The sequence below is a fragment of the Arvicola amphibius genome, chromosome 4, assembly GCF_903992535.2.
Source record: "Arvicola amphibius chromosome 4, mArvAmp1.2, whole genome shotgun sequence".
NCBI classification, from domain to species: domain Eukaryota; kingdom Metazoa; phylum Chordata; class Mammalia; order Rodentia; family Cricetidae; genus Arvicola; species Arvicola amphibius.
The window spans coordinates 74,721,702-74,793,790 of record NC_052050.1 but is presented as its reverse complement, the minus strand read 5'-3'; positions in this window follow the sequence as shown (position 1 = coordinate 74,793,790).

Genomic DNA, 72,089 nt, shown 5'->3' with positions numbered 1-72,089 from the left:
GGGAACCCCGATGGCTCCTTGGCCTGAAAAGGGAGGGAGGGGGGTATGGGGGTAGGGGAGGGAAGGGGGAGGAAGAGGGGAGGAGATGGAAATTTTTTAAATAAAAAAAAGAAAAAAAATACCTTTATCTTTAAAACCAAAACCACTACCCCCACAAACAAAACCCCCTTGCCTTGCTTGCAAGCAGTGAACTGCCATAATTACAGACAAAACACCAATATGTGTGATTTTTAAAAAATCGTCTTCTTATTTGCATTCTTAATAAACTTTATTTCATATGTGTAAAAGAAAAGAAAACCTGTAGTCCACAAAAATGGACAATTTTCTAGATAAATATCATTTACCAAAATTAAATCAAGAATAGATAAACAAAATTAAATAAGCTTATAATTGCTAAAGAAATAGAAATAGTCATCAAAAGTCTCCCAACTAAAAAAACCCAGGACCAGATGGTTTCAGTGCAGAATAATACAAGATTTTCAAAGAGGAACTAATACCAATACTCCTCAAATTGTTCCACCTAATTTAAACAGAAGGAACATTGCCAAACTTTTTTTTATGAAGCAACAATTATCCTGATACCCAAACCACACAAAGACATTATTAAAAAAGAGAATTACAAATCAAAATCACTCATGAACATTGATACAAAATACTCAATAAAATACTGGCAAACCAAATCCAAGAGTTCATCAGAAAAATCATCTACCATGAGCAAGTAGGCTTCATCCCAGAGATGCAACTGCTATCCAACAATGACTTTATCACCTCTACTCACATTTAGTTCAGAGTCCAGCTTGGCATCAGTGAAAAAGAAGAGGAAGAAGAACTCCTTCCTCATGGAAAAGCCACCCTTTAGTCTACATTGGCTGCCTTTAGTTACCCAAGAGGTTGCTAAGATGAATAACAAATTGTCATGGAAACATCCCTAGACTTTAGAGCACTTACTGAGACAGGGCATCCACTGTACCCTTCTCTAATAACCCCTACTTTAGACTCTCTTTTCTCCATAATGATTGTGTGTCTACATTCGCTTTCTCTTTGCTGTAACAAAACACCTAACAAGGAGCAATGTGAAGGGAGGAAGGCTTTGCTTTAGCTTAGAGTTCAAGGGAAGACAGTTCACAGTATCAAGAAAGCCAGGCAGCTGGTCGGGTCACATCCACAGAGTTGCTTCCTAGCACAGAGCAATGCATGTTTAGTATTTAGTGTTTCTTCTCCCGTTTACACAGACTGGCTTCCCCAGCCCATGGAATGGCACCACACATAGTTAAGATGGGTCTTCTACCTCAGTTAACCTACTCTAGATAATCGCTCACAGGCCTTTCTCAGAGGTTATCCTGATAGAGACAGTCCCTCACAGGTGTGCCTCGAGACTTGTCCCCTAGGTGACTCTAGATTCCATCAAGCTGAGAATCAATATGAACTATCACAGTACCCATTTATTTTCCAAATCAGCAGAGCATTTTTAATGACTTGATTTTCTAGTCTTACCTACGTAGATAACTTTTTGTAAGTTGTACATATTTTCTTGTCCTTTCCTATAGATATTTATATGTCTGATACATGTGTACATACGCACACACACACACACACACACACACACACACACACACACACATATATATATATGACTGACAAAAAAACATTCTGCAAAATTACACTTAATTTTATACTTGCTGAAAGTACCATCTCCAAGCTCAGGGATCGGAATATGAATGCCTGATCCAAGTGCTGCCATGTTCCCACCCCAGGTTCGAGGAGTTGCAAAATACTGTTTTCCATTAAAACTAAAAACTTCTTTATAATTCTTCACGATGCATCCTTTCCAACAACTGCTACAAGTAAGTGAATCATCACTGGCACTAGAGCCCATTTGTCTGTTACTCTTATTTCCTTACCAAGCATCCTCTCCCATTGGATTGACCATGCTGCCTACCAACCTGAGTCTTTCTTAGAAGAAGAGTAATTTAGATTTCATGTGGTCTTGGATGCACACTGGGAAATATGAAGATGTTAATTCATCTTTCCCAATGCTCACCAGCACCCCATCCCTACCCATCACCCATCAATGCCCCCTTCTCCAAAATCCAACCTTCTCAACAAAGAGCTTCCCATAAAGAGCTATCCCCATTAGTTCTTCAGTTATTTATTCAATGCCTTCTATATACCAATGTACTTGGCTGACATAGTAGCTAATAGTATAGACCAAGAGCCCTATGGAGTTTACCTAGGAGAGGAAGCCATGGAGTAAGGTAAATTAAGAAAATGCAGGCAGGGTGAACTGGTGCTAGATGACAAGGAAATCCCTTAAACGGTGGGAAAGGTAAATATTCAATATCAGAAAGTGAGGGAAACAGTTGGAATCACTCACAGGGAATCCTTGACTAGGAAGATGCTATTTGAACCAAGACATAAAGAAGATGAAAGTTCAGGATACTGAGGACCTCTGGTAGAAAAACCTCAGCAACGGTAAAGAGGTCAACCTAATAAGTTCATAGGGAAACATGGAACAGAAGGTCAGAAAATAAAGAAAAGATATGAAGATATGAGTTGGCATGAAGGAAGGAAGACATTAGCCAGAGGAAGGAAATGTATATGGGCCAGAGAAAGGTGGAAATTGTAGAGGTTCTGGAGGATCTCATTGTGGGGCCTAAAGAAGATCCTCTAACATGTACGATCCCTGCCTTCACTGCAGGTGTACTTATTACAAAAGACAAATTGTAAGTGTAATGTTGCTCTCATTCATTCCAAATACAAGTGTTTACAAGCGCATAGAAGAGTGATGTATAAACTGTGGAGAACTGAGCAGGACAGCGGGATTATACCTCTTAGTCATAGAAAGCTTCCTGGAAGGGAGGCCATTCAGATGGAGCGCTGAAGAATACAGACGGTACTGTCCAGCAAAGAAGGGGAAAATAAAGCCCTGGGTTGAGAGAACATGGTAGGGGTGCGTGTTCAAGGAACTAGAAAGGCTGCAAGAGCTATGCCTAAAAGCAGGAGTAGGGGGGCTGAGATGGGAGCCGGGAGGAACTGAACAGAACCAGGACCTTCCGAACCTTGAAATGCTCTCCAAGGACTGTGTGAACCTCATCCTAAGCTAAGCTGCTACCTTTGAAAGGTTAGAAGGCGGCTCAGTTTTATCTGTTTGTATCCTTGTCCATCATCACTTCCTAGCTGCCCCCACCTGACAGTTGGCCTTGCTTCCCCAGGTCTTGAAAGTACACTTTGCATTGTGGGAAATAAACTCACCCAATCCTCAACTATTCTCAGATAAGCAAAGTCCCCCATGGTGGCCTCGTGAGGCAGAGCTGAGCCTGAAATGTAAAATAATGCTGCTTGGAAAATTAGGAAAAGAAGAAAGAAAAAAATCTAGCCTTCTCTACGTACTTCAGACTTTTTCAATGGAGAAACTCAACAGATTAAAACCATTTCAAACTGGGATGACTCCACGTGGTTTCCAGCATCCAACACTGGTTTTACAAGGTCGGGTGGATGAGCCTGCCCTCCTCTCCCAGCACAGAAGAGTCAGACTTTTCCCATTTGCTTTTATTACCTGGAGGTAATGGATACCTACCTGTGCAGACAGCATGTCCAGTGTCACAGGTGAGCCAGGACATCAAAGGCGACATGCCTCTCTCCTGCCTGCAGTCCTTATCTGCCCTGTTTTCCGCAGAAAGCAATGTTTACAAATCTCTGAGCCACGGGAAGGTGGTGTGTTTTGCTGAAGCCCCTGCTAGTCTAAAAGTTCATGGCATATTCCATACTCTAAATTAGGCCTCGAAAAATATTTCTGATTAAAAATTTATACAGCTCATGACAGCCTCTTTCTAGAACATACCCCCTAACTAATTCATGTTCACTTACCCTGCAGTTTTCTATTTATAATATTTTACAATTTCTGTGTATTTGTATTATAAATTATTAAGTGACATCAAGGTTTTTATTTTGATGAGAGAATATTTGATGAATCTGACAGTGTAATTACTTCAGATCCTGCTCTGGATTGCAGAGAAAATATTTAATTTTATTTACCTCAATGAATAATTAACATGTGCAAGTGGAGGGCTTCCTTGCTGTGCCTACAGCCTCTTTATTCTGTTTGCTTCTTGCTAATTAAAATAGTGCTGCATATATGTGTGGTATCTTAGAAAAATAAATTACCGACGTGTGTTGACGGGTACTTCATTTGATAGGACTTCAGAAAAGTAAGAGGAAGGAGAGAAGAAGGGGGAAGACGATGAAAGCAGGGCTGGTTTTATTTCACATTTGTCTCCTAAGGGCCAGAACGGTGAAAAGCAAGTATTTTTTCGTTCAGTGGATGGGTCTCCCCAAGCCCAAGAAGTTCTGATCCTCGAACCTTGACTCAAGCAGGTGAAACCACACATGGGAAAAAGCAACTAGCTATGCTTTGGTTTGGTTTGATTTTACTTGTCTTTTTATTTTACTTTTGCAGTGCTAGAGGCTGAATGCAGGGCCTTGAAACTGGCCCAAGGAGTCATGCCACCCCTGAAATCACCACCTACAATACCGCCTGTAATATCATCCACAACCCCTACCACTCCCCATACCATCAGTCACCACCTATGGGATCACTACTCCCATGGCCCCTCCACACACCAGCACCTACACTGCCACCTGCAATACCACCAACAAAGCCAAAAAGAGTGGACTGTCTGGAGTGCCATCCCACTGGGTCCATAACCATCATCTTTATTTGATTTCAATTTGGTTATCATAAACTACTTCAAGAGGCTGGGGAGATAGCTTAGCTGTTAAAGTGTTTATCTTACAAATGTGAGGACTTGAGTTCAATTCCCAGAACGTACATTTTAAAAGCCAAGTGGAATGGCATATTCTTGTCATCCCGGCACTAGGGAAATCAAGATCGGTGGGACCCTGGGGCTTGATGGGCTCACAAACTCAGTGCCTGTCCCAGAGTGGGAGGGGGTAGCACCTGAGGCCTTTGGTTGACCTCTGGCCTCACATGCATGTGCACACATATGCCCATGAACCTGCCCCCCCACACACATACACATTGAAAAGTAGAGATTCAATTTGATGGATGGCCCATACCCACAACACACCCAAGGATATGGGTTTTGTGATACCTCATTCCGTGAAAGGAAGAATTTAGAAGCAGTATTTTTCACACTAGCTTATTTTAAGTAATCAGTAAAAACCCACACTGTTCAGTCAGTGTAGTAATATAATTTATATAAAATACACAGCTGCTGAAACACTGTGGTATCAGTACTCAGCTCCAGACCAGCAGTTGCCCTAAACTAAAAATCTAATCAAGAAGATAATGAAGGGACCAGCAAAACGGCTCAGCAGGTAAGGGCACTTGCTATTGGGCCTGAAGACCTGAGTTCAATCCCTGGGACCCACATGAAGAGAGAGGACTGACTCCCACAAGTTGCTCCTTGATCTCCACATGCATGTGAGCACACACACACACACACACACACACACACACACACACACATACATGCAAATAAAATGGTAAAACAAATGTTCTTTTTTAAAGAAAAATCATAATGAATCACTGTCTCACACTGCACCTCAATTTTCTAGTCTACAAATGGAAACATTGGCAGTCCATGCCAAAGAACTTAGAAAGGTCCAGCCCCTTCTGTTTGGCAAATGGTAGAGTTATGTATGGTACCAGAGCGTACCAATTACCAAGCCAGTGTTATCTCTCCTCTTATCCCCAGTCAGTAACATAATACCTGACATATTGTCATTTTAATAAATGAGATGGATGGATGGATAGATGGTTTGGGGCTATATTATGACCATGTCCCTAATTGTATCCTAAGGTTCCTGGGAACAGTATGCTACCTGGATCCACTCAGTGTATTATTTGAATATATAAGAAGAGACAATGATGATGATGATGATGATGATGATGATGATGATGATGATGATTTTTACTGGAATGGAGGACCCAGCATCATTCACCCAGACCTCTGTGAGGTTTCTGCAGCTGCTTTCCCAAGGAGTGTTGCCTGAGGCACAAGGCCTGTGAAAAGCCTGGAGTAGGGAGGCCACCTTAGTGGAAAACAGGCCTTTGTGTGGGACTAGGACTCCTAGCGAGCGAGGTCAGTTCCAATCAAAGGCCCTGTCACTGGTGTGTGTTCCACAAGCCCCTTGGGTCCGGCTCACATTGTACAGTGGAGACACTGGGGGCAGGGACAGTGCCTACCTCCCAGACTGTATCGATTAGCTGCTCCATCTGCTGCTCGGCAAACAAGCAGCCTTGTTTCCCCATTGGATGGAAATGTCACCCATGGTAACAGATCCTCGCAGCTGGCATCTGACCACAGGACCCTCTGGGAGGGGATAATCAGATCCTGAAAAGTGGTTGGCCCACACCCAGGACAATGAAAGCTGCACACTAAACACATGCCTACTCTAATCTGCTTGAACCCATTCCCTACCTTGATTTCATGGAGATGACCGCAGACAGGCACACTGTCACATCAGCGGATGGGTATTAGGGAAGCAGGTTGCCTGAGGGCATTCAGGATAGTATGTGGGTACCATAGCTCGGAGATGCCCCTCAGCTCTGAAGTTACACCCAAACCCTATTCCAGCCATTCCAGGCTGTAATTATTTCCCAAGACATCTTCCTTCATCTTTCCTTTTCTCTTTATTCTGACAATCCAACCTTTAAAATAATGCCTTCATTTCCTCTCTCCCTTCTCTTCTCCCTCCTTGCTCTGTCTCTGTCTCCTCTAGATTTTGGCTCTCTGTTTGGGACACTCCTCTGCATCCTCCTCTTCTGGACTGCTCCTCCTTTTCCAGGTCTCGCCTTAAATGTCATTTCCTTTGGGGCACTGTGATACAGTGTCTCCCACACTCTGCCATCTGTCCTGCCAGACTGAAAGGACCTGGTGAGCAGGAATCTTGTTTGGTGAGCTGGCAGCTGTTTCATCAGCACTGACCATGAAGCCCAGCACAGCACACACTCGCCATTTACAGAGTAATGAGGCTCACACCGGCAGATGCAAGGCAGGTCCTAACAGAACTTCTGGGCGCTGTCTCTAAAGATATCCATGCCATGGGTGTCTTTGTCAATTCCAGTCCTCCATCAGCCCAGGTTATAAGGGAATTAATAAAGGTGGCTCTAGGGCAGCACAGAATGCAGAAGGACAACTTTGAAGGAAAATCATAATTTGTAAGAATGGATGACTCTATATCCTGTCCCCCTTCCTCTCTCCATTGCTTCCCCTCCCTTCCAATTTCTTTGTCCAGTCCTCACCTCCCATCCCTGCTCATCACTGATAGAAGCTTCATTTCCCTCCAACTTCCAACACAACTCTGGGATCAAATTCTTAGCACTGAATTTTAAGAGCAGAAAAAAGAAGATGTCTCTAGTTTCTAAGCACAAAATCTCAAGGAAGAAGGCTACTGTGATGGCCAACTTGCAGGTCCATCCCTGGGCCAATCTAAAGGCTGGGGTGCTATAAAAGGCTCAGCATACAGCCTAGGTCCTCTCTAGGGTTAGGCAGGGAGAATGCTAGGGAAGAGAAGAGTTGTCTCCAGGTGAAAGAAGGGAGTGCTAGGGTATACTACCCACCTTCCCAGTCCTGTGATAAACACACTAGCAACCCAACTGAAGGAAGGAAGGCCTGTGGGTTACCTTGGCCTGTGGTTCACGGGTACATTCATCATGACGGGGAAGGCACGAAGGCCGGAGCTTGAGGCAACTCTTTCCATCACATTTATGACCGAGAAGCAGAGAAAGGTGAGCGCTGCTCCTCGGTTCACTTTCTCCTCTTCATTCAGTCCAGAACCCCAGCTTATACAATGGGGCCACCCAAGCTAAAAGTGGATCTTCCAACCCAACCTCATCTAGGCAAGGTCCCACAGGCATGTGAGTCATGTCTCCTAGGTAATCCTACAACCTGTCAAGGTGAAAGTCAATATTAACCATCACAAGGACCAACGTGAAGAAGCCACTTATATGTATAATAAACCTCTGTTTTCTAAATTAAAAAAAAATAGTATGATGAAAATCAAGCAACAGACCTAAGAGGAATTCAGGGTCTGGACCATTGGATTCTCCATGGGAATGGAGGGTTGGAGACACGCATGCCATCCCTGTTGTCTACTGCTCACACATGTTTCAGGAAACACGTGCTTTCTCATCACACTAAAGTTCTACAAGGGCAGACCAGAGACCTCACCCGCTCACCATCTCATCCCAGGCTGTGTGCCGCACACACTTCCTGAGCAAGTCAGCTGCCTCCACTCTCTCCTCAGAGGCCATCTTACAAGTCCCTGCCCACCTCATCTTTCTCAACTTACGTCTCCTCTTGTCACATTCCCATCCAGGTCTCCTGTCCCCTATCCACTGAAATTAGGTGTGGATATCAAATCAATTAGCAACCTACTTTTATCCCACCTGAAAATTAATAGAAGCACTTATCACGTTCCAGGCTCTGGCTAGGGACAATGCCCACATTAATGCTCATTAAAGCCTATAAAACAGTCACTATGTTCATCTTTTTCTATGTACCTAATATGTACTTGACCCTTTTTCTTCCATGTGTATCATTTAACTTTATTCATATGGTAACCTTTGATGGACTCCAGTCTCAGAGGTGATTACCCTAAAACTATGGAGATTATGTATTTTAAAATATTTTTTCTTTTGTTTTTCTTTTATGGGTGTTTTACCTGCATGTTCATCTGTTCACCACTTGCATACAGAGCCCTTGGAGAACAGCAGAGGGAATGAGAGTCCTAAGACTGAAGTTATAGGTTGTCATGAGTCAATATGTAGGTGCCAAGAATTGAACCCCAATCCTCTGGAAGAGCACCAAGTGTTTTTCACTGCTGAGTCATCTCTGAAGGCCCAGAAATTGTGTATTTTCCATGTCAGTCCACAAATAGCCAAGTCACTGTCTGACTCTAAAACCTGCTCTCTTCCTTCGAAGCCACGGGTTCTCTACCTTCCTAATGCTGCAACCATTTAATACAGTTCCTCGGGTTGTGGAGAGGCCACCATAACATTATTTTCATTGCTACTTCCTAACTGTAATTTTGCTATTGTTATGAATCACAATGTAAATTTTTTTAGAGACAGAGGTTTGTCAAAGGGGTTGCAACCCACAGGCTGAGAACCATAGTTCTAGACTATGGCATCTCAAAACATTGCAATCATCTCCTCTGTGGTCCAGCTGGTACCTCAACCCTCTGTGCACACATTTCCCTCTCTGACCAACCCCCACATCCTAAAAGACATTTGGGAGCCCTCTCATTTGCATTTCCTCCCAAATGCCTTCCAATGTGCACTCTCGCTAATATAACATGTTTGATGCCAGCATCAATAATACATCACAGAGCATCCTTCCCTCTTTCTACACAGTCTTCTCTTTGTGTAGAAAAGGGCCTGATCCATCCATACCCTGTTCTGCACTTTACATAAAACCCACACATCGAACAGGATGAGATGCACAGCGCCACAAAACCACAGATGTTATCTACATGAATGTCTCTCAGTTGGGGTCATTTTATCCTTTCAAAGAACACTCATGAATTTACGGAGACCTTTCTGGTTGTCACAGCTGAAGGCAACTTATTGGCACTTCCTACAGTGCCAATAGCACTCCCACAGCAAGCAAAGAATGTCCTGATCCAGCATCGGCATGCTGCCACAGCTCAGAGGCCCTGATAGACACAGAGAACATGACTCTAAAGCGGTAGACGTCTTAAGTCTTCATTCATTTATAACCTGAACCACTCAATCTGAATTATGGAGATACGTGAGATCATTTGCCTTTTTATGTCATTTCATACTCCTGCACTGGCTAGTTTTATGTCATCTGGGAGGAGGGAACCTCAAGAAAATGCCCCATAAGAGCAGGCTGCAGGCAATCATGTAGAACACTGTCTTCATGAAGAAGGCATTGTCTTAATTAATGATTGATGGGAAAGAACCCAGCCCATTGTGGGTGGTGCCATCTTGGGCTGGTGGTCCACAGTTCTATAAGAAAGCAGGCTGAGCAAGACATGGGAAGCGAGATAGTAAGCAGCACCCCCTCCATGGCCTTTGCATCAGCTCCTGTTTCAGGGTTCCTTCCCAATTTGAGTTCCTGTCCTGACTTCCTTTGATGATGAACAGTGCTATGGGAGTGTAAGCCACATACCACTGTTCCTCTCCACGTTGCTTTTGGTCATGGAATTTCATCACTGCAATAGATACCTTAACAAAGACACCTCCTCCATTGTGCGGGTAAGCCACAGCATAAATCTGTCAGGTTGCTGGAAATACATGGGATATCTCCTGTAGACAGCCAGTGTGACATATCTAAGAGCATTGTCGTTGCCATATCTCTCTGCTTTGAATTCCAAGTTTGTCTCTTTTAGCATGATTAGCTTAATCTTTCTGAGTCTGTCTCTTCACATATAAGATGGAACTAATAACCTATCGAGAGTGATAATCCAGCCACTGGGGGTTGTAGCTCATTGGCAGAGCACCTGACTAGCAGAATGAGATCCCGGGTTCAGTTCCTGGTGTATGCCGTGTGGGGGGATGAGAATCCGACAAAAGCACATGACAAGGTGCTTACTAGGAAGATGTTAACAGCTTCTTGTTTTATGTGACAATAAGCAATCAACACCTTGTAAGAGTTACGACTAGGCTGTTCACCTACTCACTTTTGATAACTGTGCTAGCCGTTATCATTTTAACTAAGGTTGATTCAACTTGCTGTTGTTGTTTCAAATTTTATTTGTTTGTTTGTTTGTTTGGGTATGCATGGAGATCAGGGAACAATGTGGAGGAGTCGACTGTCTCCTTCTGTCGTATGGATCCCAGAAATCGAACTCAGTTCCTCAGGCTTTGTGGCAAGCCCCCTGACCTGTTATGCCATCTTGCCGGCCCTCCACTTGCTTCTGTATGCATAAGCATTGCCATGGGCACAAAGCTGCAGACATACCAGTAGAAGAGCGTGCCAAGGTAAGATGCTTGGCCCATGATAATCTAAAAGTGCCTGGATGAGGGATATTGCAGCCCAGAAAAGCTCAGCCATAGACTGAGGATAGATCACAAAATGCCTGACTAAGGGATCAAAGCAGCCTTTTAGCAGGACATGTTGAGGACATGCACTTTGGGAGCATATCAAAGGGTGCTCCTCCTCCTCACTATAAACCTTAATGTGCTGTCCCAACCTTGGCTCTTCAAGTTCTGGTACAACCACTTTGAAATGGTGGAGAAGATGGCACCGGGATGCTCATCTATCGCTGTCTTATTACCTTGAGACAGAATGTCTCAGTGAATGGGAAGCTCCCCCTTCCAGCTAGGTTGACCCCATCTCCCCATACTGAAATTACAGGCACATGCAGCCACACGTGGCTCTTTATAAGCCTTCAGGATTTGAACCCAGGTCCTCATACTTGTACAGCAAACACTCTTACCAGATGAGTCATCTCTCCATCTGCAGACCAACAGAATTTTTTAAAATTTTGAAACATAATACCATTTTTAATAATTAAGTTATACTTTCAAAACTGATGGCAACTTTCCTAAATTTTAGTATACTTTAAATTTGGCACAAACTGCATCTCTTTGAAGACTAGTAAATAAATTACAACCTATATAATTCTTCTCATCAACATATATATGTATATACATATATACACACACACACACACACACATATATATACTATCTAGTAGCAATATACATATTCAGGATCTAGGGTAAATTTAAGGCCATTCATGGTAAAGTTTTAACTCATAACAGAGAGATGCTGTGTGGTAGTTTAGAAGCTCATAGAAGATGGCTATGCGTTGATGGAATCAGAAAAGTCTTCAATACAAAATAGATGGTGTAGTACCAAAAAAAAGAGCTTTGGCATCATACACAGCAAACACAGTAAAGAGAGTAGACACCCAGCTTGGCTTACTCACTGGCTTCTTGTTGAAGACAATGAGAACAATCTAGAGAGGGTCCTAACCACCGGGCCACTGGACAATGATGTCCTTGTAAAACAAGCAAGCTACCCCAGATTCATAAAGCTATGGAGGAATTGGGAACTGTCAAATAGAACAATACAGACAAATAAGGTATTGTCCAGAGATAAAGCATTTGAAAGATGCAAGCAAACAGAAGCAGGGGAAAATAATAAACTCTCTGAAACCCCTTCTAAAACAGGTTGGTTCAGTGACTAAGAACATGTATTGCTCTTGAAGAGGACCAAGTTTTTGGTTCCAGCACTCATATCGGAAGGCTCCTAACACAAGCTCCTGGCCCATAAGTTCTCACCCTTCCAATTGCTAGGACCCTTTAATGCAGATCTTCATGTTGAGCTGATCATCAACCATAAAATTATTTTGTTGTTACTTCATAGCTGTAATTGTGTTACTGTTATGAATTATAACTTAAATACGTGGTATGCAGGATCTCTGATATGCAACCGCCAAAGCGGTCTCAACCCACAGGTTGAAACATACTGCCCTAGAGTATAGGGGATCTGGCACCCTCTTCTGGCTGTCATAGGCACCTGCAGTCACATACACATAAACAGTTATACATTCTCTCTCTCTCTCTCTCTCTCTCTCTCTCTCTCTCTCTCTCTCTCACACACACACACACACACACACACACACACAGTTTGTAAAAAAAAAACAGGTTTTTGAAAAATCATCTTCACAGCAGAAAACAAGCTTCATCAATATTAGACATGTCAGGAGAGGAACCTGCCCAAGGATAGCCACACCCATGCTGTAATACAGGTTTAGAAATATGTACAGGAGCCCAAGGAGGACAAACTTGCTAATGTACTCAGAGTGGAAGTTCTACCGCAAGTGTGATTCACAATCTCAAACTCTTGGTTACAAGGTGTAACTGTCAACCTTTGCTGCTTTGGTTCAAGGCCCATTTCAGTAAAACATGTCACTTGCTAACAAAGCTGATATGGATGAGGGGCTGAGCCTGTGCCCTCCCTGTAGGTTAGATTAATATATCAGAATCAATAGCATGCCATAGCTTTCAGGAGTAGTAATAAAATACCCTAAAATATTCTCAGAATACATCTATAAATTATTTGTTCAACGTGCTTATGTTAAAAAGGTTGTCAGTTACAATGCTCTGGAAGATTCCCAAGTTACAAGCCATCCTATTTGTATTTGATAAAGCTCTCAATGTTTTGGGTCAGAATAGGTTATGCTGTGTGGGTAAAAAATCATTTTCCCTACTAAATAAATTACTCACCTATATTTCATATATCATTCAGGCCAGCCAGTATTGAAGGCTTAAATAATAAATAACAAAACACTCCACTCATTTATTAATCATGACTTATCATTTGTATATGAGTGTGTGTCAGTGTGTGTGTGTGTGTGTGTGTGTGTGTGTGTGTGTGTGTGTCGTAGATATGTGTTTTCTTTTAGACTCGTGAGGGTGACAGACTGAACAGCAGTCATTTGAAGCAGAGCCAAAAATCACACCTCTAAGATCACTGATATTTTGCCACGTTAAGGAAAACACCTAGGACTGAGAAAACTTTTTGAGTGGTGAGATCCAGGTCACTGAGAACTGTGCTGGTAACATCCTTAGACGATTTGGAACCTGCAAACCATTAGATGCATCTAATCCTCTAGATCCTAATGGATTTAAACTAAGATGCACTAAGCAGGGAGTTGAAGGTGTGGCTCAGCAGTTAAGAACCCTTGCTGTTCTTTCAGAGAACCTGGGGTCAGTTGCCAGTACCCACATGGTGGCTCACAACCCTTCATAACTCCCGTTACAGGGGATCTGAAGCCATCCCTCTCTCCTCTTTGGGCTACAGGCATGTGTGCAATGCATTTCCATGCATGTAAATACAACAATCAGACAGATAAAATAAAAATAAATAAATCTTATTTTAAGATTCACTAAGGATACTCTGTGTGTTTGTTTGGTTTGGTCTGGTTTTCAATACAGGGTTTCTCTGTGTAGTCCTGGTTGTCCTGGAACTCACTGTGTAGACCAGGCTGGCCTCGAACTCAGAGATCCACCTGCCTCTGCCTTCCGAGTTCTGGGAGTAAAGGTGTGCACAAGAATACTCTAATTTAAAGTTTATTCTTATCCATGGAACTAAGACAGATTGTTCCAGGTTATGATGGGGGCAGAGTCTCTTAAAAAAAACTGTCTTTTATTAATAAAAAATGAAAGGGGAGGGGCTGAGATGGCTCGGTCATCCCACCGTTGTCGCCCCCGCCTCCAAAGGGCAGCGACGTCTCTTGCCTCTCTCCTCCTTTCCCACAACTGTTAACTCTCACTTCCATGGTTTGCAATCAGTAATTTTACTGACTCATTAATCCTGTACAAGATTTGAATACTCTTCAATGACTGAAAAGAGAAACTAAATGTAGGATATGATAAAAATGACATATGATTTTAGCCTTGGAAAGGAAGGGAGATTTTTCATGTTCTATAACATGGATGAGTCTTAGCACCATTGAGCTCAGCAAAATGAAGAAGTAACCCAAAAATCAACTGAATTGATGTCCACTTATATAAGGAACTTAGAGTCATCCATATGGTAGAGACAGGAGCTGGATGAAGTGGGTGTGGCTTAATGAATGCAACTTCAGTTGCAATGATGAAACATTTCTGGCGTGATGGGCATTTCTGTGGTGACGGTTGCATGGCAGGTATGAGTGTGCTAAATGCCCTTAGACTTTACACTTTCAAATGATTAACTAGAAGGCCGGGGTAGATTGGGCAGGGAAGTCCTTGTTGCACAGATGTGAAGATCCAAGTCTGATCTCTAGAAACTATGCTAGAAAAAGAAATCAAAGCTGGGCATAGTGATATACACTGTAATCTCAGGCCTGGCGAGGTAGAGACAGACAGACCTCAGTCTCACTGATCAGCCAGCCTGAAATCTTTGGCAAGCCCCAAATCAGTGAGTGAGAGGAGAGAGAGAGAGAGAGAGAGAGAGAGAGAGAGAGAGAGAGAGAGAGAGAGAGAGAGAGAGACCCTACCTCAATAAAGCAATTGTACAATGTCTGAGAAACAGCACCTGAGGTTGTCCACTGGTCACCACATGGAAATACACACAAATGCACCCACACAGACATGTATACACATACACAGAGAGAGAGAGAGAAAGAAAGGGAGGGAAATGAGGGGTAGCCATGACAATTTCTGTCACCATGGGTACTGATTAATAAAGCCATCGACTTCTACCACGCTATCACATGGCGATACCCATTGTTCCTACAAGGTGTTTTCTTTTATTTAATACTTAAAACAGGCAGGATCAACCCAGGATTCTCATCCCTACAGAAGACCAGCTAAGATATATATTGCATTGCATTCTGTCCTCTCAAGGGGCACCTAAGCCAAGTAAACAGCTGGACCCTGACATGAGCTTCTGTTGGCCTGGGGCCAGCCTTTCAGTGGTTCTGAAATAGAGGGACATGCCACGCCCACCCCACTGGCCCTCCTGCTTGCCACACCTAGGGTAAGCATAAGACTAGAGTTCTGGAGACACACGTAAGACCTAAAAGCATGTGAGTCTCTAGACCACATTTTCATCATTAATTACATCTATTTCTACATTATTTCTAATCCAGGGTTAATGAGGTCTTTTCCTATCTGAAATGAGTGCAAAAACAAGACGTACCTGCTCCCATGACCGAGCTAATTGGGCCCTAGCATGTCAGGTGCAAAAGCCTGGGTCTGCTCACTGCCTGGAGTCTGCTGCAGACTGCCCTCCACCTTGGGACAATCACCCCTCTTTCTTTGGTCTCTTCTTTGGGCAGCCCTCACCAGCAAACTGCAAGGCAGAGCTGGGCACAGCAGGCTGCCGCACGTGAGTCTTGTTTAAAGAACGGGGTCAGCTCCTTGCTGTGAACACATTTTCCTCCATGGAAGCAGGTTCGTGTTTACCTTTTAAGTCACAGAAACAAACCGGGGTCGCTCACATGTGTTACACAGCTGCCATGGCACCGGATTTATTATGTACAAATCTGCATATAATTGTCTTGTTTTCCCCTCTTGGCTAATTTTTTTTGCCTTTAAATAAAATGGTTTAGTCCAGGGTGCATAAAGCCCTAATTCTAAAGTCATATAATTTTATGGACAAGGGGCGGGAGGTAGGATTGCTGGGAGTTCTTTTGTATGGCACCTGAACTCATTAAAATCCTAAATTCCATAATTTTACGCTACCATGTGCCACAACTGAACAGCCTAATTGCTTACCTTCTTTATGGGAACCGCAAATGGGGCAGGAAAACCAGGGAACAGGTGGGAAGGCCACACTGGGGTTTGAGGCCAAGCCCCATTAGGCAATGGTTGACCAGAAGAGAAGGGGATGGCTTCACGTTGCAAGAGACGAACGCTGCCAAAAGTCAGTGGCAGGGCAAGGCACATGCGAAAGTTGTAAGATGCCTAATGAGATTCTTGAGTGAGGCATCTCCTTACACTCACCACACAGCTGTTGGGAAGACTGAACCCTAGAAAATGAGGTAAGAGTTGGTAACTCACCATCTTTTCCTGCCTATAAATAAACAGATTCCTGAATACAAATAAATGTTTGATGCCACAAATTCTAAGGTACACACACAAACATACATCTAGAGGCATATTACAAAGGCACACACACACACACACACACACACAATGTTGTGTGATACTGAGTCTCTTGCTGTTCCCTCAGAATCTGATGAATCGGGAACACAAATATGAAATTTACTTAGCACTTAATTCTACAGACGGTAAAAGCAACGAATTATCTAATTCACCAATTTTCAGGGCTTTAGTTGATTGTCTCTCTTGCTTTCCACACAAATGACACCTCCGAAGAAGGTGATTATCATTTGGCGATTGCATGAAGTCCAGAAAAGTACAATGAGGAAGACGTTTCTAGAATATTTTCTTTCGGAGCGTGTTTGCCAGTCTGCACCACCTAACCACAGTTTCCTCCATCACTGAGGGTGATCAGACCTCCAGAATACAACAGTTCCTTCAAGTCTCACACCTGAAAATCGGGGGCTCCAGTATTACACCATAAGTTAAGGTAACCATAAGACAGAGGCCAAGATGATGAGATCCATAAACCACCAAAATGCAAGAGGTGGAAAGGTATCGGAGCACTGAGGGAGCCAGAGAGTCCATACAGTTAGCAGTGGCAGTGGAGGGGCAGCTGTTTAGAGCTAGGTAAAAAAAAAAATCTATCTGAACTAAACATTAATGATGAATAGATAGGGAGGGAGGAGGAAGATGGATGGGATCTGACCTCAAGGAAGAAGGTTCTAGAAGGAGGAATGGTAACGGAGTCATGCTGGAGAATACAGCTCATGTGTACTGGTCCTGACTAAAGAACAGAGATGGCCCTCCAGAAGTCTAGAGACCTGTAACTATAAACAAGCCCTTATTCTCCAAAGGAACTCCTCACCGATGCCTAGGTGCCAACAAAGCTTGGACCATTGAGCGGCATCTCCAACGTGAACTGCCACGTCTTTAGAAAACGGTTGGGGTTTTCTCTCCAAACCCAAGGGAGGGGGTGTTTCAGCTTAATCCTCTGCAGTGGCCTGGAATCTCACGCCAAGGACATGGTGTCTTGCACTGGGAATGTCCTGGCACAGGGTGAAGGCCAGAGAGATGTAGGCTGTGCCAGGCACAGGCTGGGGGAACAGAGGTCTCTTGCTAGACCCACTAATTAGGGAGTGTATCTGATACATGTGGGATGACGAGTTCTCCATTTGTCTCTGTGAATCACACACACGAGCCAAAACATCAAGGAGGACAATCCTCTTGTTCGCCTCCCTCCCATCTTCTCTGTACTGTTTTGGGAATCCATTTCCAGGTCTCTTTCTTTGGTCCGCACTCCTTACTGACCAGCTCACCATTGCCCAAACACTCAGCATCACACAATGTCCGACTTGGCATTGGCTACCAACTGGCTACAGCCTGGAGTCACCTCAGAAGGGAGGTCTCAATTGATGGACTACCCAGAGCAGAGTGGCCCATGGGCGCATCTGTGGAGTACCGTCATCATTTTTAATTCATGTATGAGTAGGCAATGTCATCCCTAGGTAGACAGCCCTGAACTAAAGAAGGAAGGAAGTGAGCCTGCGAGTAGGATTCCTCCACGGTTTCTCCTGTACTTCCTTGGCTGTTGAGTGAGCTTTCTGGTTGGAAGCAGCACTGAGTGGAACAGCAAGCAAGGCTGCCTTTGAGTTTCTGCCCTAATCTATCCCAGTGGTGAACTTGGACCTGGAAATTTTAGCCAAATAAAACCTTTCATTTATCAGAGCATTTGCACAGTAACAAAATAATGATGTCACAAACGTTCTCCATTCGCTGGGTCATTCAGTCCTAGCACAACTGCGGAGGCAGACAGACCCATTTAGCTGATGAGGAAACAGAGGCTCAGCATAAACACATCTGATTACAGTCAGCTCTGTTGGTGCTGGTGTTTTCCATGCGGTCCTCTGCCTGCCTTACCACCTCCTTCATGTCTACTTCCTAAAAGCTGTGGCTCTCTCTTCCACCTGGGAGGTCTGTGTTCACACGGCTGTCTGCTCATGGCTTCTTTGGCTCTGCAGATGGGTAATACATATGAAAGTACTTCATACGCCAAATCACACAAAGGTGCAATCTTATCTGTGTACATGTGTATACGTGTGTATGTGTGTGACAATTATGTCTGCTTCTGTCTATTCTCTCACTTCCACTTTATACCATTCTCCAAAATTTCACCTGCCCTTCAGCCTCCCTGGCTAGATGACAGCCTGCCCCTGTGCCCCCACACTGACTATATGCCCTGAAACCCCAGATGTAGCTCCTTTCCGATTTATAAATGACCCGAGGCCACTTCTGTGTGAGACCCAGAAGGGATTGTGCGGTCCACAGACAGAATCTTCGGAAACATCCATTTCTCCCAGCATCCTGTGGCTCACTCATTCACCCTGTGTACTTCCCAGGGATACCCACTGCCCTCCACATTGGCCTCCTGGTGGTTTCTGTCAAAGCTCAAAATATACTTTCCTATTGTATCACCCTACTATTGTACACACCACACTACACACATACACACAGCACACACATATATCCACCACACACACTCACACAAACATATACACCCACCACACACAAATATACACTTACCCCACATACATACACACATATACCTCAGCCACAGTCATGGAGAGCTGGTGTCATTAAACAGCTTCTCCCTCTTTTGGAGAGGACTCAAGAATAGAAGGAATATGCAGAAAGCAGAGGGGAGGAGTGGGGAGCCAGTATAGAGGGTTGAGGAGAAGAAGAAACATGCAGAAAGCAGGGGCGGGGAGCCAGTATAGAGGGTTGAAATCTCTGGGTACGACATTCCAGATGCCATTATCACAAACATAGGTAGGACAGTCATGTTTTATAAAATGAGCCAGAAAAAAAATGCAGACTTGGGAAACGTACTTTCTCTAGAAGCCCAAGCCTGTCTCCTTCATCGCCTTTATCCACGGCAGAAATCAGCATCTTTCCATTTAAGGAACCGTGAAACCTGAGTGAGGAGCCGGCTCGTTTCCTGGCTCCCTTTATTACAATTCCTGCTAATTTAAAATTTATAATGAATGCAAACAATAATCAGTTTGTAAATACTGTTTCTAAGTTCACTAGCGCTTTGCTGAGATATCCCTTCTAGGTAACAAGTCTGTGGCTCATTACTCTCTCATTAACAAAATAGAAATAAAGACGCAAACGAAAAAAAGGAAGAAAGAAAAGGAAAAAAAAACACACTCTCTCCAAAGATATTGTTGAGAGTCTAATTGCCTGCAAGGAATTCTTAATAATGTTTACCAATGCCTTTTCAGCCTTGCCAATTTTATAATGCTCATTCCAGACTCCAGGTGTGACGTCTGTGGCCCCTGCTGTGACCCTTGCTAGTGAATTTAGACACCGTAAATTGAGGTTTTAGAGAGTGTTTAGCCCCATCTTATGTCTCCAGAAAGCAATCACAGTCACCAAGCTTTGGAAAGCAAGCTGAAGTGTTAGCATTCTTTTATATTTCTTTAAAAATATATTTCTAGGTGAGCAAGCCCTAACTTTTTCCTGAACTAGACATGACACCGCCTCATCCTGCCTCAGCAAGAAGGAACATCTCCTCAGACATGCCAAAAGGTTAGAAGGCGCTACCACCACCACTGCCATTGTCACCACCACCACCACTACCACCACCCCTTTATGAAGTCCACAGCTTCCTCTTTCTAGGGCAGATTATCACTCAATCTGAAACATAGATCTTTTGGAACTGTCCTTGGTATTTGAGAAATCTAAAATAGATGAAAGCATTCTGTAGCAATGGAGTCCATACTAAGACTACCTCCATCTCAGTACTGTGAAAGCAAAAATGACAAAGTGGCCAGCAGCTCAGAGGTACCGTAGTGTGGGGTAGGTGGCGTCAGAAAAGGCACGTGCCATCTCTTTTCCTTCTAAACAACCCACCAGTTATTTAGTGCCAGGAAATAGTCACCTAGGAAATAACACATAACATGAACAACACGGGGCCAACTCCCTGCAAGACAGACACCACCGCCACCTCAGGCTTGACTTTGCTGTCATTTGCAGTCAGTTCCTACTCAAACTCCGTGTAGTAAACACTGACTCCTGCAGGGGTGTCCATGCCCTCAAAGGCCTTCTACGTGTTCCTTTCAGAGAAATTTCTAGCCCTAAGCTGGCCTCTTATATAACCATACAATGGGTTAACTGCATGACCTTGCACAAGTCCGGCAACTACTTGGCCAATGTCCCGTTCTGGAGGAAAATAAAACAAGTCCAACATGAGAAGCTTAGGGTGGATCCAGAGGGAAGCAAAGCCTTCAGAGATACTGTTCAGGTAGAAGGGCATCCTGCTGCCAGACCCTGGACCAGGAAAGTCACATGGCTTCGGTACAATGACATCACACCACACCTGAGAGCTGAAAGTTAAAAGGGAAATCACGCATCAGTTGCTCAGACGTCAGAGCCATTCTTGCATCTCCCATGAATTCCACACTATTCCGTCAGGTCTTCTTGGTTCTGCCTCTAGAAGATTAGGTACATGGATCAGAGACCTCAGTGTGAAACCCGAAACTACTAGAAGAAAAGTCAAGTAGTAACCTAGAAAACATAGGTGTAGGAAAGGACCTTCTGGACAGGTGTTAAGGCCAACAGCTGACAAGTAGGACCTCATAAAACTAAAATGCTTTTGCCCAGCTACGGAAACCATCAGGTAAAGAGGAAGCCCTAGGAATGGGAGAGAATCTTGGCCAGCTATATGAAGGATAGCCAGAACATGCAAAGAACTCAAAGAACAGAGACCCAAATAAACTAATGACCCATTCACAAAAGGGAGTTATGGATCTAAGCTGAGAGTTCTCAAAAGAATAAATACAAGCAGCTAGGAAACCTCAGGAAATTGTTCATAGCCCTTAGCAATCAGGGAAATAAAAATCAAAACAACTTTAAGAGAGTTCATCTTACCCCAGACAGGATAGCTAAGTCAACAAAGCAACCAATAACAAATGCTGTGGGAAAGGGGATGTAGGGAAAGAGAATCCTCATTCACAGCTGATGGAGTTGTAACCTGGTGTAACCACTATGGAAATCAATATGGTGAACCTCAAAAAGCAGAAAGTAAAGGCTGGAGTGGTGGCGCATATCTTCAATCGCAGCACCCTAGAGTCAGAGGCAGACAGATCTCTGTGAGTTCGAAGCCACCCTGGTCTACATAGTGAGTTCCAGGCCAACCAAGGCTATATAGCAAAACTTTGTCAAAAGAAAAAATGTGATGAACTATCAAGGAACTATATTATTCCTTAGCAGCTCCCCAAAGGCCTTGACATCCTACTCCATATTTTCTCAGCCTCGTTGCTTCTCTAGTCACTAAAACTAGACAATGGAAACAACCTAAATGTCCTTCAACTGAAGAGTGTGTTTTCTATACACTATGGAATACTATCCGGCTGCAAATTGCAAATGATGGAACCAGACAACATTATATTGTGTGAGGTAACCTATACCCAAAAAAGAAAAATGTTCTCGCTCACCTACAGTCCCAAATTCTCAGCTCCAAATTCTCAGATGTGAGCATACCTCCTGGAGTTAACTGCAGAAACCGGGGAACTAAAAGGCAACGTGGGAGAGGGCAACAATAAGAATCAAAGTAAAGATTCCATGAAATTAGGAGATCCTGGGAAGGCATGGGGGGAGAGAATACATAGAACGGTAGGAAGGAGGAAAGAAGAGAGGAAAATGACGAGTGGTTATGTTTAAATTCAAGCTTAAAAATTATTTTTAAAAAGATAAGGGAAGACAAATTTCTTTTTAAACATTAGGTGCAGCTACTTTCTCACCAATTCTATCGCCACCACCTGGTCCCCACCCACAAGGCTGTAGACTACAGCAGCAGCCTGATATACTAGTTACTTGTCTCAGTGCTCTGAAAAGAAACCTCCCATAAAGCCAACATAAGGGAGGGAGACTTTTGGGCTCACATTTCTGAGAATAGAGTCCATTACGGTGGGCAGTCATGAAGGCAGGAAACAGGGAGCAGAAGTGATGCTACTCAGCTCACTTTCCCCTTGGCATTCAGTCTAGAATGTGAGCCTAGGGAATGGCGCTGCCCACAGTTAAGGTATATCTTCACATCAAAGTTAACCTAATCTAGATCACCTTTCATAAACAAACCCAGAGGCTAGTCTCCTAGGTCATTCTAGATACTATCAAAGTGACAGTATTAACCATGGCACCTGCCAACTCCTATCCCTTGCCCCAAGATGCTCAGTTCTCCAGAAACCGAAGCATTCATTCTAAGAACATACATAAAGTCACCTCTTCTGTGTTAAAATCCTCTAATGACTATCTGTGATAGACACAATAAAGCCCAGTTTTTAACCACAGCTTATAAGTCAAACACTATTGAGATGGGGAGATCCAGGACCAGAGTTTCAGTTGAAGTCCAAATACTGGATTCTAAATCACTTTGTATTACAAAGCCAAGATAATGAACTACTTTTAAAATATTTTATGTACTTGATAAATATATATTAAATGGAAAACTTTAAAAAAATAATTACAAATTATGGCTTTTCAATGGCAGGATGTATAAACTATGCTGTTAACTACCTAAAGGTTGGCACGATATCAAAGACCATGCAATGTAATAATTTAATTATATTATTCACATTTGGTGTTCTGTTGATGGGCTGGCAAAATTTGGATGAATGATAAAATAAATGTGGAGATATTCATAAATCTGCATTCATTCTATAAAAATTATGTAGCCTTAATTTTGGCAAAGTTAATAATTATGCTATTGCAAGCAAGATTTTTACATAATTTATATTACATTGACAATAATGATCTAAAATATTGAAAGGCAGTTTTATTCAAAGCACATAATGTCTGAATGTGTTTTCATCAAATTTTTTAATTAATACAACTGAACAAAATCAGAAGACTTACAATTACTTTTTTATTCTTGCAAAAATGCTATTTTTATCTTAAAATATTCAAATCAGCCATTATATTTTAAAATACAGAGGTTAGTTATATTAGAAAGTATCAGTAGTGTTCTCAAATTATTTAAAGGAATCTCAAATTTACATTTTAAATTTTTAAATTAAACCTTATTAAAACTTTTATAACAATGAAACTCTTCATGACTCTAGATCAAAGGACATCCAACTGTCAATGCACAGATTCATTACCACACCCCACACTTTTTACCACTATGTAAATACATCCTAAAAACACAAGAACACATTTAAGAGAAAAATTAGTTAACTATTATAAAACTGTTCCTTAAAAAATGAGAAATTTCAAGCTAGAACTGGTGGCTCACACCTTTAATCCCAGCACTCAGGAGGCAGAGGCAGGTGGATTTCTGTGAGTTCGAGGTCACCCTGATCTACAGAGCAAGTTCCAGGACATTTAAGGCTACATAGAGAGACCTTGTCTCAAATATAGGACAGATAGTTGATAGATAGGTAGATGATAGATAGATAGATAGATAGATAGATAGATAGATAGATAGATAGATAGATAGATAGATGAATGATCAATAGATAATGAGGAGGAGAAATTTCAAAATCACATGATGAGAAGGAAATAGCACCTTGTTATACAAAATTGTTTCTGGTATTTCTGGTTCCTGGTGTGCAAGTTTCCTTTCTGTGCCCGTGAAAAGCACCCTGACAAAATGTAGTGTGAAGCAGAGGAAAAAGGGGAAATGATGGAGGAGAGTTATCTGTCTATGTTTCTTCCATTGGTTAATTAATAAAGAAAACTGCCTTGGCCCTTTAAGAGACAGAAAATTAGGTAGGTGGAGTAGACAGAACAGAATTGTGGGAACAAGGAAGTAGAGTTGGGGAGACGCTTTAGGCAGTCTCCGTAGGGAGTCTCCATGCTGCTCCTCTCCGAGATGGACGCAGGTTAAGATCTCTCCTGGTAAGCCACACCTCGTGGTGCTACCCAGATTACTAAATATGGGTTAAAAAAAGATGTGAGAATTAGCCAATAAGAGGCTGAAACTATGGGCCAGGCAGTGTTTTAAAAGAATACAGTTTCCGTGTAATTATTTTGGGTGTAAAGCTAGCCAGTGGCCGGGTGGCGGGACGCAGCCCCTCCGCTTCCTTCTACAACAAAAAGCATCATAGGGGAAGGTTGGGTTGCTTTGTCTTACAATTCCAGGCTATAGTTCATCATTAAAGGGGAGTCAGGAGTCACAGCACACCCGCAGTGAAGAGCAGGGAGAGAATAAATGTATCCTTGCACACTTCCTTTTTTCTCCTCAGCTAGCTTACTCATATGCAGCCCAGGACCTAAACCATGAATGGGTGCTGCCCACATTCAGGGTCTTCCCACTGCAATTAGCAATCAAGACAACCCACACACACCATGTACATACACAGAGATACCCACGAACCAACCTAATCTAATCAGTTCTTCAACTGACACTCCCTACTCCGTATTTCAGCCTCCCAGGTTGCTCAGCCACGGGGTTTTGGTGTCTGAGATAGGAGAGTAGCAATGTATCAAATTCCTTCTCCTTCTTCTTCATTTACTCAAATCCTCCCCATACTCTGAGGCTGTTTCCAGGTCTGCAGTAGCAACAGCACAGCCGCCAGTGAGGCCATCATTGCACCTGAATCAAGATGCCTTCTGCATTGAGGACAGAGCAAGACAGTGGAGAAAGGTCCCTCTAGGGCCGAACACTGTTATTCTCAAGAGTGTTCGAGGAATGCAGGGTTCCTAGTTACAAGCAACAGAGAAGCGTGAGTCTATTAAGAATGTTGTACCTTCAATGATCAAGACCCTCTCTGGTGCTCTTGCCTGGGTCTATGGTCAATACCGCCTAGAACATCCCACACGTGACCTGGCTCCATCCCTTCTCCTCCACTGCCATGCCAGTTCACCAGGAACTGGTTTTTTGCAATGCCTTTCCTACAGCAACCGTGTGAGCACCTCGGGGGATTTTTCTGTCTCCCATCTCAAATGTCTCTCCTCTAGATATTGGTGTGACTCGGGTAGTGCTTCCTGCCTCTGCTTTAATGTCACCTTGCAGAAAAACCTCCTCTGAGCATGTTACCTGCGGCCTCCCTTTAAGCTTTTGATACCTCTTTTCATGCTAACTTTTTTTTTTTTACTCTTTATAACGCTTACTTAACATTAGGTATTTCTTTCCTTTTTGAGACAGAGTCTCGCATAGCCTAGGCTAGCCTTGCACTTCCAATCCTCCTTCCTCTAACTCCTAAGTGCCAGGATAACAAGGATGCACCACACAGTTGACTCGGGTACTGCTTGAGGACCTAAGCCAGGTCTTGTGTGTGTTAGGCAAGTAGTATACCCACTGAGCTACACTCTCGGCCCTAAATATTTCTTTATTGACGAGTCTGTTCACAAAATGCAGCAAAGTACAGTCTCTACACACATCTAGCACTAGAAGGCACACGCCATGCTCACACTACCTTGGTCCCTCCACTGCACTGTGTTCGTCAGAGGCTGGGGTTGAGGTGTATTCTTAGGGCTCCTTGATCACTGTGAGGATGGATTCATTTGAGTGTCTCTGAGAACTGCAGAGATACATCAGCTATGGGCCAGACTTCCTGTCACCAGAGAGAGATAGAGGGCGGTTTATGAAGAGCATCTCCGAGTGAAGGGAAGACATAAATGATAATGGCCACACCACATAGAAGGCCAGTTGGCTTTTGCAAGTGATCCATGCTTTCAGGGGTTATCATCGTTGGATGGAGTTTATGGATGCCCTGCATTCATCCCTCCTCATCCACACTCCTCTCTGTTGTAAGAAAACTTGATGACGTCAGCCTCCTTGGGGTCAGCATTCTTTTCTCCCTGGCCTTGCCAGAGCACTGACCATATGCCAAGCGCTGGTCCTACGCTTGCCGTGTTCTGTCTCATTTAACCTGCATTGTCAATGGTAAGGCAGCAGCCCTTAAAGCCCACATTTTCCAGATGAGGAGGGAAAGATCCCGAGGTCATTTTCCTCAAGTCTGGAAAGCGCCGCAGGCATGTTTCTAACAGCTCTCTGCCCTCGGAAGTCCATGCTTATGCCCACTGTGTCTGGGGCTCCTTCAAATCTATGACTCTTCTGTCACTCAGTATTCGCCAAACATGTTCCAAAAGAGTGCATATTTAAGATCTAGTCCATGTGTTTACAATGTCTTTCTCTAAAAGGAGAGGCACACACTCACATACCATACTATGAAAAAATGCCACAGTGTATGGGACTGAAGAGAGTCGTGCAGTTGACAGTATTTCCTTCTCTCTCAAGAGGACCTGAATTCTGATCCCAGCACCTTTGTCAGCTAGCTTATAACTGCCTGTAATTCCAGCTCCAGAGGATCTGATGCCTTCTCTTCTGGCCCCAGAGAGACAGAGAAACAAATCATTTAAAAAGTTTATGAAGGCTAAACTGAGAAATATCCCTCTTAACTCATGCATTTGATTACTTGGTTCCCAACAGCCGGCGTTTCAGGGTGAGGACGTGAAGCTGTGCTGTCACTGGAGGGAGCCTTTGAAAGTTTATAGCCTCACCCACTTCCGGTTTGTTCTCTCAGCTTCCTGTGTAAACCCCACTTCCTGTTTGTCTTTCAGCTTCCTGTGTAATGAAATGTGATCCTTGCACTTGCTGGTCTAGCCAGGGGCTTCCATGCTTTCCCGACCATGGTAAACTCCAACACAAACTCTTCTGGCCATAAGTTGCTTTTGGTTGTATTTTATCAGAGCCACAGAAAAGCAGCTAACACAGATGCTGTGATCCATGCAATCACAACATAAATATCATGGGTAATGAGTGTTCGAGAAATCTGGGCAAAGAGAAAACTTACTAGACTGACCCTTTGTAGGCAATGCAACAAAATATGATTCTCCTGGGCACAGATATGGACCGCTTGTGTATTCCCTAGGCAGTGTGTACTGTTCCCTCATCCCACCCCAGGAAATACACTGGGTGCCTAGCAAGCTCAGAGGTGAGCTTCTCAGGAGAAAATTAAATAAAGGTGGGGTGCATGTGGGCTCTATGAGGAATGGGAGGCTGCCTTCCTCGCTCCAACGACTCCACTGGGGAAGGGGAGTGTTTAGCATTCCGCCTTTGCTGCCCAGAATGAAAGAACATTTTGTAATCAAGAACCAGTGCGTGGGCCCTGGAAACCCTCCATTTAGTACCAGGTCAGGTCCCAAGGAAGGTTCCTCCTTGTTATTCTCCTGGGCAAGACAGCCCAGTGAGGACTGAGGAGCCAGCTTTAGGCTTGGCTTTAGCACAGGAGCTTTGTAGTTCTGAGCAAATCACTTAATCCTTCTGAGCCTCATTTTCCTCCATTACAGAAGAGACAGAACAATCCTTGCTGTGCAGTGCTTCTGCGGGTGTTAGATAAGATCCATTAGCATATTGGCATGTGCTCGCAACCTAGAGACTATTATTTTCCTCCCTTCCCCATTGTCCTTAAAAATAGTGTCCAGCCTTCTAAAGAACTCTAGGCTGGTCTACTTCCTTAGTTGTAGCCTGACTGAATTCTCACACTCCTGCTGGGCAATCCCAGCCCTCCAGGTCTTTTGACAAGGTCACTGTGTCTAAAGGCACCCCCATCCCGCCCTGCCCCCACTGGATTTCCTCTTTATCCTGGACTCAAAGCTCCAGATCCCCTATTCAAGCTAAGACTCCACCAAGAACATCTTAGACCTATTTAAGTTCCTGAAGCAAACAATTATAACAGGGAAATCCCTGCTTTCTCCTGCAATAATCGGGTACCTCATTGGAATAAATGACTTGGCCATCGGGTTTATGGTTTTTCCATTTGGGAACTGGGTTATTGCTTTATAAAATTGTGCTACATGGTATCATTATCATTTCATTATGTTGCACAAGGGTGGCAAAATAAGATTTCGTCATTTTGAGCACTATACTCCAGCTCCGCGAACACACACACACACACACACACACACACACACACACACACACACACTCTTTGAGTGCTTCAGGAAGCTGACATCTCAGCTTGTCTTCTGCATCAAAACTTTCTGAGAGACTAGAGGGTCACTCTTTGGTGTGTCTTTAGATGAGGTGCTATCCTGAATAGGACAGCTTAATCTCCCTTTAAAATGCTATAGTAAATTGTACAGACTACTAGCCTAGGTTTTATGGGGAAATGCTTTCTGTGAGTTAATAGAGCTTACACACCTTTGCATGTATCCTAGATACTCAGTGTAAGAATTGACTTCTGACAGCCTTAATAAATGTGTGGAAGGACTTTCTGCTGCTACAATAAAACATCAGGATCAAGACAACTTATAGAGAAGAAAGGGTATATTTGAGGCTTATGGTTCCAAAAAATTAAGAGTCTATCAGCATCAGAGCGTAAAAGTTGGGCAGAAAACAGGCAAGGAAGTTGGAACAGCAAGATGAAGGCTCACATCTTAACCCACAAGCAAGGAAGCCAAGAGAGTGAAATCTCAAAGCCTACCTTCAGTGACACAATTCCTCCAACAAGACCACACCTCCTCAACCTGCCCAAAAAGTACCAACAACCGAAGACCAAATATTCACATGCCCAATTTGAACTCACAGGGGAGGCATCTCATTCAAATCATTGCAGCAGCTATGAAAATCACTCTTCTATAGTCAATAAAAATGCCAGAGCTGGTGAAGACCTTTTCCCATTCCATAGACATCGTTTTGTCTTGTTGATTGTGTCCTTTGCTTTACAGAAGCTTCTCAGTTTCAAGAGGTGCCATTTATTAATTGTTTCTCTCAGTATCTGTATCAGACAGAGGGCTGATCTCCAAAATATACAAAGAACTCAAGAAATTGGTCATCAAAAGAACAAATGATCCAGTTGTTAAAAATGGGGTACAGATCTAAACAGAGAACTCTCAAGAGAAGAATCTAAAATGGCTGAAAGACACTTAAGGAAATGCTCAACATCCTTAGCCATCAGAGAAATGCAAATCAAAACAACTCTGAGATTCCATCTTAATTCTGTAAAAATGGCCAAGATCAAAACACTGATGACAACTTATGCTGGATAGGATGTGGGGTAAAGGGAACACTCCTGCATTGCTGGTGGGAGTGCAAGTTGGTACAGCCCCTTTGGATATCAGTATGGCAATTTCTCAGAAAAATAGGAAGCAACCTTCCTCAAGACCCAGCAATACCACTTTTGGGTATATATCCAAAGGATGCTCAATCATGCTACAAGGACATGTGCTCAACTACGTTCATAGCAGCATTGTTTGTCATAGCCAGAACCTGGAAACAACCTAAATGCCCCTCAATTGAAGAATGGATTAAAAAAATGTGGTACATTTACACAATGGAGTACTACACAGCAGAAAAAAATAATGACATCTTGAGAATTTGCAGGCAAATGGATGGATCTAGAAAAAAAACATATTGAGTGAGGTAACCCAGACCCAGAAAGACAAATGTAATATGTACTCACTCATAAGAGGTTTTAGACATAAAGCAAAGAAAACCAGCCTACAATTCACAATCCCAGAGAGCCTAGACAACAATGAGGACCCTAAGAGAGACATACATGGATCTAATCTACATGGGAAGTAAAAAAAAAAAAAAAAAAGACAAGATCTCCTGAGTAAATTGGGAGCGTGGGGACCATGGGAGAAGGTATAAGGGGAGGGGAGAGAAAGGAAGGGGAGCAGGGAAAATTGTAGAGCTCAATAAAATCAATTTAAAAAGTTTTTTAAAAATGCCAGAGAGGGTAAGACAGCAGTGAGTTAAGTGCTTGTCACCAAAGATGAGGCTCTAAGTTCAAATTCTAGAATTCATGTAAAAATGAGGTAGGCATGACAGCACGCATTTGTAATTCTAGCAATGGAAAGGTGGAGACAGGTGGATACCAAGGACTCACTCACTGATCAGCTTATCTAGAACTAGCAAGCTCCAGACCAATGGTAGACCCTGTCTCAACCAACAGAGCATGTGGCTTCTAAGACATGATGCCCAAAGTTGACCTCTGGCCTTGGGCATTTAAAGACTTGGTCTCAATCAGTGGTGCTGTTTAGGGAGGCTGTGAGAACTTTGGGAGATAAAGGCTTGATGGAGGAAGTGCATCACTAGTAACATCTTTAAATGTTTATAGTAGCACCTCACTTCTGTGCACTCTCTCTCTCTCTCTATCTCTATCTCATCCCTCTTCCTCCTCTCTCCCTCTCCCTCCCTCCCCCCTCTCTCTCTATCTCGTCCCTCTCCCCCCTCTCTCCCTTTCTCTCTCTCCCTCCCTCCCACCCTCTATCTATCTATCTATCTATCTATCTATCTATCTATCTAGTCCCTCTTCCCCTTCTCTCTCCCTCTTTCCCCTCCCTTCCTCTCTCTCTCATTCCTCTCCCCCTCTCTCTCTATCTCTATCTCATCCCTCTCTCCCTCTCTCTCCTCCCTCTTTCCCCCTCTCTCTCCCTCCCTCTTTCCCCTCTCTCTCCTCCCTCTTCCCTCCCTCCTCCTCCTTCTCTCTTCTCCTTCTCTCTCCCTCCCTCTCTTTCTCCCTCTCTCTCTCTTTCCTTCCCTCCCTCCCTCTTTCCTTCCCTCTCCCTCTCTCTCTCCCCCCTCTCTCTCCCTCCCTCTCTCCCTCCCTCCCTTTCTCTCCCTCTCTCTCTGTCCTTCTTTCCCCGTCTGCTTCATGCTTGTGCTTGAAGATGTGAGCTATCCACTTCTGGCTCCCACTGCTGTGCCTGTCACTCTCTGTCACGCCTCCACTCCATGATTGACCCTTATCCCCCTCGAACTATGGGACAGAATAAACCCTTCCTTCTATCAGTTACTTTTGTCATGGTATTTTATGACAGCAATAGAAAAGCAACAAGTACAGGCCTCTCTACCCATTCACACAAGTCTATATACATCCACAGGTGTAAATACAACTACACACACACACATACACACAAGCGCCACCCTACCCCACAACAGAGCTTCCGTGCATTTTTTTTCTGTTGATGTATTTTCTCTTTCTCAATGCAGTTAATCACAGAAAAGTGTCTTGGATAGGAGAGAGAGGATGTTAGAGCAAATGAAACCGTATTCAATCACTGTGCACATTGGCTGGTGATATACAGAGCTTCCGTGGTTTCTCCGCTTTTGGACACGTTTGGAGTCTTTCAAAAGTGACCCTGAAAAGGACAATGGAGTCTGTTGCATTCACATTTCACTATCAATGCTTGTGTCGGGTCCGGTAAGCTCCTTCAAGAAGCAAAACAAGTAGTACCAACATGGAAGCAAAGGAAAAGATACGCCCCCCCACTCCATGTGAGTACCCTGACTTGGTGCAACTGTGCACTGCCATCCCGGAACCAAGAGGGAAGAGAAGAGGTGGACCACAAGACTGAGTGACACTATGTGATGGGAGGGATGTGGAGAACGGTGTGAAGAATACCTGAGTAGTAGTAGTTTTCAAGCTACTACTTGAAGAAAGTGTGAGGGCTTAGTCTGGGTTCTTGCTCTGAGTGTCTGGGTGTACATGAAGGCACATGAGACACAACACTCCGGGGGAGGAAAACAGACATCCCCAAACAGGAATGATAGAAGATGGGGCACTAAAAATGAGCACAAAGTGCCTCCTGCCATGGTTTCAGTAACCTTTGTAAAGTACAAATATGATCTTCCTTTGGCCTGAATAAATTCTGCCTTGTCTTCTCATTGTGCTCTCAATAAAGACCTAACCCCACCCCACCCCCAGCAAGGTCTGCAATGCCCTGTGTGTGTGGTACCTACCTCTTTAGCCTCTTCTCACTCTGTTTTCTCCTCACTCTCCCCCTGCCTTAAGTGTAAAGAATATTTACTAACATTTCTAGAGTCCATGCTATAGTGGACAGTCCTGCAACACACTACTTGGGCTTAATACATTATAGTTATATAAAAAAATCAAATTGTGGGAAGGGATATGAGAGGAGAGACACCATGGGGGAGGCAGGGAGTAAGGTTTAGACTTGATCAAAATAAAATACATTCATGTAAAAATAAATCAATAAATCAACATGCAAAAAATAAAGAGGGGCTATTCCTAGATCTCTGACTTCTGGGTAATTTGGGTGTTTATTTTGGCCTATGCTTCAGTTTCTAAATTCTCTACAATGACTGTGCTTTCAGTAATAATTTTCTAAGGGACTTTGAAAGCCGCATGTGAGGAAAAGGATTAAGGGGCAACTTTATCAATAAGGGTCTTTACTAAGGACCATCAGGGGGACGCAGAGCTCCAGAAATGGAATGATCCACTAGGGACAAGGACCAGCCAAGTCCAAGACACAGACTTACAAGGTTTACGTGAAATGAGGCAGACTGAAGGGAAGGCAATAGTCACTCTGTTCTTCCAAAGAACCCATGGGAAGAGAAAGAAGCCATGGTTTCGGGTGGGTGGAGTCAAAGTATCTTGCTGTTTTTCTTTGCTTTGGTTTCCTTTCAGCTTGGAGACATTAAACCATGTTGTTAAGTTCAACACAGCACACAGAAGAAAAGCACTCCCCCTCTCTGTGACCGTCATGCTTGGCTTTAGAGTTATTTGGGTAGGGGGAGGGCAATTTCTCTGGCTTTGTTTCTTTTTGCAGCACTGGCGACTGAACCCAGGACCTTGGCCACATTCGGCAAGTACTCTCCCACTGAGCTGCATCCCCCACCCTGCTTGTAAAATACTTTAAATAAACTCCGGTCATTTTCCACTCATAAAAAGAATAACTCCTGGGGACTTGCAAGACAGTTCAGTGGTTAGAAGCGCTTGGCGCACTTAAAGAGGAGCAGGGTTTGGTTTCAGCACCCACACTGTATCTCAAAACCATCTCTAATTCCAGTTCCAGAGATATCTGACAACCTCTCCTGGCCACTGGAGGCATTGCATAAACAGGGCACATATACATAGGCATACAGGGAAATGACTGATATGAGTTTTAAAAATTAATTAAAAAATAATTACTCTCCATAGATGAAAGATTGAGTTAGAATAATTTTTAATTATAATCAATGAATAATTTTTTAAATGATTTATTTATTTGTTCTTATTCTGTGTCTGCTGGTGTTTTACCTGCATGTATATCTGTGTGAGGGTGTCAGATCCCCTGGAACCGGAGTCATACACAGTTATGGGAATTGAACCTGAGTCCTCTGGACGAGCATCCAAACTACTGAACCATCTTTCCATCTCCTCATTCTAAAATCCCCTTCGCTCCCAGAGCTCTGTCAGGATGGAGGTCTACAAAGCAGCTCGCAGTGGCCCTTGCAACCCTTCCCGTCTGGCTCACAAGATGCTAGGTAGTTAGGAGCTTGCTAGACACATGTTTTCAAAGAGCACTTCCCAGCCATCTTGAGCGTTACAAAAATTATTTACCATGGAGACATTCAGGATGTTGATGTTTGATATCTGAAAGCCCTGTGAAATGGGAAGAGTGACCTAACCCAAGGTCCTGCAATCAGAAAAGGAAGTCAAGTCATTGGAGGGGAAGCATCATCCAGCAAGCCCCACAGATGGACGGCCGAGCCAAGTGTGAGAACTCGGGGACTTAGATACTGGGCCAGGGCCCTCTCCACAGTCTTTCATCTTCCTGAGCCTGCCTCCTGGCCAACACAAGCATTTCTTTACTAACTCTCTAGAACTTCCAGACTCCCTGACGAGGTGGTCTGGGATTTGGGGGTTTAGTATCAGTATTCTTTGTAATAAAAAAAAATCTTAAAAAGTAGGGAAGAAAAGTCCACCTTGGTAACGGTAAACATGGGGCTAAGTAGAGTAAGCATCCCAGCATTCCAAGAAAAAGGAATACTCGAGACTGTTGTCCGTCTTCAGCTCTATGTGTGGTGCTCACCAGGGGAACTATATATCTGAAGTAGCAAGAGTAGCTGCAGACAGTTTTCAGCAGCTCACTGGCCATGGTAACTGCCATCATCTGGCTTGGGAGAGTGGCCCCGGCTACCTGTCCAAGAGGCATGAGATGAGCTCCTCACCATGGGGACTGTGAATCCTCCCGGGAGGAACTCCTTTTGACCTACAGCTCCGCAGCTGTTTTAGGGTGTACCTTTGGATCCTCGGCGTCGTGGACTTAAGTCTTAGAAACTAGCCTCCCCTAACCCCATTCTAACTCTCTCTGTGTCGTCACGAGGTCAGCAAAAGCTATAAAAGTGCTCAATTAGCTCCCAAGGAGCAGCCCTGAGTGCAGGAGAAGAGGGATTTGCGAGTCCTGAGAGGGCCATGAACCCCATTTGGAGGGTAGAGGATGTGCTTTGGGTTTTTGCAGCGTTTTTTCCTTCTAATTGGCCTTATAATGCTACAACCCCACATTTGAGTCACCTAATAGAGCCTAAAAACAATATAATTGAACTGCCATCTATTGCGGGATGAGCAAATTTATTTTAATAATTAAATTAACAGAGCTCCTGGGAGACGGAGCCAGCAGCTCAGAAGAGCCTGGTCCCAAGCTCATGAACAGGACCCTCAAGTAGGCTGTGTCCCATGCCACCCTCTCCCCTTCTGCTCCGTGACATCTGCATACTCTAAAGGCCACTGCCCACTGAATGGAGACAAGCGTGCAGATGAGAGACAATAAATAGCGGAGATCACAAGTGTCCACACCAGTCAGTTTGCTATAGAGCACACAAGGAACTTCAAAACTTCTAAGCATAGACAAAGCATAGGCACTTCTGACCTCAAGGGACCTGCAATTGGTGTTGCTAGCTTACAGAAAGCCAAGGAATCCTCAGCCATACCTACTCTGATTGAGGGGTGTGTGTGTGTGTGTGTGTGTGTGTGTGTGTGTGTGTGTGTGTGCGCGTGCGTGCCTGCCTGCCTGCCTGCCTGTCTGTCTGTCTGTATACACACAGATGGCCTGGCAAGTCAGAGGAAAATCACAGTTGTCAGGCCTCACATTCCACCTTGTTTGACACAAAGTCTTTCTTGCTATGCACCGCTGCGCTGGCCAGCTTGTTGTCCCCCAGTCTTCCGAGGGCTCTCCTCTTCCCTCTGTCAATATCACCAAAGGCTCTCTGCGAATGTAGATACAAGCTGACCCGTTTGCCTTTGTGAGTTCTGGGAGTTCAACCATGGGTCTGCACACTTGTACCGTAAACTCTACCCACCTGAGCATCAACTCAGAACTTAGCTCTGACACTGCAGTGAAAACAGGGGTGGAAACCTAGGACAGCCTAGGGACAGCCTTGTAGTTTTGCATGAAGTGAGGCCAGAGTGAATTAATTCATGCTAAAACATAACGGAAATTAATATCATCAAAAACAGTGATGAGAAAACTTCCAATACATTGACTTAGAATAAATTCATAAATCAAATAATCACTGATTCATATTATACCTCAAACTCATCGGGCTTGAGGCAGCCCTCTCTCTGTAAATCAGTGCAGTCCCATGTTAAATATAATATCTATGTCCACATGGACTAGAGAGCACAGCCACCTGAATGAGAAAACAATGTCTGTATTCAAAAGACAAACATCATTAATTAAATCATTGGCTTTTCTAAGCTTCAGCTTTCTTGTCTGTACAAATAAAAACAGTTCTGAAGTTTATCTAGAAGGATACAAAATAGTTAAAGAAGGAAAATCATGAACCATGTTTACTTAATAAGTTTTATTGTTATATAACCAAACTTTATATGACACTGATTAAAAATAAAATTGCTAATCAAATAATTCTTTGCCTATATCATCCATGGCCTTCCCAGCATCCTTGTTGCTAGAAATAAGATATGCACCACAGCCGTGCTTGCAGGAATCCAGACAAATGCGTCTCTCGTTGGAAGCCTGACGCCTGCTCCAACAGAAGCCATCGTCAGGGAATCAGCACACCACACCAAGAAATCACAGGGTGCCACAGATTGCTTTCAAAGGTCGGCTACTGAGATGGATGCTGGAGGGTCTGGGGAGAATAGTGATTGACAGCTGTATACTGCCCCTTCAGAGTAGCCAAGTCAGGGGCTCACAACTGCAGAGAACTCCAGCTCCAGGGCATCCAACGCCCTCTTCTGGCCTCCACTCGTACCTGCACTGCACCTGTGTGCACACGATTTTAACTTTTTTTTTCTTTTTGGTTTTTTGAGATAGGGTTTCTCTGTGTAGCCCTGGCTGTCCGGGAACTCACTCTATAGACCAGGCTGGCCTTGAACTCACTGAAATCCACCTGCCTCTGCCTCCCGAATGCTGCGATTAGAAGAAGGCATGTGCTACCACACCCAGCTAATTTTAGATTTTTAAGGCTTCTAAAATGGACTTTAGAATTAAAATCTACTTTTCATTGCCGATATGATTTTAAGTTGAATGTAAGAGATGTACTAAACATTCATGTGTTTGTATGCATAAACTGTGACCTTTCAGGCCTGCTAAAAGGCTGTGCTCTTAGTGTGAAAAAAATAATCAACTTTAAAATCTCTGTAGGTGAGAGTATCGGTCATTCTCATTTTCGTTTTATCTCGTTATATTTCCCCAAATTTCTGCAATGGGTCTGTGATGACTTGATATTCAGAATAACAATTATCTTGAGAGATCTGAACAAAAACAAAATACCTCATCTCAATTGCTCTTTTATATGGTTGAAGGAAAAACTCTAAGCTTATTGGCTCATGTCAGAGACTAATGGGAGGAACTGGAGGCCATCTTGAACCTCTCTGTGATGTGTGTGCGTGTGTGTATCATATATATGATATGGGTCACATATATCATAGTGATGCGTATATCTATCATATATCATAGTGATATATATATGTCACATGTATATAATATATCACATATGTAGGCATATACATGTACACGCACATGCATACATACATATATATATATATATGTATACATATATATCACAAAGGGATAATAAAGGCTCCTGGTTCCTGTCCAGGAAGACTAAATGGGGCAAGCTAGATTGGCTTTTAGCTGTATGCAGCACACTTGTAAAGTGCTCAGAAAGCACTCACTGCCACTCATCACCTTCCACGTTCCCACGCAGAGTGATATCCAACAGTCCTCAAGAAGGTGTTTCCAAAAGGGGATGAAGCCTCTGCCTTCAGTGCTTCCCCAGAGGCCACGCTCATCCTCCCACAGAGAGCCAGGCTCTCTCTCCTATGTACATTCTGGTTCTGCCTGCCCTCGACAATCCTTTCATTCCCACCATCCCAAACAGCCCAGAGCCCCGCAGGCCACCTGGGACAGGAAGGTCTTGGGAAAGACGGAGGTGCGTGCTGGCACAGAGAGCATTTAGATGACCTCTCCTACCTATCAAAAGGACAGTTGGCGTGTGTGACCCATGACTGAGAGACCAGTGTTGACTTTGCTTTGTTAGAGACTATCTCAGACCCACTGAGTCTGTTTGATGTAGATAACACAGTGCTGTCTCCTCTCTCTAGTGTTGCTACCAAGAACAGATTAACAAAAAATGTGCTCTCTGTGTCGGAAAAACGAAGCCCTAACTAAACAGTTCTTGAGGGGGAGAAACATTTCCATGTCTTTTGTTGATAATTTTCCCACGCTTTGTGACCAGCTGCTGTTGGCCTATCCTCAGGGTCATCTCTCCTCCAGAACCATGGGGGGTAGGGTTCAAGACCCAGCATGTGGTTCACAGCTACAAACTAAGAGATGGAAGGTAGGCCATGGGAAAGCCATGGAATGCAGAGGTTCCCAGGACCTGCAACTCATGAGCGTGCTACAGAGATGGAGGGATTACAGCAACCTTTGGGTACAGCTCAGGGAAGGCATAATCAATAGTCGAAGGCTGCACAGTCAGGTGGTGGACTGACCTCAAGGGCTCTGGACTCGGAAACGCCTCAGTTCTCATCTTCCCCCTGCTACCTGCTCAGACAAGAGATACGGATGAACCTCTGCACTCAGAAAGAGCCACGGGCCAGCCTCAGATGGGTGAGAGGCCTAAAGAAGATGTAGTGGGAAGACATTCCGGGTAAAGGTGGTGGCTGAAATGGCGTATACATCCTCGGGCCATGAGTTTTCTCTTATTCCGGCTTTAAGGAGCACCCAGAGATGTCCTGCTCCAGAGCAGGAAGCACACTGGCGTGAGATGTCCTGCTCCAGAGAGCTTTAGGGAGAGCTGCTCCCTAAAGAACTTCTCAAGTCGTTCTGGAAAGCTTGTTAGAAGGGCTGTGGAGAAGCAATGCCAGTTCTGCACAGGGGTTCCTGTTTTCAGGTCTCAAGACTTTGTCCCTCCCCTGCCCTCCCTCCACAGCTAACAAAATGAGGCGGGATGATACTAATAGACACACGGCCAACTCTCAGTTCAGCCAGATCAGAGAGAGAAAGAAAAAAAAGCAGCTATCTGAATTCCTTGCTAGCATTTCATTGTATTAGCTTGAACACCACGTGTTTCTCTGCGAGGGATGCGTGCACTCGCACCAGGGTTAAGACGGCAGCTGGCCATCCATTTTCACCCTTGCTTTTTGGCAGATGTGACAACAGAGGAAGCCTCACCACCCATCTGACAGGCTGACACTTGCCAGGATGGCACTGAGAATGCCCCCTTTCCAGAAACACACATCGTCCCCTTCTTCCTACCATGCATCCCATTCCTACGCTCTCACTACTCTGGTTGCCCACTATGGGATCAGGAGCAGCCATCACGTGGAAAGCTGCTGTGTCCATTTCCACTCTCGTCTACAGAATTCGGTCACTGACTCTGGAAACCAAGAGTCATAACTGGTGAGTTACTTATTGTAGGAAAAAGTTCTTATTGGGCCACAGCTCAGCAACGGGGCCTTCAATATAGTGAATAAGCAGAGGCAATCATTGCTGAGATCCTGTAGCCCAGGAGGAAATACAAATAATAAACAGGAGGGGCTGGAGCAATGGCTCCGCGGTCAAGAGCACGTACTGCACTTGCAGAGAATCCAAGTTTGGTTCTTAAAACCCACATCAGGGGGCACATAACTGTCTGTGACTGCAGCTGCAGGGGGATACAATGCCCTCTTCTGGCCTCCACGGGCACCTACACTCATCTCATATGTACATACTCACACACAGATACACATACACACTTATAATTAAAAAATAAATTAATTTTATAAATAATTAGTAAACAGACACACTGATAAATAAAACGTAGTAAAAGATAGGCCACAGGGCATAATGGAGAGATGAACTAGGTAGTCATAGCCCAGCACCGTGTTCTCAGAACAAGGTCACACTGAGGAATCCAACCTCTAATTAGATATGGCCAGGCTCCTAGAGATGTCAATAAAATCAGGGCAGCGATTCTATCATTTTGTCCCTGACCCCATTCCAGATTTTCAGCCTCTGCCAAATCTTTATTTGATATTTTTAAATCATAAAAGTAGGATATACACATCTGTAAAACAGAAAATTAAAATAAAAAGAAGAAATATTAAGTTACCCACAAACTCACTCAGATTTGCATTATGGCTAAGTGATACATTTTAGGAAGACGCATAGACAAGGCAGGTGAGAGCGTGGCCTACACGTGGATGGCAAGAGGGTAGATGAGTAGATACAGACAGGTATAGGAACTCTTGTTACAGAGAATAAAATGTAGGGACGTTGTTAAAAAATCTGAACTAAAAAATAATTATTATGAAAATAAAGTTATTCCTCTGCCCTATACTAGTACAATTGCTGTGTGACTTTCCAGAAAAGAACTACATGCATGCACAAATAGCACACACACAAAGAAAGAGAGAGGGAGGAAACAGTATCATTCTATATGTGCTATTCTGTTCATTACCTCATCCCTTAACGATATATTCTAGGGAAACATGTGCAATCTTTATTCTTTCTTAATGACTATTAATGCCTATTTTTACATAGCCAAGAATACTTTACATAATAATCTTGCATCCTGCTTTTTCACTTAATATTATATCATTAAAAATTCTTACCCCATTAAAAATTATTTGTGAAAAACTATTTTAATGACTGCAAAACATTCTGCTACAGGAGTAAACCACAATTTACATAGACACCACCTAATTATGAGCATTTGGAGTGGTTCTGAAAATCCTATTAATGGCTTCAATGAACATTATGCATAGCCTTTACTGTGTTTCTCTAGTTACAGAATCTTGAGTTCGTTTCTATAAAAATTTATTGAAACCTCTTACAGACGCAGTATTGTTTTCCATTCCACTGTGACACCAAGAGCAGATACGGTGTGAATATTAATGTTTCAAATAAGCAGAAGATGAGCTGTGCTGTATGCAAATGCTCTCCAGACGTGTCCATCTCCAGGTGGCTCTAGGTAGCAAGACAAAAGCTTGTTCCCATTATTTTCCTGTCTGACTTACTTCCTTATAAATGATCTTTCTCCACCAATAGTGGGATGGAGACTGTAGTTTAGGAAACAGCAAAAGCAAGCCACTCAACCACCATAGGCTCTAGACTCTTCTTCTACTTAAGGTTAAAAAAAAAAAACTGTCCTCAAGGAGGCTCAGAGGGTTTCACTTAAAGGTAGGAAGTTAAGGTTCAAGCCAATAATAAATGACCCTGCAGCATGGCTTTTATGAACATACATTCTGGGGAATCTCATTGCATTTGGGGGAGGGATGGATGAAACCCTCCTGATTGAGAATGGCTGCATAATCTTTCCACTCTCTCTACTCTTTGCGTTCTGTTTCCATTTGCAGGAGTGGAAGCCCTGTTTCCACAGATGAAGGCTCTGGAGCCAAGGAGCCACCATTTCCTACGTACATTATTTAACCCCTCTGGCCCTGATTTCTTTATAGTTGACATGAGGGTAAGACTAGATTGGACTTTGCAAGATTAATGATAGAATTTCACAGATCAGTTCCTTGAGCTTAGGACATTGCAAATATCTATTATTACAGTTTGCGAACTCAGAAATGAAACACAGCGCTGAAGGTTTTCTTAACTGTAACTCCAGCAGAATGACAGAAGAGTGGAATGCCTTACAGAAGCAACCGGAAATCAGCAGTGGTCTCCAACACTGTTGGGGTGCACATATAAGATACATTAAATTTCTGTGACCAAGGAATGAAGAAAGTCACGGGACTTCCCTCCAACTACACGCCCTTGTAATGGGGAAGATAAATACTGACTTGCTTGCATCTATGTAGCACTGGCTGTCCCAGAAGTCACTAGGTAGACAAAGATGGCCTTATGCCCATTGAGATCCACCTGTCTCTGTCTCCCAAGTTCTGGGATTAAAGACGTGCACCACTATACCTAGCCCTTATTTTATTTTCAGTTAGTTGAGTCCAGAAGAGGATTTTAAATCCCCTAGAGCTGAAATTACAGGTGCTTGTGAGAGCCATTGGCATAGATGTTTGAACCAAACTCTGGCCCTTGGTATGTACTCTTCACCACTGAGCCATCTCTCCAGCCCCTTTCCACTCTTGCTTCTCACTCCGCTAAGATGGAGTAGGCATGCCAATCTGACTGCAAAGCATTACAGGCAGATGGAATCACACTAGCAAAGCGTGAGGTCCAGGAGCAGGATACAGTGTGTTCACACAATAACAAATGACTCACTAAAGACTAGGCTAGAACACACATCTCATGACAGAAGCCACAACTGAGCAGAAAAAGATGCCCTCAAAAGGCTGGATTTACAAGACTTCTAGGACCACTAAGAGTAGTGCACCTACCCAACAACTATACAAAAAGTAATCTCTGTATTCCTTCTAGATACATCAGATAAAGTCACAGAGGTCCTAATATGTTAACAGTGGATGACGTCAATCCCTGCTCTCATCTTCAGTGTTAGTCTGATACCAAAGCCAGATAATGACATAGTGAGAAAAAAGTAAAAACTACAGGCCAATTTCCTTGATGAAAATAATCAAATACTTTCAAGTTGAATTCAAGAATGCATGAGGAAGATCATACTCCATGACAAAGTTGATTTCATCCCAAGGATGCAAGTTTGGTTCACATCAGCAAATGTAATTAGACAGAAATAAAGATGGAAATCACATGATCATCTCCATAGTGTCCAAAAAAGTCCTTGATAAGGTATGACATCATGTCTAAAGAAATTAGGAACTGGAAGAACATAAGATAATAAAGCCCACTCATGACAAATCTATAGCCAATATCACACTAAATGGGAGAAGACTGGAAGGGTTTCATCCAGTCTCAGGAAAGAGACAAAGATACCCACCCTCACCAACCTCACAGTGCCAAAAGTCTTAATGAGATCTGTGATAAAGAGAAACAAAAGAAATACAAATAGCAAAAGAAGTCAAAGTATCCCTATTAGTAGATGACATGAACATATACTTAAAATACCTTCAAGCCTCCACCAGAAAAATCTTAGACCCAATACACACACTCAGAAAAATAACAAGATGCAAAATCAGCACACAAGCATCAACAGCCTTTCTATACACCAATAATAAACTTGCTGAGAAAGAAAATCCTGTGAGTTTCAAAAAGAGAGTAACTATGAACAAGCCGAACCAAGAAGATAAAAGACCCCAACAATGGAAAATGAAAAAAAGTTTTAAAAGAAATTGAAGACACCAGAAGACAGAATGACCTGTCATGCTCATGAATTGACAGAGTAGTGTTGTAAAAATGGATTGTATTGCCAACGCAATATAAAATTTCAATGTACTCCCCCATTCAATTCCAATGACATTTTTACAGAACTAGTAGGAAAAGAAAAAACTAAAATTCAAATAGAAGCACAAAATACGTATCCAAAGCAAACCTAAGCAGAAAGGATGATATTGGAGAAATCACAATACTTGGTCTCACATTATATACAGAGCCAGGGTAATAAAAAATTGTATGGTACTAGCACAAAAGAGGCTCACAGTAGAATAGAATAGAATAGAATAGAATAGAATAGAATAGAATAGAATAGAATAGAATAGAATAGAATAGAATAGAGAGGACCCAGAATAAGCACTCACAGCTATGGCCATTTCATTTACAGTAAAGGTATCAAAATATTCATTGGAAAAAAGACAGCTTTTTCAACAAGCTGTGCAAGAAAATTTGTTATCCTCATGTAGAAGGGTGATAGTAGATCCATATCTCTCATTCTGTAACAACAAAAAAAAATCAATTCCAAATAGATCATAGAACTTTGATGTAGGACCTGAAACAGCTAGGGAATAACAGTTTAAGGTACAGACATAGGTGAGGGATTTCTGAAAAGGACTCCAAAAATAAAGGAAATAACAAATTACCGGACCTGACAAACGTGAGGGTGCAGAATTAAAAATCCCCCATACAACCAAGGAAACAATCTGCAGAGTGAATAGACGGCCTGCTGACTGGGGGAAATACCTTTGACAAACATACATCTGATAGAGGAGTAGTGTCTAGAGTATAAAAAGAGCTAGAAAATTAAACAAGAAGAAATAAACCAAATCGTTTGATCAATAAATGAGCAGTTGAACCAAACGGATGATAGCTCTGAAAAGCAAACACATGTCCAGCAGCATACATTTGAAAGCCTGTCCAACATTTTGCCATTTGTTTCATATTCATTTAGCTTTATAAGTGCCAATAAACCCAATATTTGATGGTTGAAATATTTTAACTAAGAATGTACTTTCCCTTCCCCATGATCTCTCCCTTGCCTTCCTTCTGGTCTCCTCCTCGCTCAAACAGTCCAGAGCACCAGCTCCAGTAAGATTGCTGCCCTTACTTAAGGGGGAGAAGGGTCTTTCCTATCTCTGTGAGTCAAATCTAGAAACTTCCTCACAGCCAATTCCAGAGGTTTGTCTTCTAGGTGGTTCTAAATCCTGTAAAGTTGACCATGGGACTTAAGGATTCCACCTCACCTTAATCAGAACGGCTGTCGCCAAGGCAACAAACAGCAGCAGTTGCAGATGAGGATGTGCGAACAGGGTAAGCCCTTATGGGCTATTACAAATGTAGACTGCCACAGCCACAAAGGAAGTCAGTGTGGAGGCTCCTCAGAAAGCTAACAACAGAACAAACAGATGAGACAGCTATACTACCCCAGACAGACCCAAACTGAATGTACCACAGTCTTACACAGCCGTATTTATTCACAACACCTAAAGAAATTTAACCAGCCTAAATGTCCACCAATAGAGAGATGGATGAATAAAATGTGGGTCATGTTCACAATGGAATTCAGCTGTGAAGAAAAGTGAAATTATAAGAAAAATAACAGGAGAAAGGGAATCAATGAGGTTAAGAGAAGGTTATGGCGCACACACGACAAGAAAGCTGAGCGGACTATTTGAGCGAGGAAGAGGCCAGAGTGGGCAGGAGAGATCGTGGAGAAGGGGAAGTACACTTTTAATTAAAATATTTTGAGACCTTAAATGTTGGGTGCGTTGACACTTAGAAAACCAAATGAATATGAAGCAAATAGCAAAACTGATCAAGCTAGCATGTAAAGTGATGAGTTTCATTATGACATATGTGTATATCGTTATGGTTTGTTCTTATGCCAGTTGAGGTAAGAATAAGGCTGTTATTGAGAATACAGATAAGAGTGAGGCATGGTGGCCCACACCATTAATCAGGCACTCAGGATGCAGAGGCAGGCAGATCTCTGTGAGTTCGAGGCCAGCCTGGTCTATATAGTGGATACCGGGACAGACTAAATATAATAATAATAATCCAGATGAGAAGTTTTGAAAGATGGAAAAGTCAGATGAAAAAGAGAAATCATCAAGCAACGCTACAGATCAAAGGCTGTGGGAATTCACAGTGTAAAGTAGAAAAGCAGAAATTACAGTTGTACCAAACGCCATGTCAGGAACACCGGGGATCTGAGCATAGCACAGTTAAATGTCGCTGCTTGCCAGCCACCCTATGCAGGTGGAAGGGCTGGGAACAGAACATTTTTGTGATATTAAGAAGTGGAGGATTCTGGGGATCCTGAAACACGCAAAGCAGAGAAAAAGCGTTGGAACCAGAGCTGGATTGTATATCACAGTCTTTACCCATCTGACTATTCTGCCGAGCTCCCTCCCTGCTTTCCCATGTAGCTTTCTCCCACTTCCTCCATGTTGCCTCTATCTGTCTGCCAGCAAGTTCCAGGGGACCACCAGTGCCCAGGGTAGATGATCATAGAGTATCGTAATTATATTCTTCTACCTGTGCCCTCTAGACTGAGACTTCTCGCTGCTTTATTTCCCCAGTGTCTACACCTTCTAGTGTCTGGCACACAGCCTAGCATCTGACAGGAGCCATATCTTATGATGCAGGATCTTTATTGTCTGAGAGTCAATGATGGTCACAGTGGCATTAGTCTCTCACAGACAGTTGTGCTAACACCCTTAACCTGTTGGAACTGATGAGACAGTAACAGTCTGACAGATATCGTCAGGACATTCACATGCTGTCTGCTGCACGCTAAACTGCAATATCATCTGCCCTTTTCTCCCATCTCTGCTCCCAACATTTTGTTTAACTCTATCTGTTGTGTTAACACGACAAAAAAAAAAAAAAGTTGAAGTCTGCACCTCTCCAAAGCCAAGAAAAACAGTAGCAAAGAAACGGAAGCTCAAATGCCAGCCTGAAAGCTCATGACAGGCCGTGGGTTTTTCTATTTCAATTATTGTTGCATCTAAACCTGTTAGCAATCTGAACGGATTGTAAGGTGTGTGGCAGGGTCTCTGAGATTTAATTTGGGCTTTACAAGCAGTGAAAGCAAATGAGGCACTCATCTCAAAGGAATTTCTCAACCAGAATTATCGTTCTTGGTGTGTTGACAAGAGAAGAAAGGCCCCCACGTGGAGTAAGGAAACACAAAATCCAAAATCACATGCAGAGTCTGAAGAAGACACAGAATGGAATAAAATTCTTGATTCCCGACTCTCGGCCCATGGTTATTCATTTTACTGGGCAGCAAAGTCACCTGGCACTCATTCATTCATTCGTCTGTGTGTCTGTGTGTGTGCAGGTACACACATGTGTGCATACATAAAAGCCAGAGGACAACTTGGGGTAGCAACGAAGAAATTGGCATCCACCGCCTTTTGACACAAGGTCTCTCATTGGCCCAGAGTTAACCAATTAGGCTAGGTTGACTGTCCAGCAAGCTCCAGAGTCTCTTTCTCTCTCTCTAGCTCCCCAGTGCTAAGATTTCAAATGCTACTACCATGCCTGACATTCTTATATAGGTTCTGGAGGTCAAACTCAGGTCCTCATGCTCAACGGTTAGTGCTCTACCTACTGAACGTCTCACCAACCCAAGCACACTCATTACAGTTGCAGATCCATGGGCTGCAGCCCACAGTTTCTGACTCAGATTCCCTTGGGGATCCTAAAGCACTAATCCCTAATGCCCCAGTCTGAGCACCACTATCCCAGCAGGTCTTAGGCTACGCTCTACCAGCCCCTTCAAGTGGTTCTGCTCTATTTGGCCTAACCACACTGGCATTGTGTGCAAGTCTAAAGACAGGCAGAAAACGGCCACCACAGGAAGCCCTTTGACTCCATCACAGTCCACTGCACACAGTAGGCCTGGCAGACCAGGAGCAGCCAAGCATGAGTCCATCCTAACATCCTCGACTTCCCTAACGTTGTCCCTTCTATCCCGCATCTAGAAGACTATGATGGAACAGCTCCCAACTCCCGATTCTTTCTGTAAGTTCATTTTTTTTGTTCTCTGTACAATTAATTAGCTAATAATTTTTGCTTCTGATCCATTCCTCATTAAAAAGCTGAATCCCCGAGTTGGATCTGTTGGAACAAAGGTAGGAGAATTTATGTCTTAATTTTGGTTCATTATGGCAGGAAGCCTCTTGCTCCCATCACTGTCTCTCCTTGGCCCCCTCCCCTCCATCTCTGACGGCTCTGTGACCCCAAATGTCTCTGGCTTGCAGCCACCATGGAGACACTGTCTCTGCCCTTTATCTTCTCCTGCCTCATTAAGAGAAATGAACCTGAGTCTGAGAAAGACGACACAGGGGAAATAAAAATGGAATCCCTCGGTGCCACCTATAATGAATTGTTATGAAAACCACGAAAATATCTGTCTGCGGATATTGTCCTCTGATTTGAAGTCAGTGTTGTAAGCGGTAATTTTTGTCATTAAAGCTGTTAATCTGCTCAGCACTCCTCGTAAGTTTTTATGAAGAAAAACGGCCCGGCTGCCTTGCTGCTCATTGCAGGGTACGTCGGAGGCCAATGCACAAGCAGAGCACCGTGGAATAATTAGCTTTAATTATGGTTGATTCTCCTGTCTATTGAAAGTGGAAGGACTTCAAGCTGTTAGGGCGGAGACTGGGCCCTGGTCTGTCTTGGAGCTGTTAGAAGGGAAACCTATGTGACTTCAACTCTGAGCCCATGACCCGTAGCTACAGGTCAACACCATGACACTTCCAGCAGTGTGACCTCACCAGCACAGACCACCAGCAGTGTGTGCACTCACCAGCACAGACAGCCAGCAGTGTGCACTCACCAGCACAGACTGCCAGCAGCACCAGCAGCCCCATCAAGGAAGCTGGACTTGAACACGCACACTCAAGCAAGCCCAGATGTATACTCACTCACAGATATACAAACAGGCACACGGCCCTACACCATCTTCACTCAGTAGCTAATTGTTATCAACATATTCATACACCATAAACCTACACCATCCAAGGATCACATATTATGCTCATGGCTTCTTATTATTTTTCTTTTTTCTTTTCTTTTTTTTTTTTTTCTTGCCAGCTTGATACAAGCTAGACTCATCTGGGATGAGGAACCTCAATTGAGAAAATGCCTCTATCAGATTCCCTGTAGGCATGTCTGTTGAGCTTTTTTTTATGATTAATTGATTGGTGTGGGAGGGCCAAGCCAATTGGGGGTGATGTTAGCCCTAAACAAGTGATCCTGGGTTGTATAAAAAAAATAAGCAAGCTGAGCAAGTCATGAGAAACAAGCTAAAAAGAAGAGAGTATTCCTCCATGTCCGTCCTACCCCTCCCACCCCACCCCTGTCTCCCCCCACCCCTGTCTCCCCCCACCCCTGTCCCGCCGTGGTCATGGTTGCATACTTTCTTCTTCAAGATGTTTTTGGTCAGTGATTTATCACAGCAATAGAAGCAAATGAAAACAAATATGTATCTAATTACAGCATACATACCAAGTAATGATAAGATATGCACCAGATAAGATGTGTGTGATAGCTAACCTTGGTTGTCCATGTGACTCCTCTGGAATCAACTAAAACACAAGCTGATGGGCACTCTTGTGAGGGGTTTTCTCAATCAGATTGTCTAAGGAAGGAAGACCCACCCTCCATGTGGGTAGCACCTTCTCATGACAGCCCCGATGAAAGGTCAGGGAAGTAGGCAATGTTCCTTTTTGCCTTCTTGCCCTCAATCTTGCTGGCATGGTCATCTACCCTATTGCTGCAGCATATTCCACTGATATTAGAATCAACATCACTCTCATGAAGGTAAGCATTTAATTGGGCCTACCTTACAGTTCAGAGGTTTAGTCCATTATCAGCTTGGAGGGAAACTCCAGGCAGACGTGTGCTGAAGAGGTAGCTGACAGTTCTGTATCTGGATCAGCAGGCAGCAGGAAGAGAGAGTCCTTGGTCCTGGTTTGAACCTCAAAGCCCACCCCTAGTGACGTACTTCCTCCAATAAGACCATAGTTCCCAATATAGTGCCATATATATTATATATATATATATATATATATATATTCCCCCTATGAGGCTATGGGGGGCCTTTTCATTCAAACCACCACAGGGTTCCAATGTAGAATTAAGACCAGCAGCTCTCCAGGAATCCTCCAAGCCTTCAGTGCCTGGTGGGGACAGCTGAGCCATCTAGCATCTTGGACTGAGCAATTACTAAATTCTCAATTGCTCCAGTGTGACATAAACATTGATGGACTACCTGGACCACATCCTGGAAGACAATCTAACAAATCCCTTTTTTATTGAAAATAGATTTTTTTCATACAATATATTCAGATTATGGTTTTCCCTCCACCATCTTCTCTCAGATCCTCCCCACCCACTCATATTCATACTCTTTGCCCTCCTTATTAGAAAACACTCATCTTAAGAAAGAAAAGGAAAGGACAATAATACAATAAAATGAAAGCCTTTTCTGAACAAATTCTTTTTTTAAAAAAAATGTTATCTGTTTTTATTTGTGTGCATGTGTTTTGCCTACATGCATGTGGTACCACATGCATGTAGTGCCCAAAAAACCAGAAGAGGGCATTGGGTCACATGCATATGAAATTTTTAGTCACCATTTTTGTTCTGGGAAACCAAACCTTGGTCGTTTGCAGGAGCAGCAAGCACTCTTAACCATTCAATCATCTATCCAGTTCCCTAACAAATCCCTTTAAATATGTGTGTGTATACATATATGTGTATGCATAGTCATTCTATATTATGTTCCTTTAGAGAGTCTTAATTCAACTTGCATCCCCAAACAGCATATACAACCAATTATGTCCCCTGCGTGCCCTCAACATAAACATTTGACCATACAACACATAATTATCTGTCCTGTCCCTTTAAGAGACAAGTCCTGCCCACTCCCTTCCCTGTTCTCTCTCTTTTCCACCTCTCTCCTATAAAGGTAGCATCTCCTCTCCCCCTCCCTCCCTCCCTCCCTCTCTCCCTCTCTCTCTCTCTCTCTCTCTCTCTCTCTCTCTCTCTCTCTCTCTCTCTCTCTCTCTCTCTCTCTCTCTCTCTGCCTCTCTCTCCTCGTCCCTTTTCTCCCTCCCTCTTCCTTTCCCCTTTTCTTCCATATCCCACTAAATAAATATCTAACCTCACTCTGCATGGTGTGCTCATCCATCTCTGTCTCTCACCCTCTGCAGCTCCTCGTGGGATCAGCTGACCCACAGAGATCTCTCACCTGCCACCTGGCTCCCTGCCTGGGACCTGCTGCCCCTCTTGACCCGCAGGCCCCATGGTAATGGTGCCATTTTACTTTTACCATTACACCACACACATACTCAACTTCTTTAGCCCCAGCCAAACCAATCAAAGTATACATATGGCCAGCCATGATATGTGAACCTTGACATATATGGCCAACCTCATATGTGTGACCAACTAAAAGATACCCACCAAAGCATTAGACCTAAGAAGCAGCCAAGTCAACCATCTCTCGTGTGTAAAAACCCTAGTAGTAAGGTCTGAAGGAGTAAATGCTCTGAATTTGAAAGAATCATTACATGAGCAGAAAAAGGAGTCAAGGCAGAAACTAACAACCAAGAATTAATTTAGCATTTGTTGCTGACCTGGATAATTGCTAAGCACAGGAGCAGGCACTATGGGGTCTTCACAGATAAAAATGATATTGGGATGCCTCCAGCAGTGTGAGGAAGCAGAACTTGTCACACCTGCTGAGAGCGCTGTCTATAGGGGGCTTTCTATAGCAATCACTGCTGGGACTGTATCACATGCAGACACTAACCTAGTACAAGGTAACCCCTCCCATGCACTGATTATGTCAAATGACTGAACCCTGTGTGCATGTAGAACTCTCTCCATTTCAGACAACATAGGACATCTCTGACTAGTCAGCTCTCCCTTCATGGACAGAGCCTTTCATAACGCCTACAATTTAGGGCAATGCCCCACTCCACCAACTTGCCTATTATTACACTTGTTCATATAACTTGCGATAGTGGGGTTGATGCACACATGTGTAGGTCAGAGGAATGTTTGCAGGTGATGGTCCTAACCTTCTTCTGCATGGATCCCAGGGATCACATTTAGGTGATCAACCTTGGTGGCAAGCACATTTACACACTGAGCAATCTCACTTGGCCCCCAACTCATTCTTTTTTTTTCTATTCTCTTTTCCATAGATCCAATACAAAAAGGCATTTCCTAATAAGCATTCTATGTATTCAACTCTATGTCGATGTCCACTTCCCAGGAATAACAAAACTGAATCAAGTACCATTCATGTCACATGTCCAATAAGAATATCAGAGAAGTCTGAGGGATCTCCAAAAGGGTAGCAAAGACTAGAATCAAGAGAAAGCTGCTTGAAGAAATCAAGAAAGAAAATAACTCTGGATTGCTAAACCTGAGACAGGTGAAGGACAATAGGGCCCATTTGCAGAGGAATGTTGGGCAAAGGTGAAAGGGTAGGAAGTAGGAAGTGTGACAAAGGGAGATTTATGGACTATGTTGAGAATAGGAAGCAAGAATGAGCTAGAATTTGGCTAGAAATGGAATTTAAAAACCAGCAAGCAAACAAACAAGAAGGTTTACTTTGTCTGATAAATGAAATGGTCTCAATATTTGGCATTACAAAAAAATATTTCAAGGTTTATATCACCCAAAAGCATAGTTAAAATTATAGATGTGCGGAAAGACATCATAAATTAATATTTAGAAAGAAAAATTGAATAAGTATGATCATAGTTAAAGGTTGGTAATCACTGCTACAGTGGTACTCAATACAGGTACTCAACCATCCTCCCTTCACCCTACTCACATCCACGCATCCACTCACCTACTCACACATCCATCTACTAATCTATCCATCCATCCACCCCCACTCATCCAACCACTATCGATCAACCCACTCATCATATACCCATCCACACACCCAGCCATCCCTCTACCCATTCATCCATCCACTCATTTACCCATCCACCCATCCATCTGATATTTATTAGACACATTCTGCAGACAAGTCACATTCCAAGTAAGTGCCTTCACAGGACATAACTTATGGTTATTAAGACAGATATCAAGCCAAGGAAGGAACAAAGAAATAGAAATCATTTTGGTGTTAGGTGTGATAGTGTTGAAGACAAACACAGTAGAAAATACAAACTGAAATTCACTGGGATAAATAAACAGTGAAAGAAACCTTCTATGGAGAAGTAAAATGATGAATGCTGAGACCATTTAGTAATCAGTCCTTGGGGAGAAATCTTCAGAGAATCCAAGAGAATAGGGTCTTCCCTCTTTTGAAAGCATGGCAGAAGCCAGGCATAGTGCCATGTACCCGTAATTGAAAGCACAAGGGAAGCAGAGGCAAAAAGATCCGAAATTCAAGGCTAGTTTCTACTATATAACAAGTTCCAGGCCAACCTGACTATTTGAGATCTTGTCTCAAAAAAAAAAAATCAATAGAGAGATAGATAGGGATTTAGCAGCTAAGAGTAAATACTATTCTCGCAGAAGACCTGAGATCAGTTTTTAGCACCCACATTGGGGTGGTCACAACTGCCTTTAACTGCAAGTTCAGGGGAACTGCTGCCCTCTTCTGGCCTCTGCCAGTACTGCACTCATGGGCACTGAACAAACATACACACACACCATCAAAAATAAAATCTTTTTTAAAGTCAGACAAAGATGGATATGAGAGAAGAGGAGGAAACAGAAATGCAAAACCATGTATCCTTGGTTGCCAATTTGACTACATTTAGAATTAACTAAAACCTCAAACTAGAGGTAACACATGCAAGAGATTTTTTTTTTTTTTTGCTTAGTTTGAAATAAGAAAATCCACTTCTAATCCAGATCATTTGAGCTGGGAAAACCCCTCTTTAACCTGTGCTGAAAGACCTGGATAAATTCAGACCCCTCTAGCAGAAAGAGTAGAACCAAAAAACAAACAAACAAACAAACAAACCAACCTAGCAGGGAGAGAAGAACCAAAAATCTAGGTTAGCCGGTTCAGTGACTCTGTTCCAGGAACTAGCTGACCATAAAGTTAGATTATAATCTTGAGAATAATCTTGAGAAACAGGGAGTTACCCCCCCCCCTTGTGATTATCACTGGTGTTTTCAGAATTTTCTAATGACCCCATCCCTACCCCTTTTGGGTTATTGGGTTATGGTTTCTTCCCTTAAATACCCCTTCTCCCAGCTACTTGGGGTCGAACTCTCTACCCCTGCATGGGAAATGAGTTTCGGCCCCAGTGCACTGATTGCTGTCCTGTCAATAAACCTTGTGTGATTGCAGCAAGAACAGTCTCTTGTGAGTTCCTTGGGGGTCATGTTATCCCAAGACTTGAGTGAGAGTCTCCCTACTCCAGGGGTCTTTCAGTGCCACCTCTTCTGATGGAAGCCTATATAAAGACTTGAAAGAAGGAAGCTTTTGTTCTTTACCTGCTTGCTCTAGCCTTGCTAGCAAGACCATTCCTTCACTGGCATTAGCGCCTACTTCTTTGGCTACGAAGTGTATAGAAGACCAGCTTAGACATCCAACCTTGGGAGCAACTACTGGATTCTTAAACTTTCCATTCTTAGTCAGCCATTACTGGATTAGCTGAACCACAGCCTGTAAGCCATTCTAATAAATCCCCATTCTATCAAATCTGTGAAGTCCCCTAAAAATCCAACAAGGAGACCGAGTCCCAAATGTAAAAGCAAAGAGCCTTTATTTTATGCAAGTTTGCAAACTCGGTCTCTCTGCATATCCAACGTATTGTAATAAACAGAGAGCCCCAGCTCAGTTAGAATAGGGTTTTGTAGTAGTAAAGGTAGGGGTGAGGGGTTTCTGAGATTTACGACCCCTGATTGGCTGAAATTTGTCTAAGGGTGTCCCAGTGAGTGTGTACTGGCAGATGGTCCTATCTAAAGCGGTTGGAATGTTAGGCATTTCATTTGGATGGTCTGTTTTTGGGTGGTGCCCAGGTAATCTCAGCTTGTGTTTCTTCCTGCAACCAGGCACTGCTTCAGGGTAAACTTTTGGGACCCAGGCCTCTTATTAAATTTATCAATGGCTGAGTCCTACTCTGGCAGGTGATAAGGGTTGGAAGTAAAGAACTTCCTTTGGGTGACCTGCCCATACTTAGCTTATCATGGCTGGCTCCCACAGAGCACCCTGACTAATATGAGCACTAAAGATAAGTTTTGCCTTCTTCACAATTTTTCCATGAGAAAACACACCCAAGGACAAATAAAAAATAACCAATGACCCCTGTGTGATGCAATGACAGGAAAATTATGGGAGGAAGGCCTAAATATCCAAACTACGTCCTTCTCCTTCTTCAAATAATAAGTGATGGCTTAAACTTATTCATAGCATCAGGCCAATGAAGTCTCATAGCCTGCTTACGTCCTAGGATGATGGTGGACTGGGGAGTCATCAAGGTACTCCAAAACCAGCAGGAGGGGGTGGAGTTGCGCTAACATTTCTGAAGCTTAGCCACCCCAGCCCCAAGCCTTTCTGCCTGCCTGTCATGAATAGCTGTGTTAATGAGCATCTGTCTCCAGCAGATTGAATTTTGAGACATCTAAAGTTCTCTCTTTGTTCCATTTCCACAGTACTTAAGAATATATAGCATGGGTGCTGCTTCTGAGCTAATGTCCTAGGGAATTTTGAAGAAAGGAAAGAGCATTTTCTTTGATTCATCACACCATTAAAAAATAATGTTTGGACTCGGTTTGAAAGTTCAAAAAATTAGCATTCTTTTTTTTGTGTGTGTGGTTCAATTAATCAGTTCAGCTAAAGTTCCTGGAGTTGTCCTAACCCAGAAGAATCTACATAAAAAAGCATTGTGGTTGCTTAGGACTGAACCCAACTTCCTGGCTGCCACCAAGGCCTGGTTTTATGGGTCCAAGGAGAATAGGAAAGTGGCTCCAGTCTGAATATCTGAGAATCACAACCTCTACTGACTGCAACAAGGACAGCAAACTAAAAGTTCTTATTTCTTCTAGGAATCCAAGAAAACTTTCTTCATGTGACTTTGAAATCACACTACACACAACCAACACATTCACAGAATGGCGAGCCAAAGATGCTTCCCTTAGGATCAGGAAAAACCAGAGATGCTGCTGTCACTCTGATGCTGAGCCTTGTTGTGAAGGTACTGACAGTGCAGTTTGAAAAGAAAATGAAATTCTGGATACATATTGGAGAGCCAAGGTGGTCCATGCTACAACCCCAGCTACTCAGGAAGCTAAAGTAGGAGAATCAAGATTTCAAGCTCAAGTTAGGCCACATTACTAGATAGATAGATAGACAGACAGACAGATAGATATATGGTGATCAGACAAAACTACTATTAATAATTGTCATGATTATTTCCTTGGAAATCATCTTAAAAACTATTTGAACTAATAAAAGACTATGGATTGTTACAAGATGAATAAGAAAAAATTAAAGCTTTCCTATAAACTTTAGAAAACATCACATCTTAGGAATATCTCATTTTTTTAATACAAATGAAAAGATAAAGACTGATTTAACAAGAGGCTGAGGAGCTATCTCAGTCAATGAAGTTCTTGCCTTGTGAGCATGGAGATCTGCTCTCCACAGCCCATATTAAAATAAAAAACCAGACGTGGTAAATCGTGCTTGTAATTCCAGTGTTGTTTCAAAAGATGGCAACTGATGGACCCCTGGGCCTTCCTGGCTACTCAGCCTAGCCTAAATTGGCAAGTGAGAGACCCTGTCAAAGTCAAGGTAGAAGCACTTGAAGTATGACATCCAAAGCTGACCTCTGACCTTCACACATACACACACACACACACACACACACACACACACACACACACACGGCCAAGGTGGAAACACTTGAAGAATGATACCTAAAGTTGACCTCTGACATGCAAGCACGCACACACACACACACACATACATACACACAGAGACACACATGAAAAATAGAAAAATTAAAAAAAAAATCAAACAAATCTAATGGTAAATGGCAGAGCATTTCAGCGATCACAGCCAAGTCTAGCTAATACCAGGAATGCACAGCCACGCCACACCTGCCTTGGTGTTGGCAGCATTATATTATCAACCTTGTTTTAATCATCAGCACATTTTGCCTGTACACATGAGAAAAGGAAACTGAGGTTCAGGAAGTTCATGGTTTTGCATAAGAGAGCACTGCTGTCAAATAGCACAGGCTTTAACCTAGACGGCTCAGTTCTGAATCCCACATTCTCTCCACTCCCCTGCGATAAGCGTAAGATGGGACAGAAACAATGCAAACCATCAAATAATTCAAACAGAGTTCTTCAAATCCCCAGTTTTGAGTTTGCACTCTTTGTCTTCACCTCTAACCACATCCTGAGGACAAAGAGAATTAGCTCCAAACCAAATTGACATGCATTGTCAAGACAGCAGGACGTTAAAAATCCACCATAGCTAACCACACAAGCGTAAGCCAAAAATTGACCTTGCATCCTTTGATGTACTTCAAGAGAAAAGAAAAAGGTCACATAAATTCAAACTGCTCTCCTACCTAGGCATCTGATTCTACTTCACAGGGTCCTAGGATGAAGGAACCTTATTATTCCCATGCTCCTTTATTTGCTTAACCCCTCAACTAACATTTGCTGTGTAGAGTCGCCCCGTTAGTCCCAAGCCAACTCATTTAGTCAATGATGGCAGCTACTTTCTTTCCCACAGACACAGACTCTTCTAGGCATGAAAAGGACTTGTTGGAGAAGGAGCAGATTCTTCTCAATTTCCCCAGTTACATCCTCCTATTCCCAGCCCACTTACCAAAGCAATGCAACATATCTCCTAGTGATAGGCATATTGTCCCCTTATATTATCTCTTAAACTGTTGCCTTAACAACAGAAAGGAAGCTTAGTTTCACAAACTTACCCGAAGGAGACTGCCTGTGGGATGTGAGGAAGAAAACTCATTCAAGGATGGGAAGGGCGGCTCATTCTTGTCATCTCAGTACCCAGAGGCTGAGTACTGAGTAGCCATAAGGTTTTTTTTTAGGTAGAGCTCTTAAACAAATGATCCTCCAGGGAAGTCAAGAGAGTTGTCCAAAATGATCCGATGAAGGAGACAAATTGATTCCTTGTCTTACTATTAGGACCTTCTCTCTGGCTTATTTTTGTTTTAAGACAGAGTCTCACATACCCCAGGCTACCCTTAGAGTCATCATATAGTAAAGGATGACCTTAAACTTCCGATCCTCCTGCCTCTACCTCCAGAACCCTGGGATTACAGGTGTTCTTTAATATGCAGAGTTTACTTGGTGGCAGAGATCTAACCCAAGGCTTTACACAGACAAGATCTCTCTCTACCAGCTACATTACACCCCCATGTCCAAGAGCTACTGGCTGTCTGCCTTTATTTTACAATGTAACCTAGAGGAAGGCACAAAAGCTTCTCATTCCCACAGTGGGGTTGGGGTCAGTCTATAGGCCTGTTTTTCATGAAAGGATGTTTTGCATGAAAGGTTGTCACCCTAAGATGTATTCTAGTTCCTGAGCACCAACAGCTTTTTCTGTCATGCACTGCCATATTAATTCAAGCCAGGGTTCATCTCTACATATAGAATTAGCAAAAGGTAAGCACCCAGAGTACCCTAGATGCACATCAGTATTAGGGGAGGTGACTTTAGGTGACACACGGATATGACACTCAGTAACTTTCCATCTCTGTGGGAGAGTTTATTTTCCTCATTCAATCCTTCCGGCTTGGCCTGTATAATAAGACACACTCTGAGGCAAGTCTGCCCTTAGCTCCTCTCATTCCTACTACCGTCCCCACATAACAACAAGAGCAGACTCTACCGTCAGAGCGCTCCACACCTTTCAGTTAGAACTCAATGCTCTTGTTTATTTTTATACTTAACTCTCTGTGTGGCCAATCTCCTCTCGGTTGTTGATTTGATGGGATCTAAAATCACCTAGAAGATAAGTCCCCTGGCCTGCCAGTGAGGGATTACCTAGATTCATTGAGGTACAGCAGCCATCTTTACTGTAGGAGGCCCCATTCCATGGGCTGGACCCTGGGATGGATTTAGCCTCTCTGCTTCCTGATGTGGCCCAAGTCGAGCAGCTGCCTCAAGCTCCTGCTGGCGACACACCTGACACCGTGGCCTGGACCACCGAGCTACAAGCCAAAATAAACAGTTCCAAAATAAGTCCCGGTTGTCTGATGTGTTGTCACAGCAGGGAGACAAGCAGTTCAGACAGACACCAAATGTCCTTCTGAAGCAAATGCACATGGCCCCTGACTTAGGACTTTTCCGCTTCACCATGGAGCATAAGCCATGCCGTGCATTCAGTAAAAAAAAAAAAAAAAAACAAACTTCAAAGTTTGACTTTTTCTCTTGTCCCAGGCTAGCATGTACAGTACCACACTCTGTCATGGTACTCGGCCATGGTGGCAAGGCTGCCCACATGGTCAAAGGGACACAGTCAACACTCCACAGTGCTCTGTGTGGCTGGGCTGTGGTACTTGGTAAGCTAGGTGACTACGCTATTCTATTTTTATTAGCTTACACTATTTTCAGCTCACGCTTGGGTCTGTCAAGACACAGCCTCAAAGAGCTCTGTGTTCTAAAAGTAATCAGGTTCAAAGACAGATATTGAGTAAAAGGTGGCTCTCAAGAGCCAATGAGTAAAAGCACTGGCTACCACTCCTGAGCTGTATCCTTGTGACCCACACTGTAGAAGAGAACCGACTTACTCCTTAAAGTCATCCCCTGGCCTCCACCTTGACACCATGGCAAGCACACACATGTGTGCATGTGCACATCCATGAATGATGCTTTTTATAGATAGATCTTGACTATGTCACCAATGCACGAAGACAACTGTATCTATAGATAGTTTCCACTGAAAAATATAAAATTATGATTGATGATTCTTGAACATTTCCAAAACGTGAAATTGAAAGTTTCCATGAGTAACTTCCACTCCAAAAGTTTAAAGCTACGACTCCCAAATATATAAAGACACATACTGAACGACTCACAGCTTATGGTGTGCGTGGCTTAACTACAAGGAGTGAGCAGGCGAGAAGGGAAGCAGCTCAGAGCAGAAAGTGAAGTCTCATTTGCATAGTTAAAGAATATTTAAATGAACATGGAAATAGAAGCAGCACAAATTTCCTCCACAGAGGGAAATACTTGTTCCTTCAAGACACAGAATTCATTTCCATGACTAGAGGCAAGAATTATTTTGCTTTTCTGCCTTCCTGCCTATTATTCATAATGCTGGAGAGTAATAAAATAGTTCAAGGGCAGCGAAAGTCTAGACCCAAACAACTTCGAAAGGTACGGGCTGTTGTGTTCTTTTAAAAATGCTACGGCAAGCAGCAAATGCTATAAAGTCCCAAATGGTGGTAGCAGGCCATGTGGCAGCAGACAGTGGGCCCTGCGAGCAGCCAGTCCCAGGCAGAGAAGGCTGCCGGCCAGAGCGGTGGCCTGAGCAGTGGTGGCGGCCCATGTGGTGGCAGGCAGTGGGCTCTGGGAGCAGCCAGTCCCAGGCAGAGATGGCTGCCGGTCCCTGAGCAGTGGCTGGTCCCAGGCAGGGAGACACATGGCGGGCGGGCAGAAGACAGAGACATGGTGAGGTTGAATATTTATTCAGGAGAGTTATGAAGGGGGAAGGGGGAAGGGGGAGAGAGGTGGGGGGAAGCAGAGAAGTGGGGAGAGAGGCAGAAGCGAAGCTGCCTCTCCGAGAGGAAGATGGAAAAGAGAGTGAGCTCAGGCCAGAAGCTGAAGATCAGCCTGCCTCAGCGGATAGGGAGGGAATGGGCGTGGCTTGTCTCTTAAAGGGACAGGGACCAAAACCATAACACGGGCGGAATGACGTAAGGATTCCCGGGGGAAGCGCAGGCCCAAAGTAAGGTACAGTCAAAATCCTAAGCAAGGAGCATTGAAAAACCAATGCAATCAGCATGGTGGACTCAGTCAGCCCAGCTCCGGAGAAGCGGAGTCTCAACCGTGCAGGTCTGTGAGCTTGGGCACATAAGCTCCCTGCCTCTGGTTCAGAGGGCTCATTTATAAAAGAAGGATAGGTTAATATGCTCCCCGGGGAAACTAAACAACAAAGTTCTCAGATTCACAATGCTTAAGTGTCGAGAACTTCAGCAACATTTTTTTTTAATGGCAGCCGGGCCATGGTGGCACACACCTTTAATCCCAGCACTCAGGAGGCAAAGACAGGAGGATCTCTGAGTTCTAGGACAGTCTGCTGTACAGAGCTAGTTCCAGGACTACACATAGAAACCCTATCTTAAAAAATGAAATTTAAAAAAAATGGCATTTGAAAGGGCACTTCACATCTCAGCCTGAAATCTGCCTGCTTACTAATCTTCCCCAACAAGAAAGTAGGAGTCAGCTCCCATTGACCCAGATCTGAAGTGTGACCAACAGGTTAGGAAAAGCACCATTCACACGCCAGTGGCTTTGTTAGAAGAGGGTCTTCCTCTGTGATCATATTGTAATTAGAACTTTGATGAAATCCAATAAATATTTTTAATTTATCATCACCGTTATTGCCATCATTAATAACTAAAGGAGTCCCAGCATCCTTTGGCCTCCACCTCTCTTCATTAACTTCCTTCTCCCTGGACCAGCAGCAGGTCCCACTTTGACTTAGAAAGTTCCTCTGCCCCAGGAGGTATTAGCATGGCTATTTTAAAAAGTAATTTGATATGAGAATTTCACAGATACACAGTTCAATTTCTATAGCCCCATCAGAGTTTTTCAGACCACCGCTTTGAGAAAGCTGGATCCACAGAACTACATTAAGTTCGATCCACTCCTTCCTCCAGTGAGTAGAGAAAGTGGGAACCAGGCAGAGGTTCCTGGAAGTGACTTCACATCAATAGCAGGGCCCCAGGGTGAAGCGAGCACTGCCTTTCTCTCTACCAACAGAACTGCTCTCTCTCTCTCTCTCTCTCTCTCTCTCTCTCTCTCTCTCTCTCTCTCTCTCTCTCTCTCTCTCTCTCCCTCGTGCGCGCGCACACGTGTGTGTGTGTGTGTGTGTGTGTGTGTGTGTGTGTGTGTGTGTGTTCCTTCCTTCCAAATCTGGTTTTGAAAGCAAAAAATGTGGTCTTTGCTGATGGTGGATGGGCAGATATTTTGGTGTGTTAAAATAATAAGAATCCCAGAATCCAAGAGGCAGCAGCCAGAGACCCAGCAGAGCTTAGTATTAGCCATTGCTACAGCTGCTGCAGCTGTCATGGCTGTCATGGAGTGTTGGTTACGTGTCAGGTAAACACCACTATTATGCTTCTCTCTGAAGTCAAGAACCTAGCATATGACCGAGAATCTCACAATCCCCACCCCCAATTCTCTGTCATGGCCCTGCCCAACTGTACTTGGAAAACAGAAATGAGCACCAAAGGATGAGTTTGTCTCTTCATCCACTCAACAGGCATCTCTCCACCCAATTGTATTATTTTCCATTATAAAACCTGCAAATCATATGAGTATATTGACATTTAAACTTCCAGTTGGAAAGACTATGCTTCAAAGCAACAGGAATGTTTCCAAAGTTTTAGGTCAGGGGAGAGGATTTTACTTTGTGTTTACAAGGTCACTGCCTTGTTGGTCTTTAACCAAGTACCTGTCTTTGAGAAAAAGAAACTGAAATGCAAAATGCTTGCGTGCAGGATACGATAAACAGCCACCAAAATAGAAAGTTAAGATTAATATAATTGGCAGGTGTATGGTTAAGTAATTCATGTTTAGAGTTCATTCAGGTCAAGGCATCCCAAATAATAAAACTGCTAGCAACCTCAAAAACCAAAACACAACATTATGTGGTCATCATTTTCTCAGTTTATCAACACACACACTTGGGGCACATTGGTTAAATGTCAGGTAAACGCCACTGATCTGGTTCTCTCTGAAGTCAAGAATCCAATATAGGAAAGAGAATCTGTAGGGGGAGGGATAAGGAGCAAGTACATGTACAGTTGGGTGGTGGTGAGTATAAGAAGAAACAAACCAATGGAATAGAGCGTCTCAACAGGGACAACACTTTGAAGGATGCTCAGGGTGGCTTTCTGTAGAGGTGGCACAGGAGATAGTCCAACCACACTGAGAGATGGAGGGAGAAACGACTCTTGTGGGAGCTCTCACGCCACAGTCTTTCTCTGATCGAGGGCAGCTTACAGAGACAGGAAGAAAGCAAAGCCCAGAAAAAGAATGCACTCATTACAGGAAGAAAGGAAGGGATAACTCCTGGCAAGTCATAAAACAGGAAGACGTTTGGGCAAAGATGAGCAAGTAACGTACAAAAAGCTACACCTCCACAATGTTACACCTTGCAACAGTTAGAACCTTCTCAGATGCAAAGGATACACACTTGGCTCAAAGTAGCTGCCATGGTCCACATGTGGTTTATCCCTTGATTCACATCAAGGGAGGGTGGTCTTCAGTAAAAATGTGGAGAGGGTGGGACCTTTAGGGAGCCTAGAAAGAGGTCTTTAGGTCATCGGAGGATGCTCTTTGTAGAGATTACAGTAGTTCGCTGACTCCATAGTTAGTTCGCACAAAAGACTTGTCAGAACAATGAATGTCCAGGCTGCATGGCTCCCTGCATGGATTTGTGGCCTGCCTTTCTATCCCACTGTAGTCATGAACTACTGCCAAGAAAGTGAGGCTTCCCCAGAACCAAGCTGATGCCACTGTGGCCCACTGAGTCTCCGGAACCGGGAACCAATCACATTTATTCTATTTCTACCATTACCCTGCCGCTCTGATTTTGTTAACAGAAAATGAACTACTACGGTGGTTTAGGCAATAAGAAATTTCACTGGGGATGCAAGTAGGGGGAATCACGAAATAATGCACAATTTGGGTGCGGAAGCACCAGGGCTCATCTGGCTCCTTTCTATTTCCATCTGGGTTCCTCCTCGTGAGATGGAGGAACAATTAATGATCAATAGTGAAATCACTGCTATAGAAATATAGAAATAGACACAGGTAGCCATTGCTTCACGCGAGCAACATCTAGTCCTTTCAGGCTTGTCTGTCCACCCACCATCCATAAATACCTTTCTGGCTTTGTGTACTTGAGTTCTTCCCCTGCAGCCCTTCGTGACCACCACTTAGGTTTCCTGATAAAAGAGAGAAGAAGGGTTGGCGGACAAAGGGCTCAAAGGCTGGAATTGGAGATGGTTCTTTCCTAGGAACTTCATAAAACTGTAGAAAGAAGAAGGTGCAGTAGACAAGGGTTTGTATGATTGGGTAATGAGTGGTTTTAAAGCGTTCTGGCATTTGTAGCCCTCTAGGAATGTTTATTTCTTCAGTGCATGCTACCAAAAAAGCTGGATATCCATGTACTAAACAAATAAATAAATAAATAAATAAATAAATAATATGAAATCAGACATCCCCCTTGCACCATATACAAAGAAAAACTCAATATGGATTAAAGATTTGAATGTGAGACTTGGAAATGAAAAGGTCCTACAGGAGAGTCCAGGAAAAGCACTTGGATGTTAGACTTGGCCATGGTTGTGTAAATATGGCATCAAAAGTGCAAGCAGCAAAAGCAGAGGTCAGCCAATGAGAGCACAGTGAGCTAGAGAGACTTCTGCCCCCAGAGGGAAGAATCCATAAGATGACTTTGCAAGCTAACAAGAAGCTAACGTTCAAAATGCATAAGGAACAGCAAAAAAATGAAAAACTGTTTTAAAACCCAGTAATTTTAAAAGGGACAAAAAGGCTGGAGAAACAGTTCAGCATTTAAAAGCACTTGCTGCTCTTGCAGAAGACCCAGACTTGGCTCCCAGCACCCACATGGCAGCTTACAACTGACAGGAACTTTGGCTCCAGACAATCTTCTGATTTCTGCAGGTACTGCATGAACGAGGTTCACAAACATGGATAGACAAATCACACCCATACACACAATAAATAAATTGTTTTAAGGGAAAGAGTACATGAACAGAATTTTTTCCAAAGCAGATGTACAAATGGCCAAGACATCTAGGTAAAGATGCTCAAACTAACGCACCACCAGAGAATGCAGATGGAAAGCGTAAATTATCACCTCACTCCTGTTAAGACAGTGAATAGTTTTTAAAAGATCAGTATTACTGAGGATGTGAAAAAAGGGGAACACTGAGCACCGCTGGCAGGGGTGTAACAGATAAAACCGTAAGGAAAGCAGCATGGATGATTCCTCAAAGAATTAAATATAGCTGCATCCTAGGATCCGAAAATCTTCCTAGTTACATAAGCAAAGCCTACCAAGAACTCACAGATGTCTGTCTGCATTTCCATGACTGTTTCAGTATTATTCACACTGGTCATGATACAGAAACAACCAAAATAGCTACTAGGAGCTAAAGTGAGGAATTATGAAATATAACATACAATATACCCAATATGTTATATGTATAACATATATTCCATTATAGAGTCAAGGAAATATTATTTGGTCATAGAAGGGAAATCCAGCACTTATAATAAGATGAATAAATCTGAAGACTATGCTAAGGAAATCTAACCAGATATATACAAAAACAACTGATAGATGACCTCATCATAAACGGGATCCAGAGAAGTCAGATGCACAGAAATGGAGAGAAATGGATTGTTTATGTAGGAGCATGGGAAGTAGAAGGGATGTGGAGAGGGTGACGAAGGGGGACAAAGTTTCGTAAGATTGGTAAGTTCTCCAATTTGTCACACAGCATAGGGCCTGGAGCTGGCTGTAATTTAGAAGGCTGCCACTGGCACAGATTCTAGGCTAAATTTTCTTAGCACGGAAACAATTGGAGGGACAGTGGGAGATGAGAAGGGGCACACTGGAAATGGAAGATGGCTGGGTATAATGCCTTGATAGTGAAGGTCCCATGGGGACATAGGTACACACAACTCACTACGTTGTGAAGAACAAATGTGTGCAGCTTTAGGAAATCAAGTTGGATTTAGCGCTTTTCAAGATGTTGGAGAATTAAATAAAGAACTTGGGCCATTTTTAATTGCCACTTTTGATTTTAAACTTTGGTTCTAGCACAGCTCTGAGACTAGCCTATTGGGCTCTGGCTTCAGATGGGTTCCGTGCTCCGCTCCATCCCCAGATGCAGAGCAGAAGCTTAATTCCACTTCTGACACCCTTGGGAGCAAGAACATGATGGTCTGCTCCAGCTCTGGCCTTGCCCGTACAAGTCATAAAGAAAAGGGGGCTTGGACTTTGGAAAGCTGCTATCTGAAGGCTATTGACCTCTGGTTTACAGTACAGTTCAAACTCTAGCTTGAGTACTGTAAATGGTGATTCTTTTAAACAGCCTGCATGTGGCAGAAAGGAGCCAAATTTGTGAGTAGGGATGCAGCTGCGTGGGCTGTTCTATACCTCATTGGCTGAGTCTTTAGTACTTTCTTGGCCATCCCTTTAACACCTGAAGAAGGGCACCTAGCACTTGCCTGGCAAGGTCATTGCAGAATCGGAACTACTCACGTATCTGAGCTTATTATATGTGGAGGTTTGGATACATTAAATGTTTGGTCTGAAGGATTGGGAGACACGACCTCATTGGAGGAGGTGTGTTTTGGGGGTGGGCTTTGAGGCGTCAAAAACCTGCACAACTTTCAGTTAGCTCTTTCTCTCTTTCTGCCTCGTGCCTTGCAGATCAGGCTGTGAGCTCTCAGACACTGCTCCAGAGCCATGCCTGTTGGTGGGCTGTGATGTTTCCCACCATGGTGATGATGGACTAAGCCTCTAAAACTGTAAGCCAGCCTCCAGTTAAATGCTTTCCTTTATAAACTGTCTTGGTTGTGGTGTTTTGTCATAGAAGAGCACCCTATGACACCGTCTCATCCTTAGTCCCTCACACAACCTTAAGACACCGGCCCCAAGACAACAAAGACCACCCCGCTGCCGCTGCGATGATGTGTCACTGGAAACAAAGGCGAGTGGGCCAGTCCTAAAACACTGGGAAAATCAGAATGAAGACTCCAAGTCGGGCGGGCAGGTGGGTGGCTATGATCAAAACACATTGGATAAAATTCTCAATGAATAAAAGTATTAAATAAATGGATACCTAAAGTCTTCCAGATTCCAAGTCAGAATATCACAGAGATGCTCGCACGCCAGTGCTTCCTGCACCCCTATTCACAATCACTAAAGCTATGGGACCACCTAAGACTCCAACTCCAGACTCCGACTCCAGAGGGATGGGTAGAGAAAAGGGGGTACACCTGGATACACGGTGGGATTCTTCTCAGCTTTGAGGAGGAATGAAGTCACATCATGTGCATAAAAAGGGATGCAACTAGCCGGGCGGTGGTGGCGCACGCCTTTAATCCCAGCACTCGGGAGGCAGAGGCAGGCGGATCTCTGTGAGTTCGAGGCCAGCCTGGTCTACAAGAGCTAGATCCAAGACAGGCTCCAAAGCTACAGAGAAACCCTGTCTCGAAAAACCAAAAAAAAAAAAAAAAAAAAAAAAAGGGATGCAACTGGAGACACTCATGTTAAGTGAGTCAAGCCATGTGACAATCAAACCACGAAGACGAATATCCTGTGTTTTCTTCCATGTGTAATTTCTAGGTTTTTATAGAGATATAAAACTCATGTGTGTGACAAAATATGACAACAGAATCAAACCAAGGAAACAAAGGAGACAAATGTAGAGAAATGAGGTTTTTTTTAAAAAAAAAACAAAAAGGATAGGGGTATGGACAGGAATATATATATATATATATATATATATATATATTATATATATATATATCACGACGTACAATATAGACTCACATAAACTTTTTAAATATTAAACAATAAAAGAATCTTAGCATACAATCTTTTTTATTTATTTGGTCTTTTTGAGACAGGGTTTCTCTGATTAGCTTTTGGAGCCTGTCCTGGAACTCACTCTGTAGACCAGGCTGGCCTCGAACTCACAGAGATCCACCTGCCTCAGCCTCCCGAGTGCGGGGATGAAAGGCGTGCGCCACCACCGCCCGGAAAACATGCAGTCTTTAAGGAGCTGGAGAGATGGCTCCGTGACTAAGATCATTGGCTGCTCTTTCCAGAGAACCCAGGTTCTAGTCTCAGCACCCACATGGCAGCTCACAATCCTCTGTAACTCCAGTCCTAGAGGCCCTTACACCCTCTCTTCTGGCCCCTGAAAGTACACCACACATGTGTGTACACAGACATACAAGCGGATAAGGCATACTTCTATGTAAAATAAAAACAAATAAAATCTAAACAAAAAGACTTTTAAATACATTCTTTAGAGCAATGACAATCTTCCTAAAGATGTCATTGCTTTCTGTTGAGAGATGCCAAGTGCCTGGCAGAGCCAAGTGAAGATACTAGACACAGCTCTGCATCAATGAACTAGCCAGTCAGGAACTGACTGATTACCCCAGAGCTTCATGCAGACACGGGTCCAGAGACAGATGAGAACAGTGGAGGAATATGAGAAAGAATGACTACATCTTATTGCAAAGTCTCTCTTTCCCCAAAATAACCAAGATGAATGGCTTTAACTGTGACACAGGACAAAGAATTTCAGTGTAACTGAGTTGACCGAGGAGAAAAAAAAAATTCAGCCAGCACAGCAAATCACCATGGGGAAAATCAAAAGGGAAGCAGTCCAGAGCGAGGGCCCTGGAGATAAAAATCACCTCTCAGAGATATTCTGGCAGATAAAAAAATAAAAATAAAATAAAATAAAAAACATTTTTTCCTCAAGAATATCAGGCAATAATTTATGGTAGGAAAAAAACATTACAAGCCAAGTGACCTTCCCTCAGCATAGCAAAGCACATATTTAACACGGGCTCGTTATACCTCATTTCTACCAGTTCTAGCCAGCTCTTCACTGGCTGCCAAGGTTGGGTCCCAAGAGTACTATCTGTGAGGCTAGCCCATTCTTCTCAAGGTTATAAATGTCCTGCCCGCAAAAGGGGCTAAGAAATGAAAACAGACATCCCCACCCCCATCCAGGGACTCCTTTACAGACCTATCAATGGCAGGCATTCATTACTTGAGTTTCTGAAATGGTCAGCCTGCCTGCCTATCATTCCTGAAGAGAAATTCAGGAATTACATTGGTTCCAAGGATGTTCTCAGTGACTGCAAGATCATGACCAGAAAACTAAATGACCAGGGGCTGGAGAGACACCTTAAAGGTTCTGCTCTTCAGAGGGTCTGAGCTGGGTTCCTAGCACCCACATCAGGCAGCTCATAGCACACTGTCATTCCAGCTCCAGGGGACCAAGCGCCCTCTTTTGGCCTCTGAGGGCATTACATGCACACAAACACTCATACAGCACATATACATATGTATAATTGAAAATAAAAGAAAATCTTTTTGGAAAGAAAACTTAATACTCATCTCAGGGGAAATGTGTGATATTCGATATCTGAGCCATTCCAGGAAACAAAAAGCATCTCAAATGAGTCAAAGACTGAACGGTAAATTCTGAAACCATTGATTAGGCTCCTAGAGGAGAATTTGGGAAACAGTGGCAGAACCCTCCAAGAAAGTAAACTTCTGTGTGCACTGCAAAACTCAACAGTCCAAAACAAGGTAGGGACACGTCAAACCAAAAAAAAAAAAAAAAAAAAAAAAAAAAAAAAAAAAAAAACAAAACCTCCATGAAAGAAAATTCCAGGATAAAGAACCAAAGAGAAATAGCAAGCTAAAGGAAAATCAAGCTTTAATGAATATTCTAAACCAAAATCTACTTTATTCTTATGCAAATACTTGTTATCAATCAGAAAAATTCAGCTACAAAAGAGAAAATAGTCAAGGGCATGGACACCTCACAACTGACTAAAATGGCTTATAGAAAATCTCTACTTAATCTCCTTAGAAGAGAAAAAACATTGAAAACCACATAGAAACTTAAGCTTTAACTTGTTGGACTGACAAGATTTTTTAAAATCCTTTATATCATCTTGAATTAAAGCAGAAAATATTGCATAGTTTACTAATGGGAATTTGGATTGGTTTAACTTCTGGAGAAAGCAAGTTGGCATTACTTAGCAAAATTAAGATGCACACTTCCTTTAACTCAATAACTAAAGTTCTAGGGGTCCATGCTGAAATGTACCTACATGTGTGTACCACAGCCAGCAGTATTATTTTACCACTGTTTCTGGCCACACAAAACTATAATGACATGAATATCTATCAGCAGAGATTTGGTCCAAAAAATTATGGTAAATTCTGTGATAGAATATAGTATAAAGTTTCTAATATCAAGGATGTTTCTATGTAGGACTGGGCAGCTAAAAGTCAAAGCACACATATGGATCCTGAATATTTGCACAATGCTCTATGTGACCATGGATTCACAGAATATTCCTGGAAGGTAAGTTGATAAGTAGGAACAATGATTGTCTCTGAGAGAAAGAAGTAGGTACCTAGGAAGAGAGAGGGAGGGGTTATTTTATTTTATCATTTATTTATTTATTTTGTGTGGCTGTGGGGTGGCTAGCAGACAGCTTGTAAGAGTTGCTCCTCTCTCTCATCACTTGGGTCCTGAGGATGGCACTACAGCAATCAGGCTCGACAGCAAGCAACTTAAATATGCTAGGCCATCTCACCATTCCTAAAACCTCAACAGAGAATAAAACTCACATACAGAATAGGCACTGGACAGAACCACGGTGCCTTTGAAGGAAAGCTGAATTCCTTCCTGGGTAAGAATCATTACGAGGAGATGGGGTGAGGACCAGGAGGGCCACCAGCATCATAAAAATCGAAGAAATGTCTACTGACTGTTTGAAGAAAACTAATGGAGAAAAGGGGACATGAACAGAGCCGAGACCCTGGAGATACGGGGAGCCATCTGCAGTGCTAAATTTAAAGTCCAACGAGAGCCCAAAATACCTCCCTAGAAGATCGTGAACAGCCTCTAAACTCGCACTGAGAATCTTTTCTTTGTTTAGGGTCTGTGGCCCCTAAACAAATGTGGCCCCGTCCCTGAGACCCCATTTTTTTTCCTGTAAACTTTGCACATTTTCTCAAGGGTCTGAGAGATTCAGGAACATATTTAAAACTGTATTCACAGAATTTTAGATAAAAATGAATTCTAGCAGTCATAAGACTGAATGTCCTTCATGGCAGCAATCTACAATGGGAAGTCTCCTTAAGGAAGAGAGGCTTGCCTTCTTTACAACTCAGAGAAATGTGTTCCTTTCACAACAGTCCATGCATTACATGATCTAATAGAGCCATGCCTTCAAGCATTTATCTTTTTCAAGAAGTAGGTTAAAATATGAACAGTGCCTTTATCTCCCAGCAATATTTTAGCCCTGGTAACACCCTCACGTGACCATGGGAAGCAGATTCTTAGCTATCCATCTAACAGATGTGTATACTTTATAGGGAGCCAGAAGCATCACCATGGTGCTGAGGTTCACTCACTAGGTCCCCTCTGACCTACCCAGCCAGCACATTCTAACTACCATAGCACTTACCAGCAGCCCAATAGCTCAGGATGTAGGACAGCCTGAGTCCTGCCAATCTTTTTATAATCCCACCCACTCACTTTCTCCTGAACCCCACACCATATGTGAAATTATTTGTGTCAGAGACTCCATCACCATAAACTGAACTGTTCATCATTCATCAACCAGTATTCTCTGTCTATTCAAGCAACATATTAGGGACCTTGGGTAAACCCTAGAAAAATGCCAACTCGTAATAACCCCATCATTATCATCTTCTACAAAGGCACTGGTATACATATTCTCTCATTTGACTCAAAACCCATTTTGAGTCAAGTTAAACAAAGTAAAGAGAAATAATCTACAAAAACACTGGTATACATATTCTCTCATTTGACTCAAAACCTATTTTGAGCCTAGTTAGGCAAAGCAAAGATAAATAATCATTGACTTTTATCCTGGAAAAGAACCCACCAGGCAGTGGTGGCACACACCTTTAATCCCAGCAGTTGGAAGGCAGAGGCAAATGGATCTCTGTGAGTTCGAGGCCAACCTGGTCTACAGAGTGAGTTCCAGAACATACAGGACTGTTTTACAGAGAAGCCCTGTCATAAAAATCAACAACAAAATAAACAAACAAAAAGAACCCAAGTCCTAGGAAAGGGTGGTGACTGAATTTAAATCCAGTAAGTGAATTCACGGTTCAGGAACACAGCCATTCTCCCTTGCTTCCTGTTTCATTATGGAAGACTGAAGTTACCTGCATTCAGCTGTAGTTCAAAAATAACGGAAAATTCCATAAAGAAGCTGTTATTTTAAAATTATGAGCCAGTGAGATGGCTCAGCAGGGCAAGGTGCCCACCGCCCAGTGTGATGATCTGAGTTCACTACCCAGGATGCATCTGGTGAAAGACGAGAACCAACTTCAAGTTGTCCTCTGACTTCTGTACCTGGATGTGCAAGCCGTATACACAACTAAATGTAAAATCATGTGCCATTTGGAGCCATATCATGAAATATTACACTGTCACATTTTGTACTAATTAGAATGAATATAAGTTGCCTGTGTACCCAGTGTATCCACGCTGCAGATGTTACCCACCCGTTAATTGCATAGTGGCTATGTAGGTTATCCAAAAGATAGCCTACAGTAAGATGACCCAGATTCAAGAGAGGGGTGATGCTGGCAATACACCAACATAAAGGAGACATTGTAGAGGTCTTCCTTCCCTTGAGAAAGTTGAAGAACAACAAATTGTTTTGAGAGAAAGAGACCACATTCACACACTTTCTAGTATAAATTACTGCCAAAGGGATTTTGTTTTCATTGTTTTCAACCCCTGATTCTGCCTTATTTATAATTAAATGTTGCTTAGGTATCTGAGTATAGGAAAAACAGGAGCACACACACGAAACTCTCTAGTTTCAAATACTCCCTAGGAATGTATCCCCAACAGACAGAGGTTCTACCTGCAGTCTACCATACTCCATGGTGAAATAGGAACCTTTTTATCTTACTTTTTTCTTAAAAATTATTCTTTACACTAGAAAATGGAAAGATCTCTCATGCTCTTGGGTAGATAGAACTAACATTGTAAAAATGGCAATTTTACCAAGAGCAGTCTACAGATTCAATGCAATGCCCATCAAAATCCCA